At 42.6% G+C, this 52,308-nt stretch overlaps 10 protein-coding genes across 15 annotated transcripts in view; 7 read left to right on the top strand and 3 right to left on the bottom strand.

The window, feature by feature from the left end:
* Nucleotides 1–425, top strand: part of RB195_005222 (uncharacterized protein) — a gene marked incomplete at both ends in the record, with an annotated part of 2,619 nt that extends 2,194 nt beyond the window's left edge. The window contains 2 exons of the mRNA XM_064177580.1: nt 165–282; nt 357–425. Coding sequence (XP_064034705.1) covers nt 165–282; nt 357–425 — 187 coding nt within the window. The remainder of the gene's footprint in view (nt 1–164; nt 283–356) is intronic.
* Nucleotides 426–665: 240 nt separating this feature from the next.
* Nucleotides 666–1,523, bottom strand: RB195_005221 (uncharacterized protein; the record flags this gene model as incomplete). 2 transcript variants are annotated; one of them, XM_013435632.2, is made up of 4 exons in its annotated part: nt 666–800; nt 866–937; nt 1,248–1,312; nt 1,379–1,523. In XM_013435632.2, 4 exons carry the CDS (start codon nt 1,521–1,523, stop codon nt 666–668), a joined length of 417 nt encoding a protein of 138 aa, XP_013291086.2. The 2 variants fall into 2 exon arrangements, with proteins under 2 accessions (XP_013291086.2, XP_064034704.1); XM_064177579.1 differs by having other exon boundaries at nt 1,379–1,436.
* Nucleotides 1,524–4,278: 2,755 nt separating this feature from the next.
* RB195_005220 (uncharacterized protein) lies at nt 4,279–4,924 on the top strand (the record flags this gene model as incomplete). The annotated part of the gene is made up of 4 exons (XM_013435631.2): nt 4,279–4,336; nt 4,399–4,463; nt 4,646–4,717; nt 4,790–4,924. The coding sequence occupies 4 exons, from the start codon at nt 4,279–4,281 to the stop codon at nt 4,922–4,924; spliced, it is 330 nt and encodes a 109-aa protein (XP_013291085.2).
* Nucleotides 4,925–6,756: 1,832 nt separating this feature from the next.
* Nucleotides 6,757–7,077, top strand: RB195_005219 (uncharacterized protein; the record flags this gene model as incomplete). Of its 2 annotated transcripts, none has more annotated exons than XM_064177577.1 (1): nt 6,757–7,077. In XM_064177577.1, one exon carries the CDS (start codon nt 6,757–6,759, stop codon nt 7,075–7,077), a length of 321 nt encoding a protein of 106 aa, XP_064034702.1. The 2 variants fall into 2 exon arrangements, with proteins under 2 accessions (XP_064034702.1, XP_064034703.1); XM_064177578.1 differs by having other exon boundaries at nt 6,766–7,077.
* Nucleotides 7,078–7,967: 890 nt separating this feature from the next.
* Nucleotides 7,968–20,790, top strand: RB195_005218 (uncharacterized protein; the record flags this gene model as incomplete). The annotated part of the gene is made up of 18 exons (XM_064177576.1): nt 7,968–8,051; nt 8,286–8,376; nt 8,451–8,518; nt 10,485–10,553; nt 10,613–10,677; nt 10,975–11,101; nt 11,164–11,286; nt 13,707–13,778; nt 13,831–13,869; nt 17,643–17,711; nt 17,822–17,913; nt 17,965–18,039; nt 18,094–18,150; nt 19,618–19,755; nt 19,805–19,864; nt 20,407–20,457; nt 20,521–20,574; nt 20,694–20,790. The coding sequence occupies 18 exons, from the start codon at nt 7,968–7,970 to the stop codon at nt 20,788–20,790; spliced, it is 1,431 nt and encodes a 476-aa protein (XP_064034701.1).
* A 1,150-nt stretch (nt 20,791–21,940) lies between these two features.
* RB195_005217 (uncharacterized protein) lies at nt 21,941–22,279 on the bottom strand (the record flags this gene model as incomplete). The annotated part of the gene is made up of 1 exon (XM_064177575.1): nt 21,941–22,279. One exon carries the CDS (start codon nt 22,277–22,279, stop codon nt 21,941–21,943), a length of 339 nt encoding a protein of 112 aa, XP_064034700.1.
* A 315-nt stretch (nt 22,280–22,594) lies between these two features.
* RB195_005216 (uncharacterized protein) lies at nt 22,595–25,468 on the top strand (the record flags this gene model as incomplete). Of its 2 annotated transcripts, none has more annotated exons than XM_064177573.1 (2): nt 22,595–23,434; nt 23,612–25,468. In XM_064177573.1, the coding sequence occupies 2 exons, from the start codon at nt 22,595–22,597 to the stop codon at nt 25,466–25,468; spliced, it is 2,697 nt and encodes an 898-aa protein (XP_064034698.1). The 2 variants fall into 2 exon arrangements, with proteins under 2 accessions (XP_064034698.1, XP_064034699.1); XM_064177574.1 differs by having other exon boundaries at nt 22,721–23,434.
* A 3,650-nt stretch (nt 25,469–29,118) lies between these two features.
* Nucleotides 29,119–48,576, top strand: RB195_005215 (uncharacterized protein; the record flags this gene model as incomplete). 3 transcript variants are annotated; one of them, XM_064177571.1, is made up of 30 exons in its annotated part: nt 29,119–29,182; nt 30,573–30,579; nt 30,628–30,671; nt 30,742–30,804; nt 30,909–30,965; nt 31,083–31,148; nt 31,254–31,319; nt 31,365–31,412; nt 34,298–34,348; nt 34,405–34,449; nt 34,957–34,983; nt 35,035–35,073; nt 35,130–35,168; nt 35,228–35,275; nt 36,028–36,197; nt 36,255–36,396; nt 36,939–37,073; nt 38,622–38,774; nt 38,859–38,955; nt 39,031–39,144; nt 39,474–39,606; nt 39,657–39,812; nt 39,892–39,971; nt 43,398–43,525; nt 43,596–43,750; nt 45,264–45,398; nt 45,476–45,625; nt 45,739–45,834; nt 48,275–48,382; nt 48,448–48,576. In XM_064177571.1, the coding sequence occupies 30 exons, from the start codon at nt 29,119–29,121 to the stop codon at nt 48,574–48,576; spliced, it is 2,745 nt and encodes a 914-aa protein (XP_064034695.1). The 3 variants fall into 3 exon arrangements, with proteins under 3 accessions (XP_064034695.1, XP_064034696.1, XP_064034697.1); XM_064177572.1 differs by having other exon boundaries at nt 34,942–34,983; XM_064177570.1 differs by lacking the exons at nt 29,119–29,182; nt 30,573–30,579 and having other exon boundaries at nt 30,587–30,671.
* Nucleotides 48,577–48,692: 116 nt separating this feature from the next.
* Nucleotides 48,693–48,938, top strand: RB195_005214 (uncharacterized protein; the record flags this gene model as incomplete). The annotated part of the gene is made up of 1 exon (XM_064177569.1): nt 48,693–48,938. One exon carries the CDS (start codon nt 48,693–48,695, stop codon nt 48,936–48,938), a length of 246 nt encoding a protein of 81 aa, XP_064034694.1.
* Nucleotides 48,939–50,937: 1,999 nt separating this feature from the next.
* Nucleotides 50,938–51,452, bottom strand: RB195_005213 (uncharacterized protein; the record flags this gene model as incomplete). The annotated part of the gene is made up of 3 exons (XM_013435629.2): nt 50,938–51,151; nt 51,214–51,313; nt 51,398–51,452. 3 exons carry the CDS (start codon nt 51,450–51,452, stop codon nt 50,938–50,940), a joined length of 369 nt encoding a protein of 122 aa, XP_013291083.2.
* Nucleotides 51,453–52,308: the final 856 nt, after the last annotated feature.

Raw genomic sequence — 52,308 nt, 5'->3', positions numbered from 1 at the left:
GAGGGACGGGATTCGAAGTTCTCTCCTACGTCAGCGATCGAAGATTAGAGACGCCGCCGCGTTTGCCAAGGAAAGTAAAGTAAGGTGGGCCGGACACGTGATGCGCTTTAATGACAACCGTTGGACCAAAGCCGTGAGCGACTGGGTTCCCCCGCGATTTTAAGCGCACTACAGGAAGACCACCGACCCGATGGTCAGATTTCTTCACGAAGTCCTTCAAAGAAAAATATGATGCTCTTCGTTCGACCAGTTCGAAGATCAACGGGAGTCAATGTGATCAAGGTGAAGGTGATAATACAAACATTGTTTTCCCCTCAAATTAGGAATAAGAGCAAAGTTAATGTTAGTGAATTTAGACAAACGCGTTGGCGAGTAGCCGGAAGGAAGAACCGCATGTATGCCAATGTCACACTGTTTCGGAGTGATACCTACTATAGCAACACAAGTGTTTGCTTGTATGGTCAAAACGACATGTAGCTCTGTGCAGTTGGAAGCGGCCGCGCTTAAAGTGGAGCGATTTGGATCTAGTTGAAATCAGTTTTTTTTTACTATTCTTTAATCGAGATCAGCTTGTGCTCAAGAACAATGTGTGGATTTGTTTATTCATATCCTTCCCGGCTAACTACAGAAAAAATGTAAGCGGTGAGTTTGTGCGAAACGACTGTTTAGATCAAATCTCGTTCTTCCTTCGCGAAAATCGTCTCCAGATTGAGGACTCCAATATTGAACATTCGTTTGGGCAAACCTCCAGATGATATGTATTTGTCCGGAATGCGGAACTTCACTTTTCGTTGCCCGGGCTAAACTACTGGATATCTCTCTCATCCAGAACGAAATCGCTAGAAATATCTTTCTTGATGATTACCTTGAAACCATCGTCGCAGTCGTGATACACCTTGAATACTGGGTCAATGTTGGTGGTCTCACGCTCCGAACCCTTAAAATGATGAAACACTCATCTTTACTACAACGAAGATAGAATACAAGTACAGCATGAAACGCTAAATCATGGCACACTCTATCAAGGAGAGATTTCGTGGAAGTTTTTAACGGAAACCTTTTTCCTGCAAAACACAGAAGGATGAATTTGATATCCAGGCTGTTGCTTAGTAAATCAAATTCAAATTCTGTGGTCTTCTCTTTCAACTTTTATTACGAACGATTTGGTCCCGAAAATTCAGCGCATGCGGAATCTATTGTGTTACCCTATGTCACTAGCTATGATATTACCATTTCCTGGATTTTACCTTTAACGAGAACTCTCCTTTGGCGTCAGTAAACCCTTGATCGAGAAGGTCGTCAGGGTCGGGGCCTGCAGAGAAGAATTTTTCTGTTATGCACCGGGATTTCTATCCGCAAACAAAATTTGTGGTCTTACCGTCGTCCTCATCCCAGAGTTTCACTTTCACGCCTGCGGCAGGTTTGCCACCGCACATGAGGCGACCAACAACGCCAACTGACTGTTGCCGAACTGCGACGCAGCAGCAGACGATTGCGGTCAAAAAAAGTAAGATAGGGTGCATATTTGCGAATAAGTCCCGTTGAATCTGCAAATTACTTTACGTGAGGTTGTGGTATTAAGTAATGTCGCTGTGAAAACAACAGTTTTTTTAATGGATTGGTTCTCACTGAGGTGAGGTGAAACTCTAACACACAAGATATTCTGGCGATTCCTGTGCTAGGTGCATTGAGGGCTATTTTTGACTATGGATTGTTAAGTTGTACGAGGAATTCTAAAAAATGTCTAAAATATTTAGGAAAACACTTGGTTAGTTAGTAACGAGTTAGTTCTCCGGGGTATTTAAACTACTCACAGCCGTTTTTTTTTTTGCTCGAAAGAAGCCTATCTTATCTTTCCAAGAAAGAAATCGTTTTCCGGCTGTTTCTGAAAGCAGCATGTGGGGGTGGAAAGTCGACACCGTGACCGTCTCAAACACCTCGCACCTTTCTTCGCTTCAGTGCAATTTGAAAAAAAGTCCTCATGTGATAACCCGTGTACCTATTGCGGAGAATCACCGTGACAAACGATTGTTAACACCAGTGTCATCTAAAAATGTGATGTTTATGGAAATCTTTTCTTGAAAGAGAAATGTCAAACAATGTTGATGCTAATGCCTTATACTGATCTCGGAGCCGACGATAAGTCAACGAATCTTGAATATTTCTTCACCGTCCAGATCATGCCACACGGATCACCCATATGTATGGACATTTAGTTTGTGTGTGTTACAGCCTCACCTCACATATTCGAACTGAGGATGAACTTACGCTTAACGAGGCTTAGTCATTAGCATACTGAATGTTTTTCTCCACCCTGCTGGAGATGGGCCGATGTCATTCACAATGAAAAACGCTAAACTCGCATCCGCCGTTTGTGGGAAATTTCTGAATGATCGTTCACTGGTTAGAGCTCCCCACGAGTTGTGTTGTATTGAAGTGTGAACTGAGATTACTTCTAACGTGCCGCTATACTCTTCTAATTTCTCTCGATGACGATAATTTCTCCAAAACCCAGAAATGGTTCTTTCCTCCCCTTGGAACTGGATCGACCGCTGCAACAGTACAACGCTGGCTCGAACCGTGACGAAGTGCGAGCAGGCCGACTACCTGATCCGGTTCCAAAAATCAAATGATCTTAACGAGACTCATTCGAGTCTTTATCGAAGGTTAATTCGATAAGAACAGAAACCAAACTTTGATTTTAGCCAAAAGGTCGAGAAGCGATGCGGACACGAGTCACCACCTGGCGCCGCTCGTTTGTTGAGTCGCACTCGTTGCGGGCAGCGCAGCGCAATGCACGCTCGCGTAAGCAACGCAGACGCAGGTAAGAAATCCTGAGTTTTCACATCTGTGCTTTGCTTGCTTGCTTCCATGTGAAATGAGGTTTCTTCCTTCATGAATTCAGAAGAGTTCCACTGCACGACTTTTCCGGTGGCTCTTATTCCTTTGCCAAGTTGATTAAGAGGCTGTTTATGCATCCGTTTATGATACTGAGTCGGGGAATGCGCAGTGAGCAATTTTTGCGCAGGCATCAATCAGGTGTTTTCAAAACGTTATGTATTATTCCATTGAGAGTTCCTCACTCTACGTTTGACTTCACAATACGGCACGTATTTTGGCGCCGCCTCAGCATTTCTTACGTGTGTCTACGTTCCTTACGCGAGCGTGCATTACGCTACGCTGTCCGCAAGAAGTGCGACTCAACAGCCGAGCGGCATTAGGTGGTGGCGCTTGTTCGTTTCGCTTCTCGGCCTTTTGGCTAAGATCAAAGTTTAGCTTCTGTTCTCATCGAATTAATATTCGATAGAGACTCGAATGACTCTCGTTAAGGTTACCTGATTTTCGGAACCGGATGGGTTTGTTCGCAGAGTTGCACTGCTGCAGGGATCGGCTCACCTCTTTCGGAGAAGAAGAAGAAGAGCCACTCCTGGGTCCATGACCTCCATCGTCATCGAGAATGAGCGGAGAATATAGCGGCACCCTACAAGTTGTTTCATTCACGCTCTTATACAACACATCTTGAGTGGAGCACTGAGCAGCGAATGATCATTCAAAATTCTTCCACGAATGGCGGAGGTGAGTTCGGTGTTTTTCATCACGAAGTGTGAAAGTGAGCATTATTTGTCTCTTTCACTCTAGGAAGAAGGTTTTCGGAGGCACTACTTTGCTATTTGGTGGTAAACAACCGTTTTTGGCGGTGATTCAACGCGATAGATACGCGTGTTATCATATTCGCTTTTTCAAAATCGTATTGAAGCGATGAAAGATGTCAGATGACGTCCAACGCGTCAAAGTTCCACCCCCACATGTTGCTGTAAAACAACGACCGGAAAACATCTCTATCTTGAAAGAGATAAGATAATCCTCATTCAAAAACGTCTCTAGATTCTTTAAATACCCCTGGAAACTAGCAACCCATCTGCTTTCCACCCATATGATCAGTTAGAAATCTTTCTACCATTCTGGAACATCTTACCAAATACATAAGGCCAACCTTTAATCAACTAGCACAGAACCGAGCTCACTATAGATTTCGTGTGAGAGTCTCATCTCGCCTCAGTTACCGCGAACTCGTTACAATTTGTACTTACTCTCAAATAATATTATAATTATTGATTAAAAGATTCTTTGGCATCATACAATCAACAAACGGTATGCTAATTGCAGATTATACGCGACTTATACCAAAAAATGCATTCTGCTCTACTTTTGCTGACCACCATCATCTGCTGCTGCGTAGCAGTGCGTCAGTAGTCAGTTGGCGTTACCGGACGTCTCATGTGCGGTGATGAACCATCCGCAGGTGTGACAGTGAAGCTGTGGGATGAGGACGATGGTAGGATCATTCATTCCGTTTGCCAATACCAGATCTGATGTGTAAACAAATTTCTCGTACAGGTCCAGACCCTGATGATCTTCTCGCTCAAGGATTCACTGACGCTAAAGGAGAGTTCACTTTGAAGGTGAGATGAGCAGAATTTTCGGAACATCTTGACGCTGCAACAACTCAGATTTCTTGCACAAGCTAGATCATACATTATTATGCATACATTACATTGTGATTCACTTTTGATTCGGCCTAGTTGGATTTTTGCGCGCCGTGTAGTGAATGGATGAGTACCAGCAGCAAAATAATCATTTTAAGGGTTCGGAACGTGAAACCACCAACATTGACCCAGTGTTCAAAGTGTATCATGACTGCGACAATGCTTTCAAGGTAATCGCTTAAAATCTTAAATAGTTTCCCCATTTATTCCATTTCTGATGAGAGAGATACGTCGTTGTTTAGCCTGGACAGCAGAAAGTAAAGTTCCGTATACCCAACCAATACATATCATTCGGCGGATTGCCAAAACGCATCTTCAACATCGGCATACTGAACCTAGAAACGATTTTTCCCGTGGAAGAGCGAGATTTGATTTAAACATCAGTTTTGTATAGAATACTACTACTTTCGCTTTTCCTGTAATAAGCTATTATATGCATTGATTAATAAAGTCTACACACTACTGAACACGTTCAAATCTCGACACATGAACTGCTGATTAATTAGAGGATAGCGAAACTTCTAGTTCACTTAATTCCTTCTCCTTATGTCCTATCTAGATGACACTGAATAATTCTTCTACACAGATGGGTTGCTCTCTGTCCTCAAACTTCGTTTTTTGAGAACAAAAAGCCCGGTTTCGACGCGAGTCTCTTGATAGACAGAGAATCTGCAGTATGAAGGCATTGCGGAGGGGTGCATATCAATGATGTCGATAATTGTATGAAGGGGCTTTTAATGACATTCCAGTGCCCACCATTAAATGTCCTTAAGAATCAGGTTCCGTCCAAGTCTATATGACTTACCTGAATGATTACCAAATGATTTATATGATACAAAGTAGAAACCCAGTAATTGCTTGAGACAATGTTCCACGGTTTCCTAGCCTTGTCTCGTTAATCATCCCCGCTCACTACAGCGCTGATGAAAATTTAATTGCACGCTTCAACTTGAAATTCCGCTTTACTTTGAAAACCTGTAGCCATGAGCAGTCACCTTGGCAGACTATGAAATGGGTCAGATCACCTACTCACTACTCACGTTCGCGGTCCTATTTATCATAGAGTGCCCCTGAGAAATCACATCTGGGAGACAACTTTGCACTTCATATGATAGCATGAATGATGCACTGATGTTCTGATTGAATATATTTGTAAGATGCTCTTCGCTGTCTCCAAGCATAGGTTTCTGACCTGTCGCCTATGTACGCCTGTCGAGTTACCTGCTGACAGCTGACTCAAGTTACAGAAAAGTTGGTTTCAATCAAGAATTGGAAAAACCTCACATTGAGACTGAAAAACTCCACGTGCTCAAGTACCCTTAAACTTTGAGACAGCAGTCTAATTGGCGTTTGATTCAAGCACTTGATTGGACTTTCCTTCTTGCTGCATTTAGGTATTGTTGTGCTTCAATGATTCAGTTCAGAAATTGTGTTATCCGAGATTCCAATGTTGATCTCTACAGCTTTGATCTTCTAGACGTATTGCTTTCATCGCATTAATTTGCTCATTTCTGGGTAGGCGGATTTATATCCAGTATGTGGTATTGTGTTGGACTTTCTGATCCCGTGCCCACAAAACATTCCTTTCCTATGAAAATCCTCGGAAAGTATTTTAATTTTGCCTATATTTGTGAATCACACGTCTAAATATCGCTGTCCCTTCTCATTTTGCTTTCTCAAGTCAAAACATATCCTACTCATACAGAATTCCTTCTCTCTCCTTCTCATATAAATATTTGTCATCACAAAGGAAAGTAGCTTCTCGCTCATCACCTATAGTTGGACCATAGCTCAATAAACGACTACATCTATACGTCTTTCGTCCAATCCATTACATGGCGACCACGGCCAATTACTAGTTTTACAGTATTGAAACACTGTGAGGATTCTTCAAACGAGCATGAGGAACAGTACCCAAAAAGTATTTTCCCTACAAGGCCAAGAAAATACTATCACTCAGAAAGTACACCATACCGAGATGCGCAAAAGGAGGAATAACTGTGGAGACTACGCAGAAGTATAAAATATTGGAAGTCTGTAGTGCATCAATATGCATCTACATCTCAGACTACGAAGCCAACTCAGCAATCCTCTTCCCAACCTCACTGACAATCTTCCAATACACAGTACTGACAAACGGATGGATCGACGGCGATCTCACTCTCTCATTAAACACGAGCCCCGGACGACCACTCTGCGAAACAATTGAATGCAGACTATGTTGGGAAAAGCTCTACAACATCCAGTGTTGGACAATCACGGAGATTACACTATCAATGATATTACTAATCGCGACATCAATCCTGGTACATCTCTTCACGTGGCTCTTCGGAACAGCCACCTGGATCATCAGGAGAATAGATTTTCTACCATTCCTCATCTTCCGAGAAATACTCAATCAATACAGCAACCGACAGCAGCTATACCAAGGACAAACGGTTTCCTACCATTCACACAAGAGAAGGAGAAAATTTTACGGAACTGTAACCATCATCCTTTGCTACATCGTGAACTCTCACTGCTGCTCTGATGTCGTCACATCTCAAAGCGGAACGATGTCATGCACGACAGAAAAGAAAACGACTAAGAAAAATGCCTTTACGATCAAACAACACACTTGTCACTACAACCAATTGGTCAAGAAGTTTGTTTCTTACTCCGGAACAAAGACAACGAATCAATGGGCATAATTACAAGACGATGTGAAGAAATCTCGCATATATGCAACCAGAGAACCGAATATTTCACGAGAGATCACCAATTCTTTATTGGGATGGCGTCATCAATGTTGGAACACGGAGAGCTGCAAAGGAAACACGTGCGAAAAACTCAAACCGGATATGCAGCTTGATGATTTCAGCAAAGTTTCCATTCGCAATCCCGGATACAGCTTTTGCGTACCAAGCTGCAAATGTTTGTGATGCAATTTCTGCTTTCACTGCAAAGAAACGTGCTTGTTTTACCGATACTACGCCCTCCCGACGTCATCCAAAATATATAGAATCTTCTCATGTCCAACATGGAACATTCAAACGGAAGGAGTCATAACAATAACGACTCAAGGATCAACAAAGATGGCGAAATTCAAACTGCTACCGGTTGTATTGGATTTTCTGATCCTGTGCCCACAAAACATTCCTTTCCTATGAAAATTCTCGGAAAGTATTTTAATTTCGCCCGTATTTCTGAATCACACGTCTAAACAAGTCAAAACATGTCCTACTCATACAGAATTCCTTCTCTCTCCCTCTCATATAAATATGTGTCATCACAAAGGAAAGTAGTTTCTCGCCCATCACCTATAGTTGGACCATAGCCCAACAAACGACTACATCTATACGTCTTTCGTCCAGTCCACTACACGGATCAAAGTGACCTGAAACTCGGTGCAGTTGTGTGGGCGGCTGCGCTCGAAGCAGAATGATTGATCCGACTATACCACAATCGAACAATAACGCTTCTAGAGTAGACATCACTCCTGAACAGGGTGACATTTGCATACATGTGAGTCCTGTCTGCTGCTGCCCGCCAAAGCGTTTGTCTAAATTCACCTTAAATTTGCTCTTGGTCATACTCTGAGGGGAAACACTACAAAATCCAGACAAACATTCGACCGCACCAGAAAAAGCTCACCTAGACTATGAAAGTGTTGTTGTTGTATAAAGTTAAGCGGTTTACATATGTGAACGACTATAAAAGGATTGCATTGGTAAGTTCATCATTTGTTCAGTAGCTGAGTGTTTCGGTAAACCAACCATGATGCACCAACCCATGTTTCCAAGTGGACCCATACAGAGCGATTATGTGATGAATCAATACAACGACCAAGGTAAGAAGTCTATTTCTAAACAAGAATATTCATGCTGATCTCATCTTCTTTCTTGACTCAGTTTTTCTCTTCAGAGAATTCAAAAGAAAAAGGAATGTCGCTGGATACGAGTTCTAAATCTCCACTCAATCCACCCTCATCTGTACGCCAGAATTTGCTCTGAGAAATTTTAGGATTACTGATTATTGCTATCAATCACACTCGTCAAAGTGACTGTCTGTATCAAGGGCCATAGAAAGCGTTTTTCATTAAGATTTCGCCCAGCGAAGCTACACCAGTATAATTGTAAACTGGAGTTTTGTCAATGGTTTTCAATGGTTGCGTAGTTGTTATAACAAATTGCACTGGGAGACTGTCATAATATCAAATTCACTTTATGAAACACTGTATAGCATACTAAAAACCTCTCGAGAAAACAGTTCAGTTCCTCGCTATCTTTTAACCGCGCTGGCTGGACGAATTGTTCGAAGCGAGAGCAAAAACCTAAGATTTGACCTTGCATTCTCAATGACTGATGCGCAAGTAACGTTCGAACAACCTAAGGTGAAAATGTGTTCGAAAGGATTTGTAGACGTTTTCTTGTTCAAAACATGATCCATTTTTCCCAGCCCTATAACATATGGCGGTCACATTTGGGAAGTGATGACAGGATAAAACCGGGCAGAAAAATAGCGATGGCAACAGAAATTTGCTGGATTTCCTGATCCACGTCACTCGCGATGATGGCGAAAAATTCGCAATCGCATTTGAATCAACGAGTGTGGTTCTCATGGATACACAACGATTAAGGGCTAATAACCAATAGTTTGATGATAAATACAATTGATTGGAGAACTTGTTGTAAAACCTGCAAGGTTTTTAGATGGAACCTTTTATTTGCCTAACGTTTCGGCTTTTTCGCCGTCTTCAGAGGATGACTGGAGCAATGCTACGCTTGTCCCGTCAAGTGCCATACAACCCTGGGTCAGTGTTTTCATTATGACTCAAGGTGGAGGAAATAGAAACCCGTTTACATTGAAAATAGTCTTGCGTGTTGTTCCACAGGATGTGGCGCGGCTAGCACGCACTTGTCACTCTTTACCAGCGAATGAGTATTGCTGCGTGTAGATCACCAGCGACGATATAGATGATTTGATCAACACACAGAATATCAGGCGGTTATAGGTCACACAGCGGTACAAGTGGCAAGAACTCATTCGTTATCGACAAGCATTCATTCCTATTATTCATCGAATTGGTTTCTTTTAAGAATCCAAAACGCCTCTAACGTCTTCCATGCCGATATTTCTGTTTCGTGAGCCAGTATAACGCATTTCACGTCATATTTGTTTCTGTTGTAAGCCTCATGCCTGTGCCTTTCTAGTGGTGTTATCAACCTTTTTCGTTGTTTTGGCACGAAAACTTATAACCTATAACATGACCTATAACCGCCTGATATTCTGCGTGCAGACCAAATCTATATTGTCGCTGGTGATCTACACTACTCATTCGCTGGTACACTGAGTGACAAGTGCGTGCTACCAGCCGCGCCACATCCGGTGGAACCACACGTAAGACTATTTCCAATGGGTTTCTATTTTCACTACCTCGAACGATTATCGAAACACTGACCCAGGGTAGTATGGCACTTGACGGGATAACTGCATTGCTCCAGTCATCCTCTATTTAGGCCTCTGAAGACGGCAAAAAGGCGGAACGTCAGGGAAATAAAAGGTTCCATCTAAGAACCTCGCAGGCACACTATCACAAAACATAGACAGAATATGCCGAGGTTTCAAGACAATAGAACATTCGAACTGTTGAAAAACCCTTCCAAAAATGTGTTCAAAACGAAACCCACCTCTAGAGTGATTAACGGTTGCTCGGGGGATTACATTCACGCTGTTTCTGCTCGAAACTAAATTGTGGAAATTATTTTGAACCCATTCGCACCATATCTTCCACTACGGTAGTCCTGAGCGATGCTCTTCCATTGGCAGTTTGCTGACGACTCTCCAGCGTTGATGTATAAGCATTCGCGCGAAAAAAGTTTTATTTGGAAACGATCTACGCAGTAGTAAAAAGAACCAGAGCTACTGAAATCTTTTTATTGAATAATCTTACTCCAGATCCCTTCTCAGTATATGGACATGGATTTGCGAAGCTTCGTAGTGGTCAACCAGAACAGAAATTATCAGGTCATCTCTCACATTTCAGATGACGGTATTTTTGCAGTCGAAGAAACATTTCATTATAGGACTTTCCGTCGACGATTCGACGTACACCACTAGTCGGCCATCCTATTTCTGCAAGTGAACTGAAGTAAGCATTGCATAGTTGGTGCGAAACGATCTGAATCCAAGCGTAGTTGGGTAAGCGACTACGCTCAAAGCGGTGCGGCGGGTCTAGTGGTCGAGGTAGAACATCTCCAGTCTCTGCATTCGGATGGAGGGCTAGCGGGTTCTCCTCGATTTCACCCTATAGTTCCACCGCACCGCCTTGAGCGCAACTTTATACGCGCGCATATGCTTTTACACGCCAGGCTTCAGGTCCGTTTGAGCCAAAAACCCCCAGGTTGGTGAAGATCTATGACGCTCCACTATCATTACCAAATTTCAGAAGACGTGTTGAATCACTTGACCCAGCTGTTTACTCACCAATGATCGTCAACGGAACGCTATATTTCATTAGCTTGGATAATGATACTCGAACGGCTAGATCCTCTGAAAGCTTAGCAGATGATAATGTTCTCCTTTCTGGGCTCTCTAAATGAAGTCTTGTGTTATCATAATTTTCATGTTATTGCAGTCAACTAGACCAGCTGCAGCGTCAAGCAATATCGATATAGCGGATGACGTTACTTTCACTATGAACGAACTTAAGGATCTATTGCCGCAATATGCCATAAAAAAGCTGACGAGATACTACAAGGTCAGACCTAATTTCTTAGCACAACCATCTGCTAAACTCTGACCCGTTCAAGAAAAAACCGCAACTTTCTAACTCATTGCTCGTAACTCGTTGTTCCTTTCAACAGCGACATGAAGAATTTAGAGCAAAATTATAAGCTCGTCATTACCAATGACAAGGAGTCCCGCCACCTACAAGTACAGCGAAAATATGGTCGAGTTCGCATTTTATCTTAGCAACCATTTGAGGAAAAACACAAAACCTTTAACGCCGTAGGATGCTACAAAACATCGTCGACGTGTTAATGACCAATAAAATAGCGATTTCGTCTGAACTAGATAGTTTACCCTTTAGCCTTAAATGCAGCGTACCACGAATGAAATGGTTCGGAAACCACAGAGAAAATGTCGAGGTTATAGACTACGGAGAGGATATAGACCGCTCCTTCTCACCTAGCTCTCTTAAAAAAAACTGCGTGGGAACCGCTTTAGTTCTTTTGAAGTGCGTTAGAACGTGTCGTGCCCCGGGCCCGCTCCGAGGAGGAGCAGAGGGCATCGGTGGGGGACCCAGGGCCTACTGCCCGGATACGGAGGGGTCCTGCGCTGGGCTAGCCACCGGATGGCGGCCTAGCCCCTCCGAACCCTACGGGCTCGCTCCGAGGACCCCTTCCCCCCTCCCCGACTCCCCCCTTGGGGGCCTCTAGGCTGCCCCCTGACCCCACGCCATCCTATTTCCCTAAGGTGCAATGCGGTTAAAAGGGTTTTACAAATAGGGCTTATCCTTAAGACATCAATACACGACACGGCACGCACAATTATACATGACATAAGGTGGATCAATCGAGGGGCCAGTCATGGCTAGATGGTTAAGTGGTTCTCGGCAGCAGATGGATAAGGGTTGCGGTTCCGGACCTCCTGGGCAGCCAGCCAGGGAAAGGGTTGTTGCGGTGGTGGTGTGGTGCGGCTATCGAACGGAGCGGAATACAACACGATGCAACACGACACCACGAACAATGCGGATAAGAGACTGGACCGAAATCGGGAGAGTGGCGAAAGAAAAACTGGAACCCCGACTGCTCGGTGCCAGCCCTTATATATGGCGGCCGCGTGAGAACGCTACCGTAACACACTGCCATTGGCAATGTTTCCCACGCAGCGCGCGAGAACTGCGGCCGGCTAGCTGGGAAAGTCGTGCCGGGCACGACAGAACGCGCACTGTTGCACACACTTCGGTCTTATCAGCAGCATGTTTACTTACTTCATTTTACTTGAATAGAATGGTATGGAGACCTCGTTTATCTTCTACCACTCACTTGTGGATGCGGCGCGTGTGCAGGCGTTGAATTGAAACTGATCTCGCAGGAAAAAATCCTGCCGCTTTTCACGCATTTTTTCATGACGATAAGGGGAGGACGAGCGAAGCCATGCTCATTTTCGTAGTCTGCATAACCCTAACTCTACCCTTTTTCTGGGGTTTCGCACCACGTCTTTCGTCATACGCTGCCTTGAACGAAAAACGCAAAATTTTCGGTACACCACAATGCCACAAAAAATCTTTCGTAAACTTATGACCAATAGAAATAAATAGTCATTTAAACCCGAAAGTCTACCCTGTAGCCTTGAGTTTACCAGCTTTCGCTTAAATTATGCTTAATAGATTCAAACTACAAAGTATGATGTATAGACCACTTCACAAATATTTCGAATCACCTCTAATCTCTTTGAAAAAGTAAAAGCAACACTTGCATCACTTCTCCTTCATCAGTTAAATCATACAAGATTTTTTTGCGGAGTGAAGAGAAAGAATCGCCTAAAAGGAAGTCCAAGATCGTCTTAAAGAAGTCCAAAAACTGCGCAGTTGTGATACTGCCTCAGTTTGAACTAATGCTCTGATAATTTTTGAATTCAGCTTTTCTTCGCATGTTGTCAGCGCTAAAATCATCAAATTCTACTGACGGGAGATCATCGTGAAAAGTGACTTTCAATAACCGCGTAACTTAAATATGGAGAAATAAAATGAAATAAAATATACAAATGGTCTATTTGGCTCGTAAAACTGCTTAAGGCTGATAAATGGCTCGACGCTAATGAAAGAGGGCAAGAAGAGAAGGGACTTGATAGAAAGGGCTGGTCACATTATTAGCCGCATATTTATGAACGCGGAGAGAAGGAAATGTACATAGACAGACATCCAGTAACTACTGAAGAAGCTATTAATGCAGCACATATCTTTTGAATTGTGGTTGTGACTGTGAGAAAGTAGTAAATAGCACATAGTAGCATCGTATTTCAGCTCAGTGCTAGCCAGCCTCTTGATACCACACACCATCTCAGCAATGATCAACTGAGTTTTTCTTCTCAAAAGCTATCCGCTAAAATTTGTAGAGAGCTCAGAATTACAACAATTACAAATAATAATAACAACAACAACGTAATGTTTAGGAAGAACGCAAGCAAAAGCCTTGCGCACCTCCTGGTGACGATATTGCAAAACTTCGAGAGGCATTTACAATGGTGAGCGTGCCTTGTTATTTCAATGATCTAGAAGAACATGCTTTACCTTTAGATCAGTAATCTTACGTCGCATCTACCGTCGCATCCTGCGGTATGGTTTTGCTTACTAACAATTTCTAAAATTTATACAAGAGCATAAATAATTGGATGGTTAAACAACGACTGCTCTGCGACTTGCTATTTTGCTACAAATGCAAATGCTACACCGGTTTTTTTTTGAGATACTTATGGTTTAGGAGCAAACTACAGTAATCCCTGCGAGTTTTTTTGCCGAAGATGAGACGAGCTGACTAGGTTACTACACTGCACCAACATTCTACGACTGTTAATACATTGGTGATTCATAATCCATATCAGCATGACATGGTTGTCTGAGATTGTTGCCGAATTGATGAAAATGTAGCGGACGCTGCAAAGCTTCTAGAAATTCGCCTTCATTTCAATGGTATAGCTATTCAGAAATTCTTGATAGATACAAGGTTGATGCGTTTCCGAAGCAGATCCAACGTTTTGACAAGCACTATGCTTAACTAAGGAATGAATGAGAAGATTGCCAGCACGCAATGGGCGGTGAAAAGGCGAAATGTTCATTTTAGACGCAGCATTAATAACTATGTAGTGTTCCTTAAAGGCAGCTGAGGGGAGTGTCCATGACTGCTATCTCTCCACAAAAAAGTCGTTATTCCCCAGGTATCATAATGAAAACGCACAACTTCTCCACACAAATTCACAGATTTGAAAAATTAGGAGCTCACTCAGAACCATCATTCCGCATGAAATCTGCGGAAAAACGTCCTACGAATTTCGACGCCCTACACAAAAGAAAGAAGGCATGCACAAACGGTGATTCTGGAGTGCAATCAAGTTATTTTCTCGGGCGCAGACACAATGGCTATGACCGACTCAAGATACCGGATTTGTGAGAAAGAATTCGCTCCGACCGTTGTACATCAGAGAGGATAAAGGATAAAGTGTCTAACGTTAATCAATCCGCTTGGGATGCGCCCCCACTTCGATTCAGAATCGTTTGAGGTTCGTGAACTGGCCTATACAATGACTTGCGGTGGCTAGCCGATGTGTCAAGTCAGTGTTTTTACCTCTCAGACAAGTTTGGTATCAATTTATCGACCCCAGAAGGATGAAAGGCCTGGTGGGCACTAGGACCTTCGAACCTCCGATCGAGCGTGCAAGAAGCGGAACCTCTAACCGCTACATTACACCCGCCCTACATCAGAGAGGAGACATGTAAAATTCAAAAATCTTCAAACTGTGTCTTAAGGAAGCGTATCAAATTGACGAAGATAGGATGTCTCATGTACAATATAGGGTTCGGAGTGTAGATCACGAGTATGGGCGTGTTCCCGCTCAATCTCCTCAATAGTCCTGAGGGACCTACTCAGCATCAGTGTCGGAGACTGAATCATTTCCTGTGACACTTTTGATGAGAAGGGAAGGTAGGAGGTTGCGCGATAGCTGTGAGGGTCGACTACAAATACATTGTGGAAGAATGCGCTTCTGTACTGCGTGAACACAGAGGATGCAAACTCTGGACCGTAGTTGCGTACGCACTTACGGAGCATGGGTCATTATAGAAATCGACACGAACGCAAACATGGAGGGCTAGAACAATAATCTGGTGCACTAGGTAAATGATACTATCCTGTGAAACACATGTCGGAACGGTTAACGGTTAACGCTTGGTTGACTTTTGGGAACGGACGGGTCTCGTCATCCCATCCACGTTCGAGAGGAATCATCGTCGCCATCGACTTGCGTGGCAAGGAGCAACCATTTTGACCCTTGTAAACTGTGCAAGTGAAAAATAAGAGCTAGCAAACTTCAGTTCGGCTACGTTCTGATGAGAAACATTCCTCAGTCGGATGTCCGGAAATCTAGAGCTATTTAGAACGTCTTTTGAATCTGATCAGTCCAGTTATTCTCAGTTTCAGTACAGGGTTTCACAAAAGAAACCGAGGAGGTCCTTCTCAACTGACATGAAAAACGAAGAGTGCAGAAAGAAATTCCGCCGACATCTACCCGTGCATGTTGGTTTTTGGAGCACGGACGAGGAAGAACCTTTGCGATGCAGTTTCTTTCACCAACTGTTTCCAAGACGAAGACCAAAAGAAACGCTTTTGGTTCTAGAGCTGAGGAAGAAGTTCGCCTTTACATATGCAGACACAAGATGCGCCAAAATTCACATTTCACAAAATTCTGTAATTTCCGCCCGCAGTACAGGTGGTTTTAAGCAGGAGAAATGTCTGAGAAAAAAGCCGCATAGTCAGCTGCAACAAGATCTTGAAAACCACTGGACGTCAAAAGCAAAGGAGTTTGTGAATGCGCGGGAGGACAAAAACCCTCGGAAAGAGATGCTACGTTCTACTGAAACAGTATAGCAGGCAAATGAAAAGATGTTCCTTAGTACGCAACACTTATAATGGACCCGCTGCCTATGAGGCAACACTACCAGTTTTCAAGGATCACATCAACACCTCGTTGAACCGACAAGCGTCATCAGGTCCTGAACTCGAGCACGTCCATCGACCGACATACGCCGTCAGCGAGGAAACACCAACAGAGTCGGAGGTTCTGGCATGTATCCAAGAGATGAAGAATTGAAAGTCTGATGGAGACGACGGGATTAACACAGAAATGCTGAAATCTCTTCCTCCATCTTGAATTCGCAAAGTAATGTCGTATTAGGAAAGTTCGTTCGCTTACTTGGTAACATGAATCAGAAAACAACTGCTGCAGTTTGAAAGCCAGCGGATGTATCAACTGAAGTAACACTAGGGGCAGTGGCAGGACGTTGGTGTTCAATTTCGCCATTGACGACATCATGCGAAGCACAGCAGACCATTGTTTTGCCGATATCATCCTAAAACGCCATCAGGATGCTTCTTGACAGATCTCGGATACGCAAACAATATTGTGATTTTTGCGGAAGTCAGCACGGAACTTCAACATGTTATCGAGCTCGTGTTGAATCTAGACTGACCTGTGGATCACACCTGCACCTCGATAAATGTAACTAGATGTGGGTCTCCTCGAGACCTTCAAACGGAATCAAGGTAGACGGGCAGCCGATCGAACTCATAGATGTGTTCTGGTATCTGGGCTGCATGTGGAAAATCAAAAGCGTCTGTGATAGTAATATACACTTAGACACGCTAACGTCTGTTCTATATTCAACTCTTTGCAAAGTGTTTGTTGTCGACTCCCATCGTTCACGCAGTCAAGCTACAAGTCTATATATCCGTAATTCACCTTTTCGTAATGTACTGTACGGATTTAAAAGTACTGTCTACGGGAGACTTGACTCCACGGAAAGGAAGCTGTTTAGACGGTTGCTTGGCTACTTTTCGTCTAGGGTACCGGCGGAGGACACACAGAAGGTATCAGGATCTGACACCGTCGTCGAGAGTGGCTGAAGAAAATAGTCTCTGCTTTTTTCGCTTATATTACTAGGAGGCCACCGCCTTTTTAAAGGTTTTCTGAGGATTCTCCTGAATTCAAGGAATTGAAAGAGGCCACCTTGACGGAAACAGACGAATGGATTGATTCTGTGCTAGCTCTCGTTGAAGATCGAGGAGGTTGGGTATAGCAATGCTCAAGAAGGACACACCTCGGCGAAAATGAAAGCATTCGCGTCGGACGGTAATTAAGTCAGGTAAGTCGTCCTAAAAAACGGATTCGGAAATGACTCGAGGACGCGGCCCAGGAACGAGGGTTATGAGGTATCACTGAAGTCACTGAAGTTTCTCATGCCGTTTTACGTTGCCTGTAAAGAGTGGCACGCAGTGAAGAGAGAAAGGCGGCAGGAAATCAAGTCATATGAGTTTGCATCAGATGTATTCGTTTCAGTTTGAGACTGTCGACTTGGCCAACGCACATGAGCCTGATATAATCTACTTACGCAACGCTCTTAACTTGGTAAGCGAATTTGGAGCACTCGTCACTAAATATTATTGTATATAATACAAAGAAATAATCTAACTTTATTCAAGACCAAGATTTTATTGAAACCGCCCTTTCCATTCCAGCTTCCAAACCAAGTTCCTCCACTTATCACAGACACAAGCTCAACCACAACATCCTTTACCGATACCAATACAACCGGTCGAAGCGTAACAGGGTAAATTCTTCTGCATTATTCTATTCAGTGCCAAAAGTAGTCTTTAAACAGGAACCCAATCTCGTCACCAATAGCTTCTGTCACTGGACTCTCGACACCGTTCACAGCGGCAACGGACGAGTTTGCGTATGTATGACACTGCTCATTCTAAATTTCAGTACTAGGCACACTCTATTTTAGGCGTTTCAATGCTGAGACATCAGTTGATCTTGGTCCGTATGACAATCCAACGATGAGGTAAAAGGGAACTATAGGTTTCTGTAGTTGTACTCTAGTGTATCTAATGTTAAAATTCCACAAAAGAAGACTGAAGTTATGAAAATTTCGAGAATTAACACAAGAGACCGTGATTTTTTGGGAATAAACAATAAAACTTCTTGTTATTGGAGCAAGAACGCACGATCATTTTCATTTTCGGGTCTAAAGATTATATCAACAAGTTATTCATTGTACAGAACATCAACGATCAGAACAACATCTTATAAAATCCAGATCACTAGAACGGGACGGGAAATTTAGAATCAAGGAATAAATCTGGGAATAAGTACAACTTCGAACAATTCAAAGTAGATAGTCGCACTATTTCTCAATCTACGGATGAAGACTTATCGTTATACACACATGCATATAGCCAGCTGGAAACGATTTGAACCGACTGAGCTCGAAGCGGCGCAGTGGACGGTAGAAGTTGGGTCCGATCGGGGACCCTTGCTAACTCTACTCATTTCTGCAGTCCCAATATAATTAGAGAAGTTCTTCCTTTGATTGTATGCGGCCTCTTACGCAATTACCCCTCAACACTGTTATAATTGAACTGTACTACTGAGCGCAAAACGTCCATAGAGCACAAAACTGTTCTTAAGTGACAAATATATTTCCCGTTGAAGAAGACGTTAGTTTGACAATCGACAATTCATCACTGGAAGTGAATGGCTGAGTCAGTCGGACCCCAAGAACCTAAGCATCAATCTTGAAGAATCTATTACATGGATGCTGAAGTTACCAAGAGAAGAAAGGAAGATAGAGCTGGAACAACTAATGCTTTAGTTTCACCAAGCTCTTCAAACGGCCTTACTAAAAGTGAGTAGCTAAGTCATGCTATAAAGTGCTTCCAACGAAGAAAAGGAATCGGAAATGGCCGGGTAGGTCTCACGCAATCCACATTTGACCGTTAAGAACAATCATTGTACTCTAAGAACGATTTTTGCGCTCTTAGTCCAGTTCGAGTAAAGTTCGACTAGAGCAGGGTACTCCCACTGCCCCCTCCCCTCACTAAACTAGCACCATTGCACCGAGTGCAAGATCGCTTTGATCCAAGTGTAGGCAGCAATTTTCGATAGTGATATTTATGACAAGCAGTAGATAGAAGAAATATGAAGGCCGAGTGACATGCTTTTATTAACTACCATCGGATCAAAGCGACCCTATTTGTGGGGCAATTCCGTGAACGGTTACGTTATTTTGTAGCGCAGCAGAACCATCGCTCAGTTCGATACGTTTGTCAGTCGGATTGGAGCAAGCGAAGACCCCACCGCTAGTGCACCGGCACGCGCATTTTCAGCAAAAAACAGGGTGTTCTTATAGAATACATGGATTCAGCGAACTAGTCCCCAAATATAAGTATGTAGCACGCATTCCAGAAACAGGATGTTTACAGCGCTTGAACGTCATAACAGGATGATAACAAGCATGTCATTTTTTAAGGGACCACCCACCGTTTAAGGGAACAGCCGCAAACACGGAATCAATCCCTACAACTAGGAATCATCCGATCCCGGATGGATCTATTCGGAAAAATCAAGTCTTGGACAATTCAACCACTCCTGTCGTTGGCGAGGATATGTGAGCGCACATTAGCTATCCAACGTTGGGAACTTACACTTCATTTTAGGACAAAACCTGAGTTGCTCACGGAAGAAGACCTCTTGGATGAAACCGGTGCCAGGGATTAGTACGTTTATTCAGTCACTCGAATTCTTATGGAATTATATATTATTCATAAACTGGATGTTTTTGATAAAGTATACCTAGAAAAGTGCTTTCCAACACAACACGTTCACACTTTAGAGCAATTTTTGAACAATTCTTGGTTCATGGATTCATAAAATCCATGGATTCAGTGAACTAATCTTCAACGTACTAAAAAGAGAGGGGTCATGATCGTAGTTTGAGCTAAGAAATTTGCTGGAAAAGTTTATCAAAGAATACAAGCCGAATGAGTAAATACCCTCCATGTTATGCTATTTCAAGAGGATAGGAATTTTTGGTTTAAAATGTTTCCATGATCAGGACTGCCAAATTAGGGAATATTTCTTTGGAAAGTTTCCATGATCAGGACTGCCGAATTATGGAATATTTATTTGACAAGCAAATGTTACAAAGAGCCCCAACTCGATAAAACCACTGTAGATTATTCGTTTCCCTTCTTTTTCCTGCTGTGTGATACATTTACATATTTGGCGAAATTACTGTACATTGCTAAAAAAATTTAAGTGATGCCGGGCACACTCCAGTTCGATCGTGGAGCACAGAGACGGCAATCAAGTGAGATTTATTATGCAGAGAATTTTTTTTTTCAAATTGCAATTACAAATTCGAAGTTTTAAGCGTTGATAAAGAAACAATTGCGGAAATTTTAAGATCAAACACTTCTAGACACACGTATGTTTTGAGTACAATGTTATCATTAGATCACAATTACAATGTTATCGTTAGATCACAATCAAAAAAACAAAAACAACTCTAATAAGGCTTTTTTCTAGATATATTTGATGTTTCAGAGGAAGTCCGTTTCCCAAAAACCGCATGGAAATGAGATCAGACAGCCCAGAAAAGGACGTCTACACTGCCTATAGTATTGATGGAAAGTACCTATAAGAATACGAACCCGTTTTTATCGTCGATAATTTTTCGTTCTGTCACCATGGTGTTGTTGAAAAGCTAGCTGTTCCTATGGAAGCTCAATGATAACTAAAATTTTCTTGCTTTTAAAGTGAAATGAGCAAAGGAACAGCTTTTATACTTGCACCTTTTGTGGATAAACAAGGTTCTAGTTTTCTCGTTGCACCTAATGCCAATTTACTCCAACGATAAAAATGTATTTTTATCGTTGGACCATTTATCACTGTGTATTTTCTATGAAAAACCATGCTGAGGAATATTCCCAATCTTCTGGCATGGTTTCGATGGGAAACACGGAAGAAAGAGAGGAAAGTAGTAAACATAGAAGATTTGCTACTTAGTTCTGATATAATTGAGTCAAAACGACCTGAGCTTGGTGCAATTGCGTAAGCGCTCGAAGCGGCGCAGTGTAGCGGAGCGGCTGAGGTAAAGCGGAGCCTCGTTGGCAGCACTCGCGCCAGTCCGAGTTCGGACCCGACTGCTCGCATAGTTAGGACTGCGAAGTGATTTGAAAAGTAGTTGCAATGGTTTTTTAAGCGCAGTAAAGCTCCCAATCAGTTTGCGAGCCGTGTTCCTGCGACATGGCCGTATTATTAATGTGCCATCCTGCCTCTCGTGAAACCATGGTTCATTCATAGTTTTCTCCATGGACTATTAAAGTGAGTAAAGAAACGAACATAAAAACTTTACAGCTACAAGACATTTGAATACAGATAACTCCAAAAAAAAAGAAATGAGTTCTTATGAATCGTCAGAAATCCCACGATGTTTGGATGCCCACATTTCAAAGTAAATCTCAATGTTCAAACATATTTAGTTGTATAGTTTATTAAATAGTTGAGTTACTGGCTCCAAATAAAAGTCCTTTCTATATATCTCGTTGCGAAAAAAAAAATAATCACAAAGATGACAGTGCAAATTGTGCTTCAGCATCAGTGACAGAAGGTAACCTTTGCTATAATCGTGTAGCTGCGCAATTAACGCCTTCGTGGATTCTCCTGTTGGAGAAAGTATCCATAAAGGATCTTTGCAGAAGGTGACTCAGTGATCTGAGAACCTCTACAGGACGATACGAACAGTCAGAATGGAGGTTCGCTGTCCATTATTTTAGTGTTTACTTACTTGCTTAGATACTTAGATCACCCGTCTTTACTGGACGTGCGGCCTCGGTATTATTTCCACTCGTTTCGTCCCTCGCCAATGTGATCCCAGATGCTCCCGAGTTTCGTGGGGGACGTTGACGAAGTCCTTGAGCTGTGTTCAGCTGAGCTCTCACCTCGTCCATTCGTGCAGCGAACATATCACCCCATCTCGTTGGAGGTCTCCCTCGGGGGCGTTTTGCGTCCCTTGGGATCCACTCTAGCTTTCTTTTAGTCCATCTATCGTCGATTCTTCTCATGATGTGACCGGCCCATCTACGTTTTGCTTTCGATATACATCGCTCTGGGTTGCGAAGATGGGACATTGCCCTTAAGTCAGAGATGCGAGGAGCGGCTAGGTGTTATGTGCCCTGGTTAAACTTTAGAAGACATCTCCCAAGGGTTCTGTAAGGCTAGTAAGTAGCTTGCTAGACATGACAGTAGTGTATGGCCACGTCTCCACTGCGTAACAGAGTGCTGGAAGAACTGAGGAGTCGAACAGATGGGCGCAGAGATCTTGGTCCATTTGTTTGTTTGTAGCTTCCTTCCCGGAGTGAATGCTGTTCACGGTGCTCTGATCCTTCTATTCAGTTTTTCCTTCATGTCGTTTTCCACACTCACAGAACTTTCAAGGCACACGTATGACAAAGTTTCTACCACCTGCGAGTTGTACTCCTTCGTCCTCTCAGCTTCACTTGCGCTTTTTGAGAAGGGAACGATGTCATCGAAAACGAAGGTTCGAGAGGAGTTTCCCGTCAACTCCTCGTATGCCATTTTCTTCCAAGGCAAGTGATTTCATTATCCATTGTAATGCGTTAGGCGATGGCTACAAGCTGATCTACCACGGCACATCAAATCGCAATGGCGTTGGTATCATATTGAACGAGTCGTTCAGAAATAGCGTCACAGCGGTGGATCGACTATCGGATCGCTTGATGGCTGTAAAAGTAGATACAGGAAAAGTGGAATTGCGAATCGTCTCTGCTTATGCGCCACAGGCGGGCTGTAGTGAAGAAGAGAAGGCAAGCTTCTGGGAGGATCTGGAGCAGTACGTCCAATCCCTGGAAAGCGAAGAAATACTTTTAATCGGAGGAGACTTCAAAGGACATGTCGGTTCTCGGAAAGACGGATTCGAGAGTTGTCATGGTGGATACGGCTATGGAGCACGTAACGACGACGGGTTGAGAATCCTGGAATATGCTGTTGCAAGTGACTTGATCATTGCTAACACGCAGTATCGGAAAAGAAACAGGCATTTGATCACGTACACCAGCGGCGGTCGTGAAACACAAATAGATTTCTGGATGTTACGCCGACGAGATCGCCGACTTCTGCAGGATTCAAAAGTCATCCCTACAGACCATGTCGCTGCCCAACACCATCTGCTCGTTATGGACTTGAAAATCTCCCGTCTAAGGAAGAGACATGCAAGGACTGAAACACAGCGCATCAAATGGTGGAATCTGAAGGATCGAAAGGAGGTATTTTTCGCGTCCGTGGCTCCATCTACACTTCCCCACCCTACTCGTAGTGTGAAGGAAATGTGGTCGTCTACTTCCAGCGTTATACGTTTGACCGCAGAAAACACTCTGGGATAGACGACTCTAGGTAAGCCAAAGGTACAAAAGGCTACGTGGTTTTGGAACGAGGAAGTTCAGGCGGCAATTCGTGAGAAGAAGTCCAAGTATAAGCTCTGGTGGAGGACGCGTCAGCCTGAAGATCGGAGTGCTTACCTAGCGGCAAAGAGGGAGGCTAAGAAGGCAGTCTCCAAGGCGAAGTCGGACCGCTACAAGGCTGTGTACGACATGCTTGATACCAGAGAAGGCGAGCGGGCAGTGTATCGTTTAGTCAGAGCGCGTCATCGCTCAACGTTGGATATGGAGCACACCAAGATCGTTAAGGGAGCTGATGGAGCCGTTCTGCGCCGCTCTGGTCAGACCCTGGAGAGGTGGCGAGAGTACTACAATCACTTGTGTAACGAAGAGTTCTGTCATCCTCCCATCCCAACCGTTCCCAGCGTCGAGGGTCCTGTTCTACCAATTACTGCTGTCGAAGTCAGTGCTGCCCTCGCAAAAATGAAGTCGAACAAGGCAACCGGTCCTGATGACATACCTGCTGATGTCTGGAAGCTGCTAGGAGATCGAGGGTACATGTGGCTCGCAACTCTATTTAACAAGATCATTGCAGAAGGACGGACTCCAGACGTTTGGCAAACTTCCGTGACCGTGCCTGTCTGGAAAGGGAAAGGAGACATTGCTGACTGCACCTCGTACAGGCCTACACGACTGCTGTGCCATACGATGAAGGTTTTTGAGCATGTCCTGGAAGCTCGTCTGAGGAAAATTGTTAGCGCTTCACTCAACCAGTGCGGCTTTGTGAAGGACTGCAGCACTATAGATGCTATCCATGCTGTCCGAATCCTCCTGGAGAAACATCGAGAGAAGAACCGCAGTGTGCATCTTGCTTTTCTCGATCTCGAGAAAGCTTTCGACCGTGTCCCACATGAGCTGTTATGGATGTCCATGAGGTCGCATAGAGTACCAGAAGAATATGTGCGGTGGACGAAGCTACTTTATGCGAAGCCTACCAGCGTTGTACGATGTGCTGCTGGAACAAGCAGGCCATTCCCTGTACAAGTAGGGGTTCATCAGAGTTCATCCCTCTCACCTCTGCTGTTCATACTGTGCATGGACACGATAACGAAGGAAATCCAGAAGCAGCATCCGTGGACTCTACTCTTTGCCGACGATGTCATGCTCGCGGCGGAGTCTCGAGATGATCTTCAGAAACAAGTACAGTCTTGGAAGGATCAGCTGCAGCAATATGGATTGCGCCTAAACACATCAAAAACTGAGTACATGGAGTGCGGACCAAGGATAGAGGATGGTTCAATTCGTGTCGATGGCACCGAATTAAACAAGGTGAACTGTTTCAAGTACCTTGGATCCAAAGTGACTTCCACAGGCGACATTGATCAAGAAGGTCGAGCACGTGTTAATGCTGCATGGATGAAGTGGAAAATGGCAACAGGGGTACTGTGCGACAAGAAAGTCCCTGTTCGACTGAAGTCGAAGATCTACAGGACGATTGTGCGTCCTGTTGCCCTTTACGGATGCGAGTGCTGGCCGACGACGAAAGCCTTGGAAAGAGTGCTGCACGCTATGGAGATGCGGATGTTAAGATGGACAATAGGTGTAACGCTAAAAGAGAAAGTATCCAACGACACTGTGCGCTCCATCTTCGGCGTCGTCCCGATAACTGAGAAGATGAAGGAGGCAGGACTGAGATGGTCCGGTCACGTCTTGCGGCGAGAGGAAGATTCTGTGGCCAAAACCGCACTGAAGCTCGACGTTTCAGGAGTGAGGCCGCGTGGGAGGCCAAAGATTCGCTGGTTAGACCGTGTGAAGCTGAATATGGTAGATGCACGTTTGTGTACGGCTGATGCAATGGATAGAACCAAATGGAAGACAAGAAGCAGAAAAGCGGACCCTGCAACAACGCGGGACAAACGCTAGGAAGAAGAAGAAGAAGATTGTAATGCGTGAACAGCTTCGGCGATAGTCGATGAAGGTTAGAACAAGCGGTACTCGGTAATCCCAGCAAAGCTCTAAGACCCACGTCACCAGGGGTTCAGCTGCATGGACCATATCCACGGTCTGGATATGGTCCATGCAGCTGAACTCCTGGCGGAATCCAGCTTCTTCTTGAGACTGGGCTCCAACCAGAGACCAAGATATGTGCGTGAAGAAAATCTTGGTGAATACTTTGTGCAAGGCACTCAGCAAGCGTATCGGACGTAAATTCCAAAGGTCCTTTTGGTCACTTTTATAATGACTAAGAATGACTTATAATGACTTCGCCGGACTGGGATCCTTTCTTTCTCAAGGTATGTACGACGTCATGTGTGCCGCTAAGATTTAAGATTTGAAGGGGGTGGCTGCCAGCCCGAAGAGAATTTGCTGATATATAATTCGTCAGGTTTCATGTTTTTGATAGCGACTCGTACTTCCGTGGTGGAACTTCACTAGTAGAAATGATCAGGTGGACACGGACGGTGACGAACGGAAGTTGACGTTGACGAACCAGAACCTCTCCGTAATGATTCCATCTTAAGAAGAGAAGAGGTGCAAATCCGTCTTCGCTTAGCTATGCTGTTAGCGGAATACTACATTCGCGGAGGTCTCTGGAGGAGGTCCCTGCGGTACTTCTTTAGACTCGTCCTTCTTCGTGCTGTTTCCAGAATCTGCTTCTGCCAGTATTTCGAAAGATCCTTCTGCAAAGCTTTTTGCAGCAAGTGTTTGCTACTAACCGCTCAATGTGCGATGCATTCGGACCAAGCCTCTTTCCTCTTTCCACCAATTCCTCGGTGGTCCTTGAAATTAGATCCAACTTGGGGGTGCGGGACAAGAGGTACCCGTGAAAATCGGCTGACCGCTGTTGTCCTCCCTTCGGCACCGTGTTCCTCCGCGTAATTACGGCTGCCGCTCCACCAGGTATACATCCTCCACGAGCGCCTGAGATCACGTACACCCCGCCTCCCTATTGCTCCCTGATCAACGCCGCGCGCGACGTTCGCGCCGCGACGAAGCGGTGGATAGTGCGCATTTTGAAAGGAGGGGGAGTGAAAAACGAATTGCTGCAGCGAATTCTGATGTACGGATAAAGTAAACTAAGCATATTGTTGCAAATAGAAGAGAAGAAGTAGATCCTTCTATCCAATGTAACTTTATATGAGTAAAAATTATCTCAAAAAGATGCTCCAGGGAAAAGAATAACATACATATATTTTTACACATCTCATAATTTAACACATTTCATGCCCTAAGACATCTATATAAACTAGCACTGCATAAGTATGTGTTTGTCAGGATTACATTCAACGAATTAGTGTTCAACTTTCAACTGCAGCAGCTATAATAACAGCAACTTTATGCGCTTATTACGTTGCATTCATTCTTTAAACTCCTTTCTACATTTTACCTTTTCAAAATTTTACTCAGATATAATGTTTATATAGAGCGCATGTCAAATATTTCAAAACTTGCTTATACGTTCTATACAGTTTTATATAATAAAACTTTGTATGGTTCTTCAAACTTCTTTCAACAGCGTTTTATGGCTTCATTTCTATATATTCTCTGCATAAAATCGACATGACAGGTTAGGTGTATTAGTGGCGAGCAGAGACTTTTGTATCTTCGAGATATACCTTTAGGTATAGGTATGTCTGCGAGGCATTATTCGCGCTTCGTTAATCCTTGGATGCCAGTTTTACCGCACAAGCGAAAAAAAAAGTAAAGAAGATAGCATAACACCAATCAGTGGGACATTTTCTGAAAAATGAAACAACAATTCGAAACAGGATAATTTTATTTTCACTCACATTTCTAAATGGCATATCACCTATACAAACCTATTTCATTCTTTCCTTCTTTTATATTAACTTTATGTAGACCTTCGAACAACATCTAATACCAGGCACTTTCCTTTCCGTTCGATTTTAAAAGCGCATCATATGAGCAGTAGATGCGGCGAAATGGGAGGGGAGGGTGGCGTGGGCGGGGCGTCTTGAAGACGTAGCACAAGATGAGCAATCAGACTACTGTAGCGATTATGACGGTATCAGGAGACGCGTGGTGCAATTACCGACGCCTCCTGGATACGCGGCGGCACATCATGCGGGTACCTCTTGACCGTTCCCCCCAACTTGGTCGTGCGATATTTTGAAGCACGCTCAGGCACGCAGTCCTCTGTGCAGCAGGTCACAATCCACCCTTGAGTCTTCCTCCATGTCCCAGCCACCTTGCCACGAGGAGCTGTTGAGTATGCAATCGTCGTATACGACTTTCTTCTTCCTCCGCTGCCAATAGCAGATGTTCTTTTCCACCGTGTACCTAAGCCGTGCTTTCGCACCAAGGAGACGGTGATCAGAACCACTATGACAGGATGGTACTCTTTCTTCATAAAAAGAGAATTGGAAGAGGGAAGCGGCAGATAACAGCCCGGCAAGTCGATCCTTGATCCTGATTTTTGATTCTTTTTTCATTCCTTCTTCATAAAATGCGTCCAATTTGGATTTATCAACTGCTGATGTTGGTGAGTAGCAAGTGATGATGCTGAAGGGCTTTAGTCTAATGGAGGCGAAGAATTGCCAGACAAGGTGACAGCATCTCGTGAGAATCGACAAGAGATGGATGCATGACAAACCCAACGCCCTACACCTACATTCCGCAACGGAACCTTCTCTCATTGAATGACAAGTGAGCCGTCATTCATCTGTCGCACGTCGCTCCTTCTGCACTCGGTCTCCTGCAGAGCAATCACATGAAATTTGATACGCTCTGCAGCCCCGAGAAGGGCATGCAGGTCAGCGTCTGTGGACACTGTTCTCGCGTTGTAAGTACACAGTCTGAGACGGTCTTCATGGCGACTCGTGCGTGTGTCGCCTTGGTCCAGAATCAAAGACGTCCTGAAACACTTTGAGATTTGATCGCCTCTCACCGGTCGCCATACCGTCTGACATCTGAAACGGCAGGGTATAATGTGCACGATACTGAGGTAGTGAATATGCTGGAGTGGCAAAAAAGACTTTATCCCAAACGAAGAACCCTTGTCATGGCCAGCTTAGCTTTCACCAGAGGTCGTCGCCCAACCTATATGGATCAGAGAGCCACATGCGACATCTTGCTAAAACGGTGGTGAATCTGATCAGTGGTTTACTCGTAGCTAGGCTTCCGATTCCGAGAAGTCGGCATGTCGGATGTGACGAACTCCTTTTCAGCTTGGGAGACCCCTGCCGGAGGATCTACCTCCGCTGTGCATCGCAGTTTGACCCCTAGAGTCACTTCTACGTCACTATGACGTAAACCATGATTTTTTTGGAGGTACTAAGTAACCAACCCTAGGCGAAAACTCAAAATCGAAAAACAATGAAAAAAATTGCCAATGCTGCAATCCCTTCGCCGTGTCGAGTCCTAGAAAGCAACCGTCACTCTAAAGACATGAATCGATAATCTCTCCATATCGATATCACAATCTTTCAACTAGACTAGACAGGATTTCTTGTTACAGGTCAGTTCAGTCAATATCTTTTACACCAAACCGAATAAACATGTCAGGTAATAACCAAAACATGTGATAGCAATACAGCAGTTTCGTATCAGCAATGTTCATTTCCCAATCGAAGCGGCAAGGCTGTGGAAGCACTCGCTGTGAAATAGGAATCGAAGGTATGAATGTGTTCGATGGTACTTTTCAAATGCCAAAAGTCCGTCACTGAATTCAAACTGAGTTTGAGAGCTGCCAGTGATGTAGACTTCATTAAGAGTATACCGACTCGTTCGCAAAATCGGAAAATAATGAAAACGTCAATTGGCGTCAATTTCTCTCACCAACAGATAAGAGGGGCACACCTTGTGAATTCGTTGACGTAAACTATAGTGAAAAAGAAGTTAATTAATTCTTCGACTAAAACTGACAACCTTAACATCGCGATAAAGTGTAAAAAGAGGAAAGGGTATCTTAAAGGTGACCAGCAAACAAACTTAACCAAGCCAACACAGAGAATTTGCAGACCCATTCAAGTCTAAAGATAGAGATATGGTTGGAGAAAAAGCACGGTTAATGTGGCTCTGTAACCTTATCTGCTGCAGTGCTACTTGTTACAAACGGATGTAATATTGCGGGTAATAAATATAACGGGTGATAAACGGAGCTTTTTATCGATTGGACACTGATGAATAGCTCTATAGGAATAGTTGCTTCGATCGAACAAAGAGATCAGTAGATATCACCAGGAGTCTACCCACCAGATACCATGTATTGATTACCCTTTCAAACTCCATTGTCTAGCATTCTTTTCCTTGTTCAGGGGTAAGAACAAGATAGCGCTGATAAATAAAATTTCAAACGAAGGTCGTTGTGTATTCCAAGAAGAGTAAGTAGAAAAAATCAAAGAGAGATAGTGTGAGGAAGAGAAATAGAACTTGAAGTGCTCCAGAGCACTTTTTTTACGTTAATAAAAATTTAAGACTCTTTATGGAAACAAATAAAAATGTAGAGATCTAGAGAAGGAGTAGAACAGCGGTACTTTTAGCCTAATGATTTCTAGATTAGTACGGTGCATTTAAGAAATCTACGTCCGTACCGAATCATAGCTACATGCTATTAATGAAAAAACTTAACATCAAAAACAAAACTCGGGAACGCTGCCTTCAGGACATTTTCAGTCGTCCAGTAGAATAGTAAAACAGTTCCAAAGAAGTAGAGCAAAAATGTTTGTATCGAGGTAAGTTTAGAAAAGGGAATTTCATGCAGGTTGAAAGAGTAAGCTGTGATAACTTCTGTCCTCATAATTTCTTACAGCGAAAAAGTTGCAAAAATTCAACTTCTTTACAAGACCACTTCAGCTAAAAAATTAAAACCTAGAAGCTACGAACAACAAATTATAATAAGCAGGGCGTAAATTGTTTTATGAGAACAGCGAAGTTGGCATATACTCCCTGGAGATAGTCCGCCATTTTTCTCATATTTGCACATTTTGTATATAAAAATAAACAGAAAATATTTACCTTCAGATTCTTTTAGAAGAAAAGTTATTAGTAGTAATTCTATTTATAGGAAACAAGTGAAAAATGAAACAGACACGAGTTCTTAAAACGGGTTCTGCGGAGAGTCCAGACCGCCAGTCACCGGAAAGCGGAAGTGCTGAAGCAGGAGGTGACAAATGAGATTAAAAATCAAAAGGTAGTGTTTCGCTATTTTAAATGAAAAATACCACTTCTTTTAGCAAAGAAGGAGAGCGCAAGTGGTGAGGAAAAAGGTGAAAAGAGTCGAAGCGTTGAAGGAGGAGGTATGAAGCGAAATCGTTGTGTTGGACTTTTGAGAAAAAAAAAATTACGGAGTACCTCGTAGTGAAGAGAATAACTTGAACAACGGAAGCAACGTTATTTTCAGAGAAAAAAGGAAGCGCAAGTGCAGAGGAGAAAGGGGCTGGAAGCAAAGAAAAAGGAGGTAGAAAATATAACTAAGGAAATTTTGCGGAGGAAATTCTATCAGTACATAACATTGCAACATAGCATGACTAATTTAAAGAAGTATTTTACCATCAATAGCGATGTTATATTCTAGCGGAAGAAAAGCTCATTGGAAGCGCTGAGGGAAGAACCCAAAGAGCTGGAAGCGCTGAAGTAGGAGGTAGGAGGAGAAACTGTTGAAAATCTCTGAGAAGATTATCTCAGAGTATCATCGCAAAGCACATCATCTTATGAAAAGTAATTTGTCATAAACCATTTATTTCAGCCGAAAAACGTATTGGTGGAAGTGCTGAAGGAAGAACCCAAAAGGGTGAAAGCGTTGAAGGAGGAGGTGAGAGATGAAAATGTTGGAACTTTGAGGAAAATTCCTTTATAGAAGCAGCTCAATATCGTCGAAAAAGCAAAAGTGCGGAAGACGGTGCAGGTACTTACTTCTTTTTTACATTTATACACCACGATAAAGCTTCTCTCCGGGCGTGTAGATAGGGATAGGGCAAGTCTACAAAGATTCGAAACAAACCTCATCCTTTGTTTGCATCCAGCATATTTGCCGTTGAAAAGGAAACTACGACTAATATGATACGATTGGTGCCTTCCTCATTACTTTCACTTTGCAATATTATTTGTTTGATATCTTGGTGCAAAAACGGAGCAGTGGTTTGTTCCGCCATCCAAAAACATACCTACATGCTTGGACATATATGTCCATCACATTGTGGAGAGTGTGCATATCCAATCAAATCGTTCGCTAGAGCACAGTGATCCACGAACAAATCATACTCGAATGCGGTTTCTTTTTCCGAAATATGACCGTATTCTTTTTTTTTTAGTTTGAAGGCAGCATACCACAAATCTGAGGTGGTGCGGATTTCAGATGGAGTATCCATATACGGGGTTGTAGATTATGGAGACGGGGGTAGTTCCGCTCATCTCTTCCTGCATCATTGCAAACAGCCGCCTTCAGAATGCGGTTTTGTACGACGTCATCTACTGCGACGCTCCATCCCTTGCGCCGCCTCCGCCCTGCGATCCGTCGAAAATCAATTCGGACGTAAGGGGAAGGGGCGCGCTGCAATAGAACGCAGAAACAGCATTCAGGGGGGCTGCCGGATTCAGGGAGAGAGAACAAACCGGTCTCCATGTTCTACGATCCCGCGTACGGATACTCCATCGGAAATCCGTACTCCTACGGATACGCGATTTTAACAGTGGTATTATCCAACAAGGTACACAAAACATCAGAACGCCCGTTTCCTCAATTCCCTCGGGCGAATCATGTTTCGGCAAAGGGGTTTTCGTATGTTTTCGTCGCTGTTCGTCTTCCCACTGAAAAGTACAGCCTGGGACTGATTTAAGATGTAATGCCGCAGAGCGGTTATGTTCAAACAAAAATATTCGTGGAAACTTATCATTTTGAGATCGGATTCTCTGAACATATAAAGTTCGAGCCAGAAATTCATTCCCAAGAAAGTGTTTGATTCTATGTGTTGTTCTTATTATATATTCTATTCTAGGTCAACATAGGTCCCACTCTATGATCTGAGGCCATAGAGTGGGACCTATGTTGACCTAGAATACTGCTCAATTTTTTGCAAGTTGTGTAGGTAGTGGTTATCTTCCATGCAGTTCTCCTCCAGCTTCAAGTAGTATTACGAAGAGGACGGACAAAAACCGGTTGCAAAAGACGCGGTCCCGATTAAGGCCAGGATATCACGAGTAAAAAACGGCCCGGAAGATGCGGCGCCGCACAAAACTGGCGCGCTCCAATCGAACCTCTTGTGCAAAATGGTGCGCCAAAACGAATGAAGCCGTACCTTTCGGGCCATTTTTACGGCAATTAGGAAGAAATGGACGGAATCACCTCCCTCTCCGTAGTCTCCCATCCTGTATACGAATACTCCACCTGAAATCTGCGCCACCTCAGATTCGTGGGGTGATGCCTTTAACTTTAGATTTTCCTGCGGATTCTCTCACCACGTCAGATTGGCACACTGCCTTTGATCGATAGGACAAAATCAATGGTTATCGGTTGATAATGGTCTCATCTTCACGCTTCTCACATATTTTTCGACGAAATCAAAATATTCTTGGAACCTCTAAAGCACAGGAGTAACGCATCAAAAGTAGCAAAAATGAAATGGTTCTTCGGAAAAGAAATATTTGATACAAATACTAGGTGTATACAGAGTGAAGTGGTAGCACCAACGTGTATGTCTAGAGTTTTCTAAAGAATCTAAGAGGAAAAACAAATTACAGTCATTACTTTTGTTTGCGTAAAAGAAAAAAAAGCAATGTTTAGTGATTAAAACATTCCAACTTCAGTAATGGCTGAAATTGAGCGCATACTTTTACAGGGTGTCCCTGTCTCCAGAAAGTGATCACACTAATAACGACCAAAACCTTTGAAAGCGTATTTTCTAAGCGGCAGCAAGTTCCGACTTGTTTCCTTCTACAATTCAATTTCATTCGATCATAAAAGTGAAAGTATGTAGGAATCAGAAAAAGCCATTCTCCTGTCGTGATTGCTGGCTTATAGTGTCTTATTGTCCCTCCATACGACGTCTAAAACGGACGTGGTCGTAACAAACATACCCCAACACCCACTAGAAACTGAACAAAATCTCTGAAAAAGCAGTTTTACAACTACATAAAGAGAAGAATCAGAAATTTGTTTAAAGATAAGAATTCGAAAAGTCATGAGAAATCACAATTTATATACAGAGAAATATACAGAGCAAATGTATGTATGTAACTGCTGGTGTGAAGAGATCACTGAATGCACTCCGCAAATAAAAAAATTTGTCGCAAACTTGGATGTAAAGAAACGGCGGATAATGATGCGGCGCGTGCGCAAGGCTGGCGCACTCCAATCAAATATAGCTACTGTTAAAGGCATCACCCCACGAATCTGAGGTGGTGCGGATTTCAGGTGGAGTATTCGTATACGGCATAGTAGATTATGGAGAGGGGTGTGAATCCGTCCATTTCTTCCTAATTGCCGTAAAAAACGGCCCAGAAGACGCGGCGCCGCACAGGGCTCGCGCTCTCCAATCGAACTCGTAGAAAATGGCGTTTCGGAACGTTCGAACCCGCATCTTCCGGCCCGTTTTTTACGGCAATTAGGAGAGGATGGACGAAGTCACCCCCATAATCTACGATCCTGTATACGAATACTCCACTGGAAATCCGTACCACTCCAGATTCGTAGGATGATGCCTTTAAATGGATTAATAAAGAAAATTAGAAAGTGCGCGAATATAAGAAAAGAAATTAAGTTATATCGCTTTAAATGACTTCCTTTAAATTAAGGACAAGAACAAAAAGCAAAAACGAAGCTCGTAAAAAGCGATGAACTCTCAGGTAAGATCGGATACATTAGCGAAGAACTGCTCATATCACATAAGGGAAGCATTCAGTGAGAAGTCGCGAACAGATCAAAGCAGGCAGCGCTGAGGGCAAAGGTAAGAAATCTATGTTTCTCTTCCTAAAGAGAGGAAGCATTGGGTTACTTTCAAAATGTAGTAAATAGGGTCCGAGGCGTAGTTTCCAAGTATAATGGTGAAGATTCGAACATTCCTTTATAACTTCTGGAAACAGACATTTCAGGAGGATTAGAGGTCTCTCTTTGCAATTTTTTACTACCTAGAAAATGATGAAGTGGAAACGCTGAAAGTGATTTTGATTCCGTAAAATAAAAGACACCAAGAGTTGTTTTATCATAAGATCCTCTACCTAATCCACTTTACATACTTTCATTCCAATAATGCTACGTTCATAAACAATCGTCTCGGGCTTCTCTTAATGAAGCCTCTGACTCCTGCTTTGATTTCTCCCGATTCTTGACTCGTAAACATTTTGCATCCTCGCCCCACTTGTTGGAAACTGCCCCTCAAACCCTAGCATTGGGAAGAACTCACTATTGGAAACATTGCCGAACCCAGGTGCTAATTCAGGAGGCGAAATACGAGGAAAGACTTCAAGCGTTGCGAAAAAAGGTAAGTTTAATTACTTTGCATTCGAAACGACATAAATATTCACTAGTATAGTCCAAGACGGAATGGAACAAGGAAAAACTGCACAAAAAGGTAATTGGAAGATGTGGATTAGGGTCTATAGACGTGTTACTGTTACTGATTTTCAGAAGGGCAACAAAGGGGGCAGACAAGCAAAAGAAGTGTATGTAAGTGAAATATCTGGTGAATGAAGTTGCCTTTTGAAAAAAAATGATTTTATTTGCAGCCACCGAAGGCAAAGGTCAGACTTTCACAGCCAGTAAATCAAGTGAAGGTGGAGTTCCCTGATTTTCGACTTCTCTATTTTGTGGGGAAAATTGAAATACTAAGCTACATGGGATGAAACTGAGTGCTTGAATATGATTGAATATTTGAGAAGTTTGAACGGTGCGAATTTTCGAACATTTGTGGAAGATCGTGGAACGTACTTTGCATCTTTAATCTTCAAAAAAAGTCGCAGTGATCAACACATCGAAGCCAAAGTTGCTATCGTCAATTAATGACAATGTCGCCAACGACAGCAAAATACTGCTAGTACAGTATTCTGCTGTCGTTGGCGACATAGGTCCAAACCGTCTACTCTCAGTTTTTCTTCAATTAACATCACAAGTTTTCCGCCTGTAGTATGCAGGACGCCATTCCCAAACCGGTTCAAGCCATGTTTTTTTTTTTTTGATCGCGCTTTCCAGGACTTTCTCGCTGAACTACTGAAAGCTTCACATGCACATATGTCTATTAACGGAGCATGGCCAGCTTCAGCTCAGTTATTTGAGGACTTTCTTCAGTCGCCTAGGCTATAAACAACTTTTAGTCGTGTCTTTGTAATATGAATAAAAAAGAACCATGTAAATCGAAAAGAAAGCCCTTAGCCTCCCTTTAATTCTTTTCTGATGCAATTTTCGCAACTCACCTGAAAGCAATCAAAGCACAACCTCATTGGGATCCTTTTTAATTGAGATAGTTTATAATCTACTTCAAAATCTTAACAATTGTAGTTTGATTCTAACCAATAACAAAATTGTTCAGAAAAAGCAAGAAAATCGAGGGGCGCTAGTTCTGATGAATATCCATACGATTCGAGAACGACTGCAAGTCCTCGAGAACGAGAACGTCAGCAAGAATCTCTTTCTGAATCAATCGAATCCGAAGACATAGTAGTGCTTATAACAGAGGAGGACAGAGATTACATGGATAGGGTAGGTTCATTAACGAAATCCGATGGCTGGAATACGAGGCTAAGCGATAAACTTCAGATTACCATCGGAAAATTATCTCGGGCAGGAATCGGTCAAACGTTCCGATGGAGTAAAGTCACTTACTATTGTGTGGTTGTCTCCTACGCGTCATCCATTGACAGCATAGCAATGTTCAATTATTGTGTCGCCAGATTAGGAAGTAAGGAAAACAATTACGATTTACAGGACACTTTACAGGGAAGAGAACTACTGGGATTTTCCAAAAGAGTCCGGACTATACGGGTCATAGCAGACCAGACAAGACCTTTCCAGAAATCCAAGCGACTGCCTGTGGATTCGAAAGGTTACTGGCACCTCCAAGCATGGAGGTGGCGAGACTTTACGAAGGGTATTGCTCGTACTCGTACTTCCCCCCCAAAAAAGCAAAAGAAACTTCGAATAAAAAGGCTTAAAATCCAAATAAAAGGAAAAATATGTGCGATATGTAATAATGTGTAATAAGTATGTATGTTTTTTTTTTTTTAAAACTTAAATCCCAAGGGGTTTAGGTGGATATTAGTATAGAAGATTGATGCTATGAAATAAGTGATGAAACGTTCAAAAGGCAATGAACCTTTGTAAAATGCTTCAATACGTACTTGTGTTGGTCTTGGTGGAAAACTCCTTAAGAGGCTTGTGGAAAGCTCAATAGAGTTGGGATTGCGAATTTCTCGGAGAAGCCCTACATAGGTTTTTTTTTAGTTTACTGGATGATCCCGTTCTTGTTGTCGATGTATTTTGTTGGTTTTCCATTGACATATCTTGAACTTGCGTTAGGCCAGTACACACATTCTTCTGCTCTTACAATCTTCAGTCGTATCGCACCTATTAGTGTTGGTAAGTGTGAAGGTTCATTTGTTCCGTCCTTTCATTTATCTGTTTGTAATTATTTGCAATTAACTGTTAAAGAGATTAGCTATTTAAGGCATCATCCCACGAATCTGGGGTGGTGCGGGTATCAGGCGGGTTGTACTTATACGGGGTCGTAGACTATGGGGATGAGGATGATTCCGTCCATCTCTTCCTAATTACCGTGAAACACGGCCCGGAAGATGCGGCTTCGAGCGTTCCGGGACGCTATTTTTCACAAAGAGTTCGACTGGAGCGCGCCAGCCTTGTGCACGCTTCGCAATTTTTAAGGCAACTAGGAAAAAATAGATTCGTGCGGTGATGCCTCTGAGTTATTTCAATTATTTCTGAATTATCGATTATCAATATACCACCCGGAACAGTTCCCGGGGATTCACAAACGGGGAATCTCTAGACAACAATTTTCCTAATCAAATCTAGTTCGTGTTTAGTTAAAGACAGCATACCGCGAGCCTACGTGGTGAGGGAATCCGCGGCGAAAGATAGAAATGTAGTTGTAGACTGCTGGATTAGGAGTGGTTCCGCTCACCCCTCCTAAAAACGGCGTGGGAACCGCTTTATTTCCTACGAGGAATGTTAGAACGCTTCTCTATGTATACGCTCTGGTCCCTTCAGTAACCTATTCATAGGTTTCATTTAAATAGGCAGTCGAGGAGAGCTCACTTGCTTTCGACCGCCGCGCAGCTGGATGCGGCGCGTGTGCAGCATAGCAACTGAATACATTGTGAAAAACAGACTCTTTCACGCCCTTTTTTTAACTACGATTAGGGAGAGATGAGCGAGACCACAGCTGATCCCCGCAGTCTACAACCCTGTATAAAGTTTGTCCATCGGAAATCCATGCCTCGTCAAATTTGTGGGGTGACGCCTTTAACAAGTTCCCCACGAATCTACCGTAACCCTTTTGCTCCCCTTGCCCTGTGTTACCTATTTCGAGCGCCTATTTACACACCATATCTCTGTCATACTTCAGTCGCAGCTGTTGAACTTTTTCTGGAACTGGTTGGAACCAAAAATGAAGAGAAAATGCTGTGACCACCAATTTAACGGCAGCATACCAAAAAATTGACGATGTTAAGATTTCTCCACAAAAAAAAAATAGTATTCGGAGTGTAGATTGCGAGTATCAGAGTGAAAACGCTTAATTACGCCTAATGGTTCTAAAAAATGCCGTGGGAAACGTCCTTCGTGTAGGAATTTTCTTACGAAGCATCTACTAACGCGTCATCCCTATAGACGGCAACACCTTATTTATTCGTTCGCTTGAGTAGATTGCTGAGGAAATTTCAGTGACTGTGGTCCGCGTTATACGGTGAATAGAATTATCGTAAGAATGTTCGAACATTAAGATCGTTTCCAATGTTCAAATTTCAAGACGACTAAGGGGAGTCAGCATTATTCTGGATATTTCGGTTTTTTCTAGAATCTATAGGTGTAATTGGGTATTTTCATGACTCTTCAGATATTTATTCTTTCATCTCCTTTTTTAAATCACTGCCTTTTCTTTGCTGTCAGGTATCGGTGTCTCTTCGTTACTTATGCTGATAGGGAGCACTATAATCGGCACTGATTTCATGGAGGTCATGATTACGGTGTTCATTGAGTCTTTCGATATGTTCATAAACGAACTACCATTTGAGAACTGTGTTGCGTCGTCAAGCAGATCGTGTGCGTTTTTCTTAAGCAATACGAACGTAATGTATAGAATCGAGGATTTCTTGCTTGAAATTTTTTCCTAGAAATAAATTTCAGACTGTCAGTCATTGGCAAGGAATTGTTCCCTTCTACAAGATCCCCTACACGAGGTGTCGCACTCAGATGCATTCGATCATCAAAAGTATGAGTATATGTAGGTGACCTACGTTTGTTAGTTTATTATTTACCTGGAAATAATTCTCCGGAAATTCTATTCCATTCGTTCAAGGGGCATTGGAGACACGTGCGTTACCAACGCCATAAAATCGTGGAACTATCCACTCAAAGAAGGTGCAATGGAACAAAAGGGTTTTGTGAATAAGTTGCCGATAGTTCACTTCGCGTAAGTCAAACTCCATCTCGAATCGGGTTGTAACCTCACTATTGATCAGAATTTTTACGATGATCTTATCGCAACGTTCCATTCAAAGTAGAACTTGAAAATTTTGCATAAGCTTGGGGAAATTGTCGATCTAACGCTTTATGTGTTCTCTTGCTTTATTACGACAAGTTCTTGATAGCAAAGAACTTTTTCGAACACGCTAAAATGGTTTTTATCGTTTTGAGAATCGTGCCTTCATCTGTGAGGAAAATAGGATCGAAAATAGGATAGAAACTGGAGGATGCGCTAGTTGTACTCCTACATATGACAGACTCAATCCAACTTTTCAGTCACTCCGACTACGAGGATTTCGAGAAACTCGAGCTAACCGATTGGCCGCATCCATTCTCATTGATAATTACGATCGGAACTTTTTCTTTCATGGCTTTCCTGTTGTCATACCGACGTCGTTTTGTCGCATGGGTAAAAATTTCCGTTGGAGTCAACTCAGTCATTCAAAAAATATAATTAAGATTTCCTACACCTACATGGCGCTGATGTTCATCGTAACAATCACCATCTTTCTCGTGTATTCGTACATATCACCACCGGCTTTCCCAGCATCTCATGTTTTTGACGCTGATCTGAAACTATTCAATACAGAAACCTGGCTCACAGCGATCATCCTGGTTTCTTTGCAATCTGTTTTTCTTTTTTTTTGTTCCAGAGTTAGAGCGAAGATTGTAACGAAGATTGTATTATCTTCAGGCTGTTCTGGTGCTTAGACTGGGTTACGGTGGAATGATATTCCTTGGATCTCAAAATCAGTTTCACAATGATCTGGCAACGTGAGGCTGTTTTTCTAAGGATTATCACATTTGATTAGGCACAAGTGTTTCAAAATTCTCTAATGATACTAAATATTTGCTGTGAATAACTCCGCTAATAAATAAATAGATAAATAAATAAATAAATAAAAGTAAAAGGATGAAGTCACTGGCGTATCAATCCACTTGGGATGCGCCAACGCGTTTTACTGGAATTCGTAATCGTTGAGGTTTTGGAACGCGTGTTGGCCTATAGAATGATTTGCGGGGGCCAGCCGATGATCAAGGCAGTGTTTTTATCCTCCCAGACAAGTCTGGTACCAATTTATCGACCCCGGATGGGATGAAAGGCTTGGTGAGCACTAGGGTGGATTCGAACCCTCGACCGTATGGCTACAACGGACCTCTAACCGACTGCGCCACACCCGCCCTTTAAATAAATAAATAAATAATAGATGATAAATCTCAGTGGTGATATGCTGCGGCAGGGGGTACACCGAGGGATGCGTTCTTTAAGGAGTTCATCCTGAAAGGGGCTATTCGCTGACATAGCTAAAATCTCGGGAGTGAGTCTGCGTGAATCAATGGATCAACGTCGCGTCGTAGCCATAAAACGCTTAAACCAAAACGTAGATAATTTCGTATTACTTATCCCTATTTCCCATTCAATAGAATTTTTCCAGTTCGATAAATGCGCACTAGCGGAAAATTTTTCCTCGATTGGATAGATTAATATCGAATAAAAATTTGCCCGCGGATAAAGACGAATCACGCAACAAAAATACTTTTCCACTTATTTCGGCACCAGAAATGTTTCTGCTACAGGTGACTGAATACGGGCTCTGTATGCGCTTAAATCAAAAATCGAGAAAAGACCAAGCTGACGTCATCGCACAAACTTCTGCTGCAATTACGATCATTCTCGGCTGAAGTTAAGAAATTCACTGCCGACAGATTTTCTTAGAATGAAGAAAATGTTCCAATCCCGATAGTGGCTTTTTAATCGCAAAAATACCGTCTTAACTCACCATGCTCTATTCGCAGACATTTTGCGAACGTACTTGCAAGATTGCGCACAATTAGTACCAGAATGAATGTCGGGCTAACGCCGGTCATCCGACTTCTGGTGCACCCTTCGTTCCCCTTCATTGATCAATAGGAATTAAATGTAGCATAAAGCATCATCATCTTCCGAAAAATTGAATTTGTATTTTTTCCAGCGACGCTTCTTTCGTTCTTTCGTAGAAATTTAAGCATTTACGACATGATCATGATTTGAAGTAATGATTCCATGTTCCTTTTCCTTACTCGTGAGTACAACATTTGGAGAGTGCTCAAACATGATTTTACACCTACCCATATTCCTTCAATTTTGTAAAAATTTCGAAGCATAATTCGATTCATGAGTTTTTCTGCATTTTCCCCTCAACATTTGGCGCAGACTAATGTACTAACGTGAAATGACGTAAAAGTCATCATCGCACTGATCAAGATAAGGTTTCACATCAGATCATATAAGCTGTTGGCTGCTATTTAAGCAGCCGGTTTCATGCGTATTTGTAATTTCCGAAAAAAGGAACCGTTGGCAACCTGATGAGTCAGACGTACGGTCGAAATATTAGGGTGTTCGGAAAGTATCTGCCGAAATACGGCAAAATTTCAAAACAACACAACTTTTTAACAACATTTTATTATTTAACGAAATAATCTCTATCAACATCGACAACATTCTGTCAATGTCTAACAAGATCACGGATTCCTTTGGCGTAGAACTCCGGCGACTTGGAGGCGAAGAAAGCCCGAAGGTCATTTTCGAGGTGGTCACGATCATCGTAATGCTTCTCTTCCAGGTGAAGAGATCGGAAGAGGAGGTAGTCGCTCGGGACCAGGTCTGTGCTGTACGGTTGATGCAGTAGAACTTCCCATTATCGCGCGCGCGTTATCGTGCAGCAGGCGGACGTTGTCGAGCTTCGGGTGCTCGTTGCGGATCTTGTCGGCCGGTCTTTGCAGTTGAGCGCAGTAGACCTCGACGGTAACTGTCACGTTGTCCGGCAGCAGTTTCCATGAACTCCCCACCAGACGCTCAGCATGACCTTTTCATGGATTTCACCTTTCACGAAAGGATCCGGCATTTCATCGCCAGCGCACCACATGCTTTTGTGGGTGTTGTTGACGTAGAGGACCCATTTTTTATCTTCAGTGACAATGGTGTCCAGCCAGTCGAATCTGCGGCTTCTGGAGAGCAGCTGAGTGCAGATGCCCGGGCGTTTTTGGCGGCTGCCGTCGCTCAATGCATGTGGGAGCCACTAACCGAGCTTTTTCATCCTTCCGAGAGATCGCAGTCCATCGCTCACGGTGGATAGCGAACAGCCAAGACTGACAGCAAAATACTATAAATAAATAAATATGCACACCTTGATATGGACGCTGCTCCGCCAGATTGTTCAGTTCGTCTAACGATATTGCAGTCGGTCGACGAGCGAGGCTCATCTTCGAGTTTCTTGTTTACGGTTTTGAAGCGCTGGAACCAGGCGCGCACAGACCGCTCAGAAGAGGCTTCAGTGCCGAATACTTGACTTAAGTTTCGAGGTTTCAGCAGCGGGGTAGCCAGATTCAAACTCATAAAGGAGTACGTGTCGAATATGGGTGGAACGTTCGGGCGTTATAGGATGAAATAGGCAAGGAAGAGGGAGCCAGATATGTTATGTGTATACAGGCGGTAGTGTCCTTATATAACATATTTAAAACGGGAACTTCCAGAACATCTCAAAAAATCTGCACTACTGCGAAAGTTCCGGCAGATACTTTCCGAACAGTAGTTTCCCTAATAGATAGTACACAGTGGTGGGACGCAACACAGCAGATTCCATGGCTATAAAATTCGTTTACTTGTTGCCCAATTCACTTGGAGTCATTGCGCGGTACTGCTGCACAGCGGCGCTGTGGGACCCGTCCCACGCCATTTTAGCGCTTTCTGGCGCCAGCGCAGTTATTTGACGGGGTTGGACACGTCTCAGTGCTTTCTGGAATTTCGCCACACAAACAAACAAACACGCGTGCAAGAATAACCGCGTTATTATACTGCATTTACATGTGAACTGAATGAGTAGAAAGTACTGTCTACAGATAGAGTAAATCGATAAAAAGCACCATTTAAGAAGAGTTTTTTGGAGCGACGTCAGTGGAAGCACGGAGTTTGAGGATAGCGTGGCAAAATGTGGTGGAATCTACCTGGACCTGTTGCATGATCAACGAATTCATGTTAGACCCCTGTAGTCGATAGCGTACCGACATTGCTATATGTAAAATCGATAGGACCAAAGAAAAATCACTAGATTACTGCAGTAGCGTCGCTTCAGTGGTAAATAAACGACTACTTCTAATAATATATAATAAACGACTATTCACGCTTATGAAGTGAACTGCTGTAAAAACCATCTGTCCTAGGGATGCGATGGTCATTACCGCAGCCGTCTCATTTATTTATGTATCACAAGCGATGCTACATATTCTTGTAAGAGATTCATTCATGGTAGAGGCGACTTCCGGTGACTTTGTAGTATTTTCCAGCCTCTGTAAGATTTCGCAGTTTCCGCAAGTTTTTAGGTTATCTCTGGAAGTTATTCATCATTCTCCATTTTTCAGTACGTGAAGCCAACGACTTCTCTGTCAAAGCGAATCGTGCTGGATCGAGACTCATGTCCCTATATTTGGGATCATTCAAAACATTTCGTCATCTGCAGGCTCCAATGACCGCACTCGTGTCCTTGTTTGGGATATTTGCTGCCTTCACGAGTAAAGTTGGTTCTTTGTCCATTTTCTTTAACGCATTTACGATATACGCTATTACAAATCTAATTCAATTGACTAGTGTAATATCTTTCCTGCAGAAAAATTTCGTCAATCAAAAAATGCTAAGAAACGCCAAAATCCTATCATATTATCCATATTTTTCTTTATTCCATCGGTGGTTTGCGTGCGTGAGAGCTGCAGCTGCTCAGAATCGTTTGAGGTTAACAAACGTGTAACTGGCCCATACAATGAGTCAAAGCAGTGTCTTTATCCTTCCAGATAAGACTGATACCAATTGCAAAGCCAAATCCTCAAGGGATAAAAGGCTTGGTTGGCACTAGGGCGGATTTGAACCACTGCTCTGCGTAATCAAGTCGATCTCATCGGTATTTTCTTCCAATGACCTTCAGGCTCCGATGTCTATTAGAAACACTGAACATGAATTACGGGGTTCTTATTTCAGCGTAGCACCGTAATTCTATCTTTTCTAAGGAATAAACTAAACATTACAAATAGTTGGTAAAGAGTATGGTTAAGAGCTCCCCTTAAAAATAGGCGTAAAACCAAAAAAGGAGAAGTTCAAAAAATTGAGTGATAGCTCAGAAAAAAACCTCTATTCAATGGGAAAGACTGAAATCTTCATTCAGGCTATCTTTATGGATACGATTTTTTCATTCTTTAAATCTGGCGGGCAACGGTAATTGGAGCGGGCGACAGCGACGCACCAGCCACGAATTGAGCGCCTCCACGGGCATCAAAAGGCATCACCCCACGAATCTGGAGTGGTACGGATTTCCGGTGGAGTATCTGTATACGGGGTCGTAGATTATACGGTTTCGGGCGTTCTGACGCACTATTTTATACAAGAGTTCGGTTGGAGCGCGCCAGCCCTGTGCAGTGTCGCATCCACAGGCCGTTTTTTTTACGGCAATTATGAAGAAATGGACAGAATCACAGACCCCCCCCCCGTGATCTACTATCCCGTATACGAATATTCCACCTGAAATCCGTACCACTTTAGATTCGTGGTATGCGGACCACTTGCTCCTACACAAATCACCTCCCTAATCCTAAATAAGCGCTTTTGCCTAAGCGAATATAAGTATGAATAAATAAGGTGCATAAAGTTGTTGTTTACGTTTTCTGTTTGTTTTGTTGTTTTGTTTCGGGCTTGTTAAATCCCTATGGTCATGTGCCTATGCTTATGACTTCAATTCAAAATCTTTTGAGATTTGCGAACAGAGGGCTTGGTTGGAACTATGCCGGATTCGAACGTTCGATTAATCGTGTGGCCATTGGTGAATCCCTTACCAACTGCGCTACACCCGCCTCAACAGCTCTGCTACTTTGACATGTCTCACTTCACTTTTATGGTTATAGTGATGCTATATATGTCATAGGCTTTTCCTCTTGAAAAAAAAAACTTATTACAAGACCAGAATTCAAAGGGTTCTCTATAAAACTTCAACACGACCTTTTTTTCGCAGTTTGACTGCTGCAGAAACATTCTAAATGTTGTAGGTGGTGCGCATCGAGGTACTGTTCTCAACCGTACAGGACTATATTGGGATTGTGCCAGAGCGTGAAACAAGAATCTCCCTTATGTGCTTGGTCTGCCTTTTCATGTCACTTTTTAGCCTTATGTGTTTTTGTCCGGTGAGTTGTGTGGTCGGGTCCTGCAAAATTACAAAATTGACGCAATTTTTCTCTTAAAAATTAAATATATACCTTAGAGATGCCATATGTTGGAAATAAGTTTCGAAACGATAGTTCTTCCAAACGCAGTACTGGTAATTCTTCTCGGAGAATTATTTATTGTCTGTGGTTTGTACGGTACTCGAAGATTCTTTAGCAATGTTTCAACGATGATTATGGGAAAAGCTGTGAGTGTTTTGATTTTAATCTTAAACATTGAAAAAACGTTTTTCTTTCAAATTCACATAATATAAATTTCTTACAAAGCATCTCAGACTTTTCCTTATTTTGTAATTTTCAGATGAAGCATCGATACACACGTGATGATCCAATTAGTTTGATTATAAACATGGTGACCATGCTGTTGTGGAAAGCTGTGATTCCTGTAGCACTTTTGGTTTGTTTACACTATCATATGCAAAATCCGTTGTCCGTCGCCAATACCTTAAATGTCGTGTATCAACGTGGAACTGACGATATTTGCTCTCTGTGGGCAAATAGAGAGTCTGCGGTGTAAATTACAAATATGAGTGTGGCCTCACTCATTTCTTCCTAATCGTCCTGAAAAATGGCGTGGGAACCTACATTTGTTCCTACGAGGTGCGCTAGAACGTGCCACTCTTGTGCGCGTTCCGGTTCTCTCAGCAGCCTGTTAAATTAGAATTACTTGAATAGGCTGTTGAGAAGACCTTATTGATTTCCAATGACTCATTCGTGGATGCGGCGCAAGTGCACAAAGGGTGCGTCATCACGTAACTCGTAGGAACAAACGCGCTTCCCACGCCGTTTTTCAAGGCGATGAGAGGAAATTGAGCGATGCACCGTTCGTATTCGTAATCTAGGCACAGAACTCTATATTTAAAACTCTATATTATAAACTATATTGTCTGTTCTAGTCTGTATTCTACTATTCTACATTATATTATAAACTCTATATTTCCCCACAGAAGCCTCAACTCGTGATATCTTGCGTTTAGGCAATATGGCCAGTTGTGTTTTCCTGTTTTCATGTTGTAAGACTTTCTAAAATTGATAATTAGATCAGGAACTCCTTGAAATTTGTCTTACAAACTTTCAAATTTCTTTTCTTTCTTATCAGAATTTTTTCGAATGCATATGCAGATCCTTTCCGTCTTAAATTTTGAAAATTTTAAAAATTTTAAATTAAAATTAGAAGTTAAACAGCGCAAGTTGACGGTCATCTCTAACCCCGTTATACGGTACATGACCGCTTTGATTTACGAGTGTTGCTCACGCCACCCATTGTTTACCCTCGATAAATCACAGAATCAAAAGTTAGGATTATTTTACGTTATGGAAAGAGTCTAGTGTTGCAGAAGATACATGGGCATGACATAAATTGCTTAGTAAATGTAATATAATTTTTTAATAAAATATTTAACATCAAACTTAAGGTAATTTTCAGGGGAGTCGCTGGATGTGGTTAGAAACACAGATTTTTTTAGATTAGGGTCCCATTTTTTTCTATTCTGAAACGGAAATATTTTGAAGTGAACATGTAATGCAAACACAAGAAAAACTGACTTTTCCTGTGCAGAAAAGTTGCCAGTGCGGATACCAATTGGGCTGAATTTAGCGGCGGTAATTGGTTAACGGGCAGGTGTGGCGGGTGTGGCGCAGTCGGTTAGAGATCTATTGTAGCCACACGGTTGAGGGTTCGAAACCGCACTAGTGCAAACTAAGCCTTTCATCCTTCCGGGGTCGATAAATTGGTACCGGACTTGTCTGGGAGGATGAAAACACTGACTTGATCATCGGCCCCGGCAAGTCATTGTATAGGGCAACACGCGTTCAAAACCTCAACGAATTCCAGTAAAACGCGCTGGCGCATCCCAAGTGGATTTATACGCCAGTGACTTTATCCTATATCCTTTGTAATTGGTTAACTTGTCCGTATTTCCTTTGGCCAGGATTTATACAGCTGAACTAGATGTACCTGAGAAATTCGTTGAATTCTCGGTCCGTCGAACAGTATCTGTCATATTACGTCATTTCTATTCACATAAATGATCTTTTCCTCCTAGAAAACGCATTTATCAGCACTTTCTTGTACCTAGGCGAAAACCCTTGTGATCAGCGTCACCATCAAAGTTTATTTGTGCAGAAAATAATCGAAAAGATAATCTTGCTGAGAAACGATATGAAAAGTGCCTTCATTCAAGAGCAATTCTGAAATCGATTCACGATATCTCACATAATACTATTAAAAAGTCCCTTGGGTATCAATCCACTTGGGGTACACCCACGCGTTTTACCGCAGCTAATCGTTGGGGTTTTTGGAACGAGTGTTGGCCTATACAATGACTTGTGGAGGCCAGGCGATGATCAAACAAGTGTTTTTATCCTCCTAGACGGGTCCGGCGCCAATTTATCGGCCCTCGAGAGATGAAGGGTTCGGTTGGCAGTGGGGCGGTTTCGAACCATCGACCGTACGGCTACAGTGGACTTCTTCCCGACTGCGCTACACCCAACCACTTCATAGTGTGGTTGTTTCCACGTTTACTTCAATACTATCTGGTCTTCCACATCATTTCATTTGATTTACTCGTTCAACCTCGTCTACGTTAAATGCCTGCGTGACAGGACCTCCACTCAGCGTCTTTTCCGGAGCATAAAACCAGCCACTCACGACGCCACAACACGACACAAATGCTGTGATTGGTTGGAGTATTTTGAGCAAGACTGTTCACTCCATCTTGCACGACAAATCAAAACTTTTCTACATGAATGTAAATTTGAAAAAAGCCGTATTTCAACTTCTTGGAATAATGTAGTCTCGGTTTTTTTTTGTTGTAGGTACAACTGTTTCATTTCAGTTCTCCCTGTATACCTACGTTATCGCTCCAAGGACTAACATTGAAGACTACGACGTCCTGATGCATTTTTTACTGCTTTGCCCAATACCTATCTGTGCGTTGTACAAGGCGAGTGAATGGCACACTTATCGGAGATTTGTCAATCATCATTTCATTGTCATTTACACTTTCAGATCTTCTATTCATATATCCACAAAATGAACATGGCCAGACTATTCGTACCTGACGCAGATCTTTGGGGTCCAAGATCGATGGGACATCGTCAGTTGGCGGAAAAAAACGAGAAACTTGTTCGGGTCTAGTGTCTGCTCTTTTTTTTCTTTGCTGTTACAATTAGTACTTACATCAAAACGAAAAATACTCCTAATTCAATACAGTGCTAAGCACGCATTTGTTCCAGGTTTTTTTAAAATTAATAATGTATTTTTGGCTGTCTGAAATAAAATGTTTAATGCTGTTTTTGTTAAGCACAATTGCATCTTCGAAAATTGGTTTGGCCTCTTTCTTCAAATTTCGATGGAAATTTATTCTCATTGCTAAACAGCCTATAACTCTTGGGAAATCTCGAGCTATTTCTGTAGACTACAGACTTCAATTCCGGCGGACCAAGAGCAACCAATCAAATTTCCAACGAAAATTTAAAGTTTTCTTTACTCACTTATAACCAGAAAGAAAAATTGCACCTGTGCCAAAAACATCGTGCAAAGATTTAAAAAATATGTCACAGCAGAGAATGGCGACAGAGAAGACAATTAATACGGCAACATTTAAGTCATCCAAAGTTTGGTAATTGATGTTTAATGAAAATGTAATTAATTGTGGTTTTGCCAAAAAAAGGATAACTATTTACCCAAACCTTCAGCTAAAAAAAGGAATTAAATGTTATTCTTAAGAAAGTTTTGTATGTTCATTCAACATTCATTATTTCTAGCAATTTCTCACTTACCGTGATGGTAGGCTTTTCCTGGATTTAACTCCAACCACATCAGAACGCAAAGAACACAAATGCTAACCTTGGTACGTTGCCCCTAAACTTAACCGAAGCTCCAACTTCCACAAACATTCCCAATAAATAGGTTCGAAAAAGAGTTTCCATTCTTCCAAATCCGTGGTGCCCTTGTCCGTGGTGTTAGTTTAATAGCATTTCTGGTTCCGTGTTCCTGAGCATTTCTGTTTTACATGAGCCATCATAGCCAACTCTGATACAGTGTTAGCTGTCAGGTCTCAATACTCAACGAAAATCACTAGAGTCGAGTTATTTCGATCATCTGTTTTGCGTGAAGGAATTTTCAGAAAAAATATTGCAGTGCGGTGGGTCCGCACATGGAATTTTTTATGTGCATGACAAATTTTTTCCATTTTTCCGCCAGAAAACATCTTCATTCTGTGGTTCAGTAATTGGAAGTCTTTCCAATAGATGGTAGAAGAAACTGATAATGAGGATGATTAAATCACTGGCTGAGAAAAAAGTCAATAAAGAATGATTTTGTTTGGAACTGGCGAATTACTTCTCAGTACCCCTAATATAAAAAGGTGGATGTAGCGTAGTAGGTAAGAGGTTTCGCTGTGTCTGCACGGTCGATAGCAGGTTCGAGTCTGCGCTAATGCCAACCAAATCTTTCATCAGAAGCTTTTTATCTTTTATCTCTCCGGAGGTCGATAAATTGCAAAAATAGACTTGACTGGAAGGGTAGGAGCACTGACTCGACACTTCGGCTGTCCCTCGCAAGTCACTGTATGGACTAGTTACGCGTTCGTAACCGTCAAACGATCCTGAACTGAAACGGATGCGGTGGCGTATCCTAAGCGGTTTGATCAACGCCAGACACTTCTTTATTCTTTGATCGTTTTACCTCTAATAGCTTTTCTTCTTCCTTGTTTCTTTTCCCTCTCATAATTGCTACTTTACAGAAGTTGTTTTCGTCGAATAACCAGTCCTTTCTTCCCTTTTCTTCAATTTTTCATCCATGTATGAATGATGGTGATAGATGTGATAATAGGCGTGATAAATATGGACAAAACAACGTTTAATTTTGAATATAAAAAATAACTATAGAAGTTGAAATGGTTAGTGTGGAATACATTTGCACGTGCTATAGTAAGTATGAGCTGAAGGGAAAGGCAAGTACAAAGCGGGTCCCGGAGGCAAAATCTACGAAAATGGACCGAATGAAGAACATTGTATTATGTACAGCGCTTTGCAACCAATAACTACAACATTCTCCGGATTAAAACAACGTTTCAGTAGTCTGTACTTCATCTAGGTACCGTGTAAAAAATTCTACCCCACATAATTGAGCGAAACCCACGGTAGCTATAAGATTGCTGGAAAAAAAGAAAGATTGGACTTTTGGAAACTAACTGAAACAGTTTGTTGCAGTAACAGGAAGATGGTAAAGAAGAATGCGTGATGTGAAATCCTCAAAAAGAGTAGAAGCCATCTTCTGGAGGCGTAACTAGTTAGACGTAGAAAACACTTAAAATTTGGTGGTAAACAAAGCAGAAACAAATGAAAATTGAGAAATACGATAGGATTCAAAATGAGTGGAGATGGGAAAAACTCTTGGCGGAAAAATGAAACGGCTTTTCATAGATAGAAACGTTAAATCAGAGAATATATGCAAGATACATAGTTGCCGGAAATTCTTTCCAGCGACTCGCAATTAATTGCGTCGTGAAGGTGGCGGTCCGTACTTGTAACGTCCTTCATCGAGCTCAATATGATGAACTCGTCCGGGATTGTTGAACACAACCTCTCTGTTCGGATAGTGCATTTGCTGCCAGCGCACCGAGGATCGAATCGCTCGACACGCGTAACACGCCACCAACGACGAACACACCAAGAGCACAACGAGGAAACATCCGAATATTAGCCATCTGCAGAGGGTTGCCGTACGATTACTTGCGATGCTTTGTTCGGGACCTTTCAAAATACTAACGTAAGGAATCGGAAGTCAACCGGAACGCATATGTACTTATTTGCAGCACCATTACATTTATCAGCGAATACACATTCAGCGTTGTGGCAGGCGGATCTGCCTAAACGGACCGCCATCGAGGTAAAGCAGAAGCAGGCAAAGCGAGAAAAAACTTGAAAACCCAAAGAAAACTCAGTTCACCAACATGACTCGATCGTGTCATGACAGACCAACTGATCCGTATACACAGCGTTTCCCATCGGGTTCTGTAACTGAGATTTTATTACGTTCTCGAAAAAAAAAACGGAGGTGTGACGGAAGTGTGACGAACATTGAATGTTTCGGAGGACTATTTTGAGTAGAACGGGGGAGAGTAGCGGTAGATCAGCGAGGACGAGAATTAGGTTTCGAAAAAATGGAACTTTCCACATGTAATGGAATGGCGTAATCAAAAAGTAATCAATATAAGCAATATGTTCAAAAAAGAAGGACTCACACAAGCAGGAAATTTGCTCTTAGGTACTTCCAGGAAGTTCTTACTATTACTTTTGAACACTATTACTTTTTCAATTTTTTCTGCCTCATCTTGGCCGAAAAATAAATATAGATGACTTGTTGAAGGTCCGGTTTAGAGCTATTCCGAAAATTTCGAGTTCACTATAAATTGTAATCAACCGACATAACGTTCAAAAAAATCGAAGGCAACCATGTGAAAGGTACCTATTGAAAAAAATGAAAAAATGGTGCTTAAGAAAAATGTGAAACACTAAAGGAGCAACAGAGATATGGAGTCCGTTCCAGAAATCTTACCTAAGGAACGAACCCGGCGTATATACACAATTGCGCCGCAGCAAGAAAAACTTTCGCTCAATAGGCATTCAGAAGAAACAAAGGCTTTTTTGTGAAGAACAATCGTCAGACGAATGAATAAAGAACTCCTAACGCAGTGAATGATATTAGGAATGGAAACAAAGACTGTACTATTGAGAATAGTGACTTTTTCCAGAGATGCCATCGTAGAGATTTCGAGAAAGAAGTTAGGAGCAGCGTATCACGTTTGCACCTACGAAGTATAGTCGGATCGAAACGACATGAAGCACGGTGCAGTTACGTAAG

Source organism: Necator americanus, chromosome I (assembly GCF_031761385.1).
Source record: "Necator americanus strain Aroian chromosome I, whole genome shotgun sequence".
In the NCBI taxonomy this organism is placed as follows: Eukaryota; Metazoa; Nematoda; class Chromadorea; order Rhabditida; family Ancylostomatidae; genus Necator; species Necator americanus.
The sequence above is the reverse complement of the archived record's forward strand: the minus strand, read 5'-3'. Positions and strand labels throughout refer to the sequence as shown.